The sequence below is a fragment of the Trichechus manatus genome, unplaced genomic scaffold, assembly GCF_000243295.1.
Source record: "Trichechus manatus latirostris isolate Lorelei unplaced genomic scaffold, TriManLat1.0 scaffold00054, whole genome shotgun sequence".
NCBI lineage: Eukaryota > Metazoa > Chordata > Mammalia > Sirenia > Trichechidae > Trichechus > Trichechus manatus.
The window spans coordinates 8,986,431-9,058,519 of NW_004443990.1; positions in this window are offsets into that span (position 1 = coordinate 8,986,431).

Genomic DNA, 72,089 nt, shown 5'->3' on the forward strand with positions numbered 1-72,089 from the left:
GAAATTCTCTTCATTGTAAACCTACAGTGGGATTTTGATACCTGTGGGACTCTGACTCAGGCAAGCCCCTAGAACTTAAAACAGAGAAGAGTTAACCTGCTCTGAAGAAATGAGGGCGGTAACTAGGACCACATCAGCTGGACTTCCTCTCACTTACTTTATATATAAGGAAATAGAAAGCCAGATATCAGAAGTTATTTATCTAATATCACAAACCATGTTAGTAGAACTCATAGACAGGGGCTTTTCCCCCACAGAACCTTCCCACTCCTGCTATTCAGGGGTGGATTAACCAATAAGCAAGGTACCCACGGGCTTACTTGTGTTGACTTCCTAATCTGTAGTGAACAATTTCACATGGGTTTCACCATCTCTTTGATTTGGTGAAAAACAGGTGAAATTGTTCACTACAGGTTAGAAGTATGCACAAATAAAACCGAGCATACCTTGCTCATTGGGTAATCTGATTCTGCTGGTATTTGGATACCTAGTTCGACATCCACCTGTTCAAGCCTCTGTTTTAGATCCACTGACTAATATATATAGGAGCCTCAGAGGTTACTAGAGCTGACCTGGGGTGAGAGAAGATGGGTTCCTATGTGAATATGCAGGTGGGTATCTGCATACAGGTCTTTGCTAGAGGCTAATTATATGGTCAACATTATTTACTATGCTAGTAAGACAATCAGGCACTCATGGACAAGGTTAATGCCTGTCTTCCAGGTGTTTCTGTTTACCAGGGGGAAAAGTTATATTTAACGCCTCTAACCTATAGTTCTTTTTACGCTATGACTAAGGTAAAGACATTCGGAAGACTTTCTTGAGTTGCAGTACAATAAAATAAAGATATCTGAGCACATTACTTTCCCCTCACAGTTCTGTAAATTAAGGAAAATTGAAGCAAAGACTGTCAAAGCAACTTCTAAATTTGTTTTGGCAGCAGACATCAGGGCTTCTAACGTTAAATGAAAGGAATACCCTCTCCTTGTTTGCTGGAGTGCTTCTGAACATATGGTGTTTGCTATTTCTAGGGGGATTTCCAAAACTTAAAATCAGAGAAAGAGGCAGTTTTTTTAGACTGTCAAGTTGGCTCAGGTATGAAAAAGAAGTGTTTTCACATCTGGCATAATGTATCTGAAGCAGGGAGGTGAGAGGAGGGTGGAAAATTCCTATTAGTCTCTCCTTGGTTTGGTTTCCAACAGTGTCAATTGTGGTTTATCTATCCCAAAATGTTTGAATCAACTTTCTGGATCATGGTCTAGAAATCTGGGCAAAACCAAATATGCTCGTTTGCCCTGAGGAATTGTCAAATATCTTGGACCAGACTCATAGGACTTTATATCCTCCTCATTATGTTTCAAAGTATGCCAGGCTCGTGTCTCTGATCTTCAGCGCCCTGGTTTTGGGTTTTATTATTTTTTAAATTTTTTATGTGTTTTAGCTCAATAGTACGTTCTATCAGGTAGTGCAGATGAAAACTCCTTAGTTAAAATATTCAGGAGAGAAGAGAGAATTAAGTCTACAATAGCATCTTCCAAGCAGGCTAGAAAATCCTGAGGAAAATAAATTTGTGTTTTTGCTTCTGGTAATTTTACTTGTGATTTATGGGGAACTCTGACTTCTTGAATACTTAGTATGTACTGGTTATTGTTTTAGGCACCATACTGTTATTCATTCGTCCACCTGCTATCTACCAAGCAATGTTCTAGATTCTGGGGTTCATGGGGTAATTGAGAGAGGCATAGCCCCTGCTCTCAAGGATATTACTTTGTAGAGGTGAGAAAAAGAAAATAAACAATAGCTAAGCAAGAGAGATGAAAATATAATGGGTTGTGTTATACAACAGGTTAGCGGATTATTTATGCCTGGGAGGTGTGAGTATGCCAGGTGATTCCTTAAAAACAAGCATTTGTGGTTCTTTGGGGCAGGCTGTGCAAATAGGCGAACTTCTTAATGCTTGATGCATAGCAGCCATCAACCTGATTGCTGAAATTCAGATCCTCCCTGAACAACAAAGGGAAGGAGCCAGTTTCTCTGGGAACCTACAAGCTGTTGCAACAAAAGACCATGTAGCATGCATCTTATTCCATGTATGGTGAAAATGGTACCTCTTTATCGCCTATCTTTTATCCCTTTCTTCCTCACTGAGTCTTGGGAGTACGTTGTTAGTTGCTGTTGAGTCAGCTCCAACACATGGCAACCTTGTATATAATAGAATAAAACATTGCTGAGTCTTGTGGCATTTTCATAATTGTTGGTATGTTTGTATTTATCTTCCAGCAGTATATTGGCCAAAATTCAGTTGTGATGTATAATGTTTTCATTAGCCAATTTTCAGAAGTATATCGCCAGACTTTTCTATCTTTGTCTGTATGCTCCGCTGAAATCTGTCCACCATGGGTGGCCCTGCTGGTATTTAGGATACTGGTGGCATAGCTTCCGGCATCGTAGCAACACAGAAGCCACCACAGTACAACAAACTGATTGAGAGGTGGTGGCTTTGGAATACAGGAGGTGGCATTAAATTTGGCTTTGTTTCACCCATATGTTCTCAGTCTGTATTTTATCCTTTGAGCAGGTGACTCTTTAAAGTGTTTGCCACATGCTTATTTACCTTTTTTCCCAGTTGTGTGTGTGTGTGTTTTTCTTATTGTGATTTGAAAATAGAAATTTTGTCTTTAATTGGGCAAAAATGCCATGTACCCCAAAAAGGACCACCCTAAAACAAATACAACAATTGAGCTGATGCCATCAGCCTGGTCCTATAAATGTGCATCTCCATGTTGATGAATGCTCTCAATTTAATTAAAATATATTGATCATGGCACATTTGTCTTTATCAGAGTGGCCAGGCATGGTCATTTGAGGAATTATTGTTTATTGGTTTGAGAAACAAATAGGCAGCTTTAAAAGAATAGGTAGGTTTTCAAATTTATTTTCTGTCTTCTAAGTAGTTACCTATTGCTTTTAGCTAAAATATGCCATCTTGCTTGCTTAAAGCTTCTCTTGGAAGATATGTAGGTTGTAATAAACACTAATCAGTTCACACGACCATTCAGCAAACTGCTTTGGAAGAATCCAATGATTTGCTGAACAAATATCAGCTGTTTAATGGAATGTCTGATGTGAAGTGATTACAGATTTATAAAGGATGTAGACTTAATTAAGTCTCTTCTGATTAACTCACCTGATGTTAGGGGAAAACAATTTAAGGAGAAGCTGTCCTAAATTAATATGTTAGCAGAGGTCACACCTACTGGAATTTGCAATTGTGCTTGAGGGTATAGTTCATTCTTTAAGTGGAAACTGGCTAATAAGGAAATTATAATTCACTTTTGGAAATAATTCTGAAAAAACTATATACCTAACTTATTTTCTGAACAGATTAGCATCCAGTTGGAATGGTCAAATATCAAATGAAACATTTTCCAAGTGCATTATCTAAGTCATATAAACAGTATTGTAGGGCATATTAAACATGCATAAACAAACAAACCCAGTTGCCATTGAGTCAATTCTAACTCATGGCGACCCTACGTGTGACAGAGTAGAACTGGGTTTTCAAGGCTGTGACCTTTCAGAAGCAGATTGCCAGACCTTTCTTCCTAAGTGTCTCTGGTTGGGTTTGAACTGCCAACCTTTCAGTCAGTAGTGGCGCACTTAACCCTTTGTGCCACCCAGGGACACCTAAACATGCATAGAGAGCTGTAAGAAGTCCAAACTCCTTAACACATGACCATGTTTTAGTGGTCTTCCCAAAGCACTATTTTCAATATATTCCTTCTTAAACAAGTGTAAATTATAATCTGTGATTAGGGCTCTAGAAAGCAGCCCAGGGTGGTGTTAGAACTGATGACAGGGGAACCTGGCATAGTCTGGGATGTCAGGGAAAGTGTCCCTAAGGAAGTGGCACTGATTTGGGAAGTGACCCATCTCAACACCCCTGCCGAGTAACTCTCTACCTTATGCTTATATAGTAGGCACTACCCAAAAGCCATCTGGAACCCCTTCTTGGCTTTCTCTTTTAGTGATGGGTGGCTATATAGTTCAGATGTGGCCTATACGACAAGAAGAGAGATCTTCTGGGAAGATTGATTTGCTTTTCCAGTATAACTAATAAGATGCAGCTGACAAAGCTCACCCTCCTTCCTTTGTCTTCCTACTTTTAACAGGGATGTAATATCCGCAGCTAGGGCAGCCACCTGGGTGTCCTGAAGTAACATGTAGGAGAAAATGGCCAAGGAAATCATAGAGGTATTGGCTAAAAATTGCCACGCCATGGAAATAAGAACAGGAACTGCCTACCAGCAAACTTTGTGTGATTGAGGTTTATTTTCCTATTTAAGTCTCTGTGTCAGGTTTTCTGTGGCTTGCAGCAGACAGCATTTCTAAAGGTTACAGCTATAAACCCAGTTGTAAGCAACGGTATGGTTAGCTCTAACAATCCAATGCGATCTTAGACTGCATTACTAGAAATAAAAATGTCTACAAATTAATATGCTCGTAGTTACTCACCAATTTTCCAATCAACACTGCAGGAAGGAAAAAAGGTGATAGAATGTGGGGGAAGGAGCAGGAGGAGGGAGGTACTATGAAATCCAGTGCTTCAGTTGAACTTTAGGATAGTTTTCTCCTTTGAAAATATTTTTAGAATGGAGCTTGCGAATAACTTCTGTTTTAGAATTACAGGTATAATGTACTTTTTTTCTCAAACAACAACAAAAGTTAGTTTATCGTTTATGTGTCTCTAAACTTCCTGTATGTAGAGGCATTACAGTATCTCTGCAATTAGGCCAGTCTGGATGGATTCCTGATTCCACTATTAGTTGTGTAATGTTGTACGGCTTACTTAGCCTCTTGGAGCCATAAGCGTTCTCGCTTGTAAAACTGGAAGAAGAATAACATTTAACTCTGACGATTGCTGTGAGGCTTAGCTGAGATTAATTTAGCAGAGTGCCTACCACATTGTAAATGCTTACCTAGTGTCAGCTGTGATGATGTGACTCTGCTGCTGATTGGCTGCTGCTCTGATACCTGTACAGGTGGTAGATTTTTGATGGCCTTGCTCTTTTTGGAGCCCTGGTGGTGTAGTGGTTAAGCGTTCACCTGTTAACCAAAAAGGTCGGGAGTTCGAATCCACCAGCCGCTCCTTGGAAACTCTATGAGGCAGTTCTGCTCAGTCCTGTAGGGTTGCTGTGAGTCAGAACTGACTCGATGGTGATGGGTTAGGTTTTGGTTTGTTCTTTTTTGTCGTTGTTGTTATGATAATACTGTATTTTTTCAGACTTACATCCATGAATAGTTTTCTTTTGTTTTATAAATTTTAATCATATAATAAATGTAATTTTATCCCTTTTTTATTAACATATAAGCATTTTTAAAGTTACTACAAACTTGTAAACTTTATTGGTATTGCCTTTTCCTAATTTCTTGAGTTAAACACTTAAGTAATTTGATTTTTGTTATTTAGTAAATGTAAGTGTTTAAGGTAATGCCTTTTTCCTCTGGGAAAAGTCTGCTTGAGCAATGGTATATTATTAACAGTATTTTCTGGATTTCTGTGTTCTCAGTTTATTCTCAAATCTGACTTAAAAGTTTATAAAAAAATTTTTTTAATTTCTAAATAATCGGTTTTTTATTTGTTAAAGATCATTTAAAATGGCTGCTACTCATATTAGTAGATACATTATTCCTCCTTGCTGTGCATTTTAAATTATTACCTATTTAGTTAATGCTATTTTTTTAATCTCTTTTTAAAAAATTCCGTTTTTGTTGTTGTTGTTGGGAATATACACAGCAAAACATACACCAGTTCAACCGTTTCTACATGTACAATTCAGTGACATTAATTACATTCTCTGAGTTGTGCAACCATTCTCACCCTCCTTTTAAGAGTTGTTCCTTCCCCATTAACATAAACTCACTGCCCCCTAAGGCTCCTATCTAATGTTTCATGTTGCTGTTGTCACTTTGATCTTGATGGCCTTGTTTGTTTGGTGCTCAGGGTCAGTAAGTGCCTCTATCTAGCTGGTCTCATACATCTGATATTTCAGATATGTGATTTTTTGAAAGTATGGGATCAATAACCAACGGTTCAAGTTATGAAAATTATGACTTTGAAAGAATCAGCCATATATCATCTGTATTGTAATAATTCTACCTCTTTCCTCAATAAATAAATTCAATGTTTATTAATCTTTTTCTACAATATTGTTCTCTTTCAGATTCTTCATCCTGTTTACTGAGCACACATTATGTAAATGAATCTTCTAGACACTCAAGGGGATAAATGAGGAAAAGATACGATCCTTGCCTCTCTGGAGTTTGCAGATTACTCAGAGACATGAGACAGGTGCAGTAATAACTCCAGTATAAAACAAAACAGACAAACATACAAACAGAAAAACGTTGCCATGAGTCCATTCTGACTCATACTGACCCTGTAGGACAGAGTAGAACTACTGTATCGGGTTTCCAGGCTGTAATCTTTATGGAAGCCGACTGCCACATAGGGGCGGATTAAACAGTAAGCAAGGTATGTACAGGTTTACATTAGGCAAGGTACACACACAGGCTTACTTGTGCTTAATTAAAACTCATCTGTAGTGTACAATTTCACCCATTTTCCACCACATCCCTGTGTAATTGTGCACTACAGATTAGTAAGTAAGCACAAGCAAACACATGCATACCTTGCTTATTGGGTAATCAGTCCCTGCACATCTTTCTCCCTCAGAGCAGCTTGTGAGTTTGAAACCCCTGACCTTTTGGTTCGCAGCCGAGCGCTTTAACCATTGCACCACCAGGCTCCTCTAACTTCGGTATACCAAAACAAAACCTGTTGCCGTGGAGTCGATTTCTGACTCATAACTCCAGCATAAGTAAGGATAAGTACCATATGCTTGACCCCAAGAAAGTGCTATAGGAAGCCAGAGAGAGAGAGATTGATACAAGCAGGGCTGGGCTTGGAGAATTTCACAGAGAGGTTACATTACAATGGAATCAAACACAGTGATTAGAGTTTCAATAGGCACACATAGAATTGGAATAACATTTTCGGCAGAGTAAATAGAAGGAGAAGGATGGAGAAAAGAGAGAAAAAGTTAAGGCAACTGCCTTACAGTACAATAGTGCGAATTAACGTTCTCTCTTGGGGCTTCCTAAAGCCTTAGCTGGTATGTGAAGGAGAACAGACACATGTTACCCCCCTCATGGCATCTGAGGCTTTTCTCTGAGCAGATGAATCTTTCAAAGAGCTTGCCACATGCTTATTTACCTCTTTTCCCAGGCAGAGTTTTTCCCCATTGCAATTTGCCATTATAAAGCAAGAGAAAGTTGATGAGGCCGTTTAGCTTGTCAAAAAAAAAAAAAAAAACTATCTAAAAAGTAGATTGAAAAATAAATTGAAAACACATCTGCTTAAAATGCAAATGGAGAGTTTAATTAAGGTAATTACTGTGTGATGACTCCTTTATATTTTGGTGGAGAAAGAGTCTAGTATTGAGTTTGGCTGTATCTCATTATGAATTACTCATAGATTTAACTTTTGAGGCTTTATCTATAAAGGAAAGTCAAATCAATCATTTATATTTTTAATTTTTAATGGTGTCTTCTGAGAGCATTTATCCATTTAGTGCCTAATATGCAGTACACAAGTCTCTGCTGATACATGAATAATTAAAATCAAACACGCCTCCCTCAAGAAGCTCACCATCAAGAGGAAACAATAAGCTAAAACAATTAGTTTTCAACAACAGAAGTTTTAATGGTACGAAGAGAACACACATTTGGAGGGAGGAATCAAATCTTCTTTGGAAGTGGGTAGGATGACATGTTAAGGGATCTTGAAAATTCATCTTGAAGGAGATACTGGATGAGGAACGTTTTGATAGGTGAGAAATTTTCTAGACAGGTGAGGTTGCAAGAAGAGTAGTGAGTGGGCATACACAAATTCACAGAGGAACTAAATTACAGCACATGTTTACAAAACCATAAGCTGTTCAGAGCTGGGAAACAAAAAAGAATAACAAACAAAGCAAATGAGGCTGAAGAGTTAGGTGGCGCCCTCAAGAACCGGTAAACAGTTTTGTGGGCAGATTCTTCTATATTCTTAAAATGGATAGGGCTATGAAGTCAGCTCTGTTGCACTTTGGACTCGGAGTGAGATGCTAACTCTGGAAAAGGTTCTTCGAGAGTACTCAGGTATAAGTTCTTGATTGCTGAAACCCACACAAGCTCTTAGAATATGCGCATGTATACATTTTATTTCATTAAGAATGAATCCTGACCAAATTTGTTGTTGTAAATGTATATCCGCCTGAACATGTATAACAGCTACATGGTGTTCCATTGTATGGATGCACCATAATTTACTTAAACAGCCCTCCATCGTTCGACATGAAGATTATTCCTGTTTCTGTTGTTACAAATGATGACGTGATGTGTGTTTTCTCACTTGGGTCATTATTTTTTTAGGATACGTGTTTAGAAGTGGATTGCTGGATTTGAATATTGAGATTTTGATTATAATGACAAATTGCCATTCATTTACGTTATATATAAAATTGTACATCCAACAGAAATATATCGTATAGAATTTATGGACTTTCTTTTCTCTTTCCAAATTAATGATTGCTTTCTGTAGTTCCTTACAAATAGGCACAGTGTAACTTATTTTTCCTGTACCTTACGGCATAAACAACCTTTCCTACAAAATCTGTTAATGACAAAATGTCATTAAAAAGACCCTTTAAACGAGATCTTTTTTAAACATCAAACACAATTTTATAGCAGAAGAAAGAAAAATTATTCAGTGGAAACTGTACTTTGGAGAATGCAACTAGATATTCTGAAAAGTAAATGTATTTGAAATTATATTGAACTGAAATATATTTCAGTTGCAGTCACACAGTCATTAGACCAAACGAAAATATGCACACCTGGGCATTCAAAAATGTGTTATAGCGCAATGCAATACCCCTCAACTAAAATGCGAGCTTTTCAAGAAATTCATTTACCATGCAACACAGTCATACACAGTACAGTAATTGTTTTCTCAAAGTCATCCCTTTATTTTTTGTTTTTCAATTTCATTCCCTTTCGAAGTGACTATCTTTCAAAAAATTTTGTTGTTTCTTTTAATCATTGTCTTTTCAGATCCTTCCAGCAGTTCTCCAACATTACTTTTGTTGCTTTTATGATATCTTGTATCTTTGAAACATATGCAATTTAACTTGGCTGTCATTTGATATTGTATATGCAGTATCTAGCAGTTGCAAGGGACTTTTCCAGAGACATGGAATGAATTGGTGGGTATAGACATTAGGGTGAAGGATGGAATATTTGAGTAGAACTGAGGGACCAATTAGGTGGTAAATTAATAAAGTAAAATGACCTTTGTCACCTGTTGTGATTTTCTCTTCACTGAAAGTCTGTAGCTTTAGATAAGACCTTCGTTACAGCACTTACATAGTTCTGTTTTGTATTAAAATCATAAGTATATGTTGTCCCTTCATACTAGAGTAATGATGGTGCTTTACTTAACACTTTTCTGTATATCTTTTATACTTCTTACTTTTAGCCTAGTTAAATTAATATGGAATAAACAAAGGAGGAAAAAAATGAAAGTCAAGTAGATGGATGTGAGGGATTTTAAATTTTATATTTAAATTATTCTATCTTGAGTAGATCATACTTACCCATAGCATAAAATTCAAAATGTACAAAAACATGTAAAATGACAAATATCTCTCACATGCTTGTTCCCTCACACTCTTGTTCCCTGAGTCATACAGTTCCCCTCCCAAGAGGCAATAGTGTTACTGTACATTGTTCCAGAAATAGTCTTTATAAACAGAAACGAATGTGTATATTTAGTCACCCTTTTAAGCCCAGACTTCAGAAGCATATTATAAACATTGTTCTGTACCTTGCTTTTACTCTATTAAAATATACCTTGAAGACATAGTGAGATCCAGAGTTTTATCACTTTTTCAAACCAGTTCTATACTGAAAGGTATTTAAGATATTTTGAATCTTACTATTATAAAATGTGTTATAATAACACTATAGACATATCATTCTACATGTGTGCTAGTATACTGATATGATCTCTAGAAACGGAATTTCTGAGTCAAAGGGTATGTGCCAAATTGCCCTTCACAGGAGTTGTAACAATTTATAACCCCCAACCCTACAATAAAAAAAGAGCCGGTTTCCAATTCCTCCCCAATTCAGTATGTTACCTTTTTTTTATTTTTGTCAAAGCATAAGAGCTTTTCATATGTTAACAAAAGACTCTTCGCATCTGATATAAGTTCCTAATATTTTATCTCAGCTTCCCCTTTGCCTTTTCTACAATCCATAATGTTTTTCATGTCAAAATTAATATTTTATGTAGTTAGTTCATCAACATGAGAAAATAATCATGAATTACAAATACAAGAGATTTGAGTTAGTAATGAGGATGCTTTAACAAAAAGGGTTATCACTTGAACTGATTTTGCAGAAGGTTTTTGAGTATCTTTTAGACTATGGTAAAATAAATGTCATAGTCTTTGAATATATCCTGTTTGAAATCGGCTAGATTAAATGACATTTTGGGACCACATTTGGCTCTATGGACGTGAATGTTACTTAAGGAAATATTGAATAACATAGCATCCTCCAAAAGTGCCATAGAGATTATTTATCCTCTTTCCCTCAATGCGCCAATTAGGAAAGGGGGGAACTAAGAGGTGAAGCAGTTTGTCATGCCTCACACAATGAATAAATGACAGCATTAGGATCAGGTTCCCCAAGACATGGCTGCACTACTGGTGTCATCAGCTGCATCTTCACTACCTCCCCCACGCCGAGTGCTTTCTCCCAAGTTGAAAAAACACCAAACAATAATGCACGAAACAAGATCACTTATGCTGAAGCCCAACTGATTGGGAACTCTCTCCTCTTAACGCTTCATGTGATTTGGGCTTTCACAACATTTACATCAACAACAAAAAAATACATATTTACAATAAACTTGAAAAGTGTGCTTTTGAAATGAGGGTCTCTAAGCAACGTTTTCGTGTTTATACAGCTTTGATCTATCCTTTTTTGGCTAATTAGCTAACTTAGGTAAGAAGGCACTTCTAATAAACATGTGTGAATGGAAAATAAAAACAAGAAAAAAGTTAAAACACTTCAGGATTTCGTTCACGTATGGAATATGAATCAAATAATGTCTTGAAAACTTCTTGGGTTGAAAGCCCAGAAATAAACACACGCATGCATGCAGTTATATAAGTTCGTAATATCTTTAAAAGTATCCATAAAAACTATAAATTTGATCTGAATTAGAACAAAGACACGCTGCTTTAGGAGAGGAACTACATTTCAGGAGCAAGCACGCTAATGTGTATTCTTTTATTTTTTTCAATTGTGTTGAAAATATACACACCAAAACATTCAACAATACAACAACCTCCACATTTATAATTCAGTGACATTGATTACATTTTTCATGTTGTGCAAACATTATCCTTTTCCAAAATATTTCACCTCCATTAACATAAACTTAATACCCCACAAACAAAAATTTCCCCTTTCTTCTTCCTCTCCACCCTTTGTAACCATTAATAATTTTTGGTTTCTATATATTTGCTTATTTCATTTGAGCGAGATCATACAGTATTTGTCCATTTGCAACAAGCTTATTTCGCTCAGCATAATGTTTTCAAGGTTCATGTGGCATGAATGAAAACTTAATTTCGCTCTACAGCTTGTAATATTCCATTGTATGTATATACTACATTTTGTTTATCCATTCACCTGTTGATGGGCACTTCAGTTGTTCCCTTCCACCTTTTCGCTATTGTGAAAAGTGCTGCGGTGAACATGGTGCGTAGGTTTCTGTTTGCATTTCTGCCTTCACTTCTTCTGTGTCTATAGATAGGATTGGGATTGCCGAGCCATATGGTAGTTCTATATTCAACTTTTTCAGGAACTGCCAAACTGTTTTCCACAGTGGCTACACCATTTTACATTTCCACCAGCAATGGATGAGTGTTCCATTTTCTCCACAACCTCACCAACACCTGTTGTTTTTTGTTTTTTGATCATTGTCATTCTAATAGGGGTGAGGTGATATCTCACTGTGGTTTTAATTTGCATCTCCCTAATGGCTAATGGTGTTGGACATCTTTTCAAGTGCTTGTTGGCCATTTGAATATCCTCTTTGACAAACTGCCTGTTCAAGTCCTTTGCCCATTTTTTGATTGGGTTGTTTGTCTTTTTGTTGTTAAATTATAAACATTTTATATATATTTTGGGTATTAGGCCCTTATCTGGTAGATGATTCCTGAAACATTTCTCCCAATCTGTAGGTTGTCTTTTCACTTTGTTAATAAAATCCTTTGATGCACAAAAGTATTTAATTTTTATGATAGAATGTATATTCTAAAGTCAGAAATACCTCAGAAATAACTGGGGAGGTATTGTCTTAGCATTGATTTTAAAACCAAGTTCTAGACATTTCAGGAATCTTAAAGCAAATATTATTTGTTTACACATTCAGCTCTGCCACTAAACTTCTCCAGACACTGAACTGGAGTTCAGTCCAACTCAAAGAACTGGGCCTTTGTAATGACCAGTGCTCAAAAATATGTGTCAAAAGTAAATATGAATGAATAAATGAGTTATGGTAGAATTTTCTACAGTCAGCTACTTTGAATCTTAGAAAATGTGTGAGTGCGTATGTGTGATGGGGGAGAGGCTTTTAATCTCTGCGATGGTCCAACAAAAACTAGTTTGTCTGTTTTGTTGTTTTGGTTAGTTGCTACTGAGTTGGATCCAGCTCTTGGCATCCTTATTTACAATAGAATGAAACGTTGCCCGGTCCAATGTACCTACGATCGTTGGTGTGTTTGAGTCCAATACATCTCACTGAGGGTTTCCCTCATTTTCATTGGCTCTCTACTTTACCAAACATGATGTACTTTTCTAGTGATCGGTCTTTCCTGATGACGTGTCCAAAGTAAGCAAGTCAAAGTCTCATCATCCTTGTTTCTAAGGAACATTCTGGTTATATTTCTTCTAAGACTTATTCTTTTTTTTATTTTTTTTTGAATCTACAGTGTATTCAATATTCTTTGCCAACATCACAGTTTGAAGATGTCAATTCTTCTGTCTTGCTTTTTCATTATCCAAATTTGCAGGCAGATGAGGTGATTGAAAAGACCATGGCTTGGGTCAGACGTACCTTAGTCATCAAAGTGACATCTTTGCTTTTTAAAACGTTAAAGAGGTCTTTTGAAGCAGATTTGCTTGATGCAGTGCCTTGTTTGATTTCTTGACTGCTGCTTTCATGGGCGTTGACTGTTGAACCAAGTAAAATAAAATCGTTGAAAATTTTAATTTCTTCTCCATTTATCATGATGTTGTGAGAAATTCCATTTTCTTCATGTTCAGGTGTGATCTATACTGGAGGCTCTAGTCTTTGACTTTCATCACTTAGTAATTCAAGCTGTCCTCATTTTCGGCAAGCAAAGTTATGTCAACTGCATATCGCAGGTTGTTAATGAGACTTCCTACAATCCTGAACTAGTTTGTTGTTGTTGTTGTTGTTAGGTGCCGTCGAGTCATTTCAGCTCTAATGACCCCATGTAACAGAGTGGAACTGCCCCATAGGGTTTTCCTGACTGTAGTCTTTATGGAAGCAGATCACCGGGTCCTTCTCTCATGGAGGAGCTGGGTGGGTTCGAATCCATGATCTTTCAGCTAGCAGCTAAGCACTTAATCATTACATAACTAGGGCTCCTCTGAACTAGTTTAGGGTGCAATAATGGCTGGCAAACTAAGAAACTGCAAAAGTGTCAGCAAACCTTATATACCATATTTTTATACAAATAATGCATGCCTTCTGCATTTATTTGCCGGTCGTGCCCTCCCCCTGCAAGCTATTTTCATAAGCTTGCTATACTATTTTTTCTTTTTTTTACAGAAACGTGGAAGAGGATTGGCCTGGCAACGTTTGTGAGAGTGCCTCGCTGGGGGAGGGCATGGCTGGCAAACAAATGTAGAAGGTGTGCTTTATTTGTGTGAAAATACAGTAACATGTAAGTACCTTGTTTACATGCTTCAATAAACAAGTTACATTGTATATGTACTGAGGTGAGATGGATGGAAATGACAAAGTTAGGCAAATGAACACAGTGAAAGATAAGCTGAAAATGAAAGCATAAAGTTATCTGTGGAAGAAGATTTGAAGCCATTTGCAAAACGGGGTGGGGGTGGGAAAAGCAGTAGGGAGCTTATGCTTAGCTGGGAGAACTTCAAAATCATTTTCTGTAGCAGCTTACATATCTTAAGTGGATAGCTTTGGACCCATGCAACGAAAACCCATTGCCAATGAGTCGATTCTGACTCATAGTGACCCTATAGGACAGAGTAGACCTGCCCCTTAGGGTGTCTAAGGAGTGGCTAATGGATTCAAATTGCCGACCTTTTGGTTAGCAGATGAACTCTTAACCACTGAGCCACCAGGGCTCATTGGACCCATGCAGAGGAGTGCTTAATACAGCCTTCCTTCTAAGTAGAGGCAGAGTGTGGTGGCAACTGTTCCAATTTCACAGGCTTCTGGACAGCATGCACTGTAATAATCAGTTATGTTTGTCAGTAACATGAAGATAACTTTGTATTATTACTTGAAATACTCTGACTGGAACATTTTGGGACCATATTCGAAATATTGATCAAATTCCTCTTCTTTCCTTCCCTTTTCTTCTTGAACAATTGCAACCTAAAGGCAGTGGGTGACACAGAACAAAGCAGGTGTCCATGTTGGGTAGGGAGGAGCCATAGTGGCCCAGAGCAGGATATTGGAGCCCAAGGGGGACAAGAAGGGCCATCTACACAGGAGGGCTGCCTGGCATGAATTTCAGAGCCCAAATGAGGGTGTCCCCTGAGAGGAGCAATTTGATGTTAGGAATCAGAACGCAAAGAAGGTGAGGAAGCCATCTCCGAGGAGGGGTAGTTCGGCATGGCATCCGAATCCAAGGAGAATGAGGCGTGTGAACATGCGGGGGAGGGGGTGGCCAAGTGTGTTGTCAGAATCTGAGCAGCTTAAGAAAGGGTGTCTCAATAAATTATATAAAAACAGATGAACCCAAATCAGGGGACATACTACAAAATAACTGGCCTGTGCTATTAAGGGTATCAAGGACATGAAAGTTAGGGAAAGACTGAGGAACCATTTCAAACTGAAGGATACTAACATCACATGACAACTAAATAGAACAGATGATTTTGAGCAATATCTTATTTTTATAAAGGTCATTATTGGGGCATTTGGGAGTCTGAGGATGAGATGTCAATATACCAACTTAAATTTCCTGCTTTTGATGACTATATTGTAGTCATGTTGGAGAATGTCTTTATTTGTATGAAATATACACTAGAGTATTGGGGGTGGGGAGAGCATCAGTCAAGCCCATGTGCCACTGATGGAACTCAGTTCAGGTAGGTTAAATAATTACACAACTAGTGGGTGAGCTGAGATTTGAACCTACATCTGTCTGACTCTTCCCATTAGATCACCCCCTTGCTCCTCTTGCTTCACGTTGAAACCACTTTGCATCTCAGCTTCTCCAACTGGGAATGTTCACTGTAGAGAAAAGGTGAAAATGAAATGTGTGAGTACTACAGGAACATTTATAAAATGGCACTCCTCATAGTGGGTAGTGAGTCTCAGCTTGAATGTGACCACCTCAGAGAGACCTTCCTGGTGTCTCTTTCCCCTGCTGGATGTAAGCTCTGTGATAGCAAACACCTTACTGTTACTGGATGGAAACCCCAGGTTCTTGCTTGGCATGACTAGTATCGGCCAATAAATGAGAGACTGAGGTGGGAGAATAGGAAAGGCACCTTTATTTCATTGTACAAGGAAAAGGAGTCAGTTGGAGCTGCTGCTGCCAAGACTGCTCCCCAAGGGTGGGCAGACAACTTACTTTCAAGGGGTTTACAAGTAGGGAGTTCATATAAGTGAAGTCAGAAACATTCTTCATCATACTACGCAGGTGCAATGGAGTTTCCATACAACCTCCAAGCAAAAGCAGGGTTCAAATGCAAAGTTGAGGGGGGTGGGGAGGAAGCCAGGCAAAGCAAACAGGATTTTAAATGCAGCACTGTAGGGGCTCTGTCTCACTCGTTTCATTTCTTTTTGGACATTGGTCATTCAGGACCACTGTCCATTTTGAACTATAGCCCAGCTTGGAATTGTTTGGCATATTCTTGGGGAGAGGCAAATATTGGACCTAGACCTTTCATTGTGGCTACTGACCTCTTGTTGGTTTATAACTATTTACTAAATATTAAAAGTAGAAGAGTGGCTTTTTAATGTGAATTTTTTTTTATTGTACTTTAGATGAAGGTTTACAGAACAAATAGTTTCTCATTAAACAGTTAGTACACATATTGTTTTATGACAATGGTTAACAACCCCACAACACATCAACACTGTCCCTTCTCAACCTTGGGTTCCCTATTACCAGCTTTCCTGTCCCTTCCTGTCTTCTAGTCCTTGTCCCTGGACTGTTGTGCCCCGTTAATCTCATTTTGTTTTATGGGGCTGTCTAATCTTTGGCTGAATGGTGAACCTTGGGAGTGACTTCATTACTGAGCTAAAAGGATGTCTGGGAGCCATACTCTTGGGGTTTCTCCAGTGTCTGTCAGACCAGTAAGTCTGGTCTTTTTTTGTAAGTTAGAATTTGTTCTACAATTTTCTCCAGCTCTGTCCAGGACCCTCTGTTGTGATCCCTATCAGAGAAGTCAGTGGTGGTAGCCGGGCACCATCTAGTTGTACTGGACTCAGTCTGGTGGAGGCTGTGATAGTTGTGGTCCATTAGTCCTTCGGACTAATCTTTTCCTTGTATCTTGTTTTCTTCATTCTCCCTTGCTCTCGAAGGGGTGAGACCAGTGGAGTATCTTAGATGGCCGCTCACAGGATTTAAGACCCTAGATGCTATTCACCAAGGTAGAATGTAGAACATTTTCTTTATAAACTGTGTTATGCCAACTGAGCTAGATGTTTCCAGAGACCATGGTCCCCACAGCCCTCGTGAATTTTTTTTAGGGCTATTTATGTGAATGTTTCCCTAAAAGGCTTTTTTTTTTTTTTTTTTAAGATTGTCTTAGATTTTGTCTTTATACCTCAGGGCCCAGTTGATGTGTCTTTATGAGCCTTTGTGAGTCCAGCTCCAGCTGGGTCACATTCTTTATACTCAAGGACAGGGAATAATGGCTCCAAATTATCTCCTAAATCATTCTTTTCTTCTGATTGGCCATTGGAGATAACACATTGATGATTAATCCCTGGACTTAGTTGAGCCCTAAGATTGCAGCCATGGCAGTCTCTTTATACTCATGGTGCTGTTTTCCACCGGATACCATCTGGTTCTTCACCAGGATTTTAAGTAAGAGCACTGTTCCCATCAACTGCATTACCAAAGTGAGCAGACTCAGTATACATCAACATTTTAGCCTGAGGCTTTTTTAAGTGGGTAAGACAATAGAAGATAAGTTTTATTATGCCTAACACTATCAGGATGCAGACTGTGAGGGTTAAGATTGTGTGTCAACTTGGCTGGGCCATGATTCTCCGTGTTTTAATGTAATCACTCCCATGATTGAATATACTGTGAGTAGCCAATCAGATGAAAAGGGGTCTCCTTGGGGGTGTGGCCTGTATCTGTATATAAGCAGACGTTCTGGCTTTTTCTCTCTCTGGATCCTGCAGCTGCTTCCTGTTGTCTCATCTCCCGTTCTTGGGACTTGAGCTGTCAGCTTATCTGCTGAACATGGGATTTGTCGATCTGCACAGCCTGCTCTCCAACCTTCTGATCTTGGGCTTGCCAGCTTCTGCAGCTGTGTGACTTGGGAGAGGCCTCTACCCTGATCCACGGACTTGGGACGTTCTAGCCTCTACAATCGCGTGAGCTGTTTCCTTGATATAATCTCTCTCTATATATATATTTATACACCTTATTGGTTTTGCTTCTCTAGAGAACCCAGCCTAAGACATTTGGTACTGGGAGTGGGGTAATAATGAGTGGTGCCACTCCCATTTCCACCCCTTGTTCCTGGACCTGTGAATCCTGGCTATGGGAGAAACAGCACCATATATTGGATGCTTGTTTAAAGCATATACAGCCTCCTGGAGAACATTGCCCCAACCCTGCAAGGTATTGCCACCTAGCTGGCACTGTAATTGTGTCTTTAGAAGGCCATTCCATCGTTCTATCAAGCCAGCTGCTTCAGGATGATGGGGAACATGGTAAGACCAGTGAATTCCATGAGCATGGGCCCACTGCTGCACTTCATTTGCTGTGAAGTGAGTCCCTTGATCTGAGGCAATGCTGTGTGGGATACCATGATGGTGGATAAGGCATTCTGTAAGTCCACAGATGGTAGTTTTGGCAGAAGCATTGTGTGCAGGGAAGGCAAATCCATATCCAGAGTAAGTGTCTATTCCAGTAAGGACAAAACGCTGCCCTTTCCATGATGGAAGTGGTCCAATGTAATCAACTTGCCACCAGGTTGCTGGCTGATCACCTCAAGGGATGGTGCTGTATCGGGGACTCAGTGTTGGTCTATGCTGCTGGCAGATTAGGCACTCAGCAGAGACTGTAGCCAGGCCAGCCTTGGTGAGTGGAAGTCCATGCTGCTGGGCCCATGCATAACCTCATCCCTGCCACCATGGCCACTTCGTTCATGAGCCCATTGAGCAGTGTCGGGAGTAGTTGGGGAAAGAGGATGAGTGGTTTCCACAGAATGTGTCATCCTATCCACTTGATTGTTAAAATCATCCTCTGCTGAGGTCACCCTTTGGTGAGCATTCACATGAGACAGAAATATCTTCACGTCTTTAGCCCATTCGGAGACATCTATCCACATAACTCTTCCCCATAAATCCTTGTCTCCAATTTTCCAATCATGTTCCTTCCAAGTCCCTGACCATCCAGCCAAACCATTGGCCACAGCCCATGAATCAGTATATAATCGCACATCTGGCCCTCTCTATATATATTTATACATTTTGTTGGTTTTGCTTCTCTAGAGAACCCAGCCTAAGACATAGACTAAGGATATTTTTTCTTGCAATAGTGATTTAGCTCATGTATTTATTCTTAATAGTAACTAACCAAATAAATCTGGTGTTTGTAAGGGTGTTACAACGTGTACCCTGGTAGCTTGTTGTCTAATTCTATGTATATTCTGTTCTATTTCTCTTGTGTTATTTTTCTAAACACAACAAGAGGTATTTGCTACAGTACAGATTACTCTTTCTTGGGCTAAAAATCTAAGGCTGTTTTGTTATCTCATGTCACCGTGGCTAATGAGGTCAGAGATTATTTATCTCATTAGCAACTTTGTCTGCTATTTGTCCCATAATGATTGATAAATTTCTTAAAGATTTTTCTTTTTCAATTTAACTATACCTTAAATTAACTATACTTTAAAGCTACCAACCCCACCCTGAGTATTGGACCAATGGGTTTCTTTTTGACTCTCGTTTTATAAAGTGTAACAATTTAACATTACCTTTTCAATATTTTACTAGCCTCATTACTATGAATATCTAAAGGTAACCTTAAAATTCTCAAAGTACAGTGTTCATGCATTCACCAGGTATCTAAACAAAAGATTGCCCACATAAACTCACCGTCAATTGGAAAGGGATCATTTAAACTAGTATAGTTGGATCCACCACACAAAAACATATATCCATAAGGAGCGCACAAAGTTTGTCTAGAGGAAACAGAACGTATAGAAAAATTTACATGTCACAACCAAATTTTCATTAGCGAATATATGATTAGCAAGATAATACAGAATGGACCTCTCTTTTTGGAGGTCTTCAGTTAATCTGTTTAAAACATGTTAAGTGTTCTTCTCAAGGGCAAGCTGCCCTTCCTTGATTTACCTATTAACAGTCATGGGTCACTTTCTCAGAAGCAGAAGTGTCACAAAATTATTTTTTTAGAGAACTAATAGGATTTTTATGCTATTCTATTTTGTAAAATCATAACTCGAAAGAATTTCAGACACTCCTCTGGCTATGATATTTACAACTTTGCTAAGTTTACCAATAAGAACTTCTAATTCACAAGTTAGAATATCTAAACCCATTAGTTAAATAATTTAGGAGAAAGGAAAATGTCTTCTTATGTCCAGAAAGTGGAACCTTAAAACGCCAGCAATATTCCCATATAAAACCCATAGTATTTGTTTACTCAGTCTTACGTAGTTAATTTCTGTTCCATGTGATTCTGGATCAGCTGAAGTCTGTGAACACATCAGCTTCTACATTAGATTTTTGGAAATCTTGATTCAGTATAGTCACAGTTCTTTTCATAAGTCTAATATAGTCCATGATTTTGTTGAGGTATTTGGTCAAATGTTTTCAGCAAAGTAGAAACTAGTTGCAAACAACAAATCTTAATATAGCCATGATTAATTTATAAACATAATACTCTTGATTATAAAATTCAGAGCCAAATAAGCTCAATTAAAAAAATTTAGACAAAAATATTTTCAAATATAATGATTAACCTTATTTTTAAAGAGCTTCAGATATAATACAAAATTATATTAATAATTTTGAGACGTAATACCATATAGTCAGAATATGCCAAGATTATCAAGTCTCTAAGTACCTGAATAGTAAGTAATAAAAATACTTCATAGGTAAATGATGTGACTGCCCCATTCAAACCATTGGCTTTGATGCTAGATTCAAAAAAATCAAGTTGCGGCCAAGTTAGCAATAAAGAAATAATAATAAAATTATGGCATAATATTATGCGCTTGCTGTCAGATATTAGGCAAAAACTTAAGAGGAAATACTAACATATAAATCTTGACCCAAAGTGAATCAGGTGTTTCTCTTGATTTTGAGTACACATGTAATTTATAACATATTAATAAAACTTTCCTTTATATACCTTTTTTTTTTTCTCATGCCATGTGGCTTGATTTTTGACTCAGGAATTTTATTTCAATGAGAGGCTGAACCTTTGTCTTTGAGGGAGATTACTCAAAGAATAAATAAACCCTTTAACTCAGACAGCAAAGAAAATTTTTGTTATTTTAACAGTGAGAAACCCAATTCTTTGTTTCATATATTTTTTAACCTTAAATCTCCTAAAAATCTCATAAAGTAAGCCAATAAACTTTAGTCATACAGATAAAACTTTAGACCATATTAAATTTCTTTTTAATAAACCTCTTAAAGATTGTCTTTGTTCTATATCCCTTATAGTACGTCCTTTAAAACGACAAAAATGAACACACTCATTAGCAGACCCAATATATACATACATATATATATGCATATATATGTGTATATATATAGTGTGTGTGTGCTATGAAAAGCAAAAGTATATAAACTTCAATTATGATGAATATCTGTTTACTCAATTTAATATCTGTAAGTTGACTAAAAGGTCTTGGAAATTTTGTTAAGCTTGAATACCATAAAACATAATTGTTGAAATGAAGTTTGTTCAAACATTCCAAGTTTTTATTTAAATTTTACTATTTTACTCAGTCTAATTTTAGCCCATAAAGGTTTTATCAACCAGTTTTGGAAATCACAAAGTTTCTGTTCAACTGACCAATTCACTGAGATGGATATAACCTTAAGTCTCTTACCCCTACTCTCTTGACTCAGGGAAGACAAGATTGGGTCATCTCAGTTCATTTATATGTGTTTAAGTTGGCCTAGGCATTTTGAAGTGCTGTCTACCCAGTAAATGCTAAAGCTCTTTAGCAATTTTGTAAATGAATCCATCAATTCTTGGCTAGCGAGACTTGGGGCTGGGGAGGTCTGATCTTACCCTGCCCTCACTCTCTTGACTCAATTCACAGAAAAAAACAAAAAAACAGGTTCTAGATAAAACTTATTAACTTGCCAGAGCCTCAGATGGAGGAATATTAGACCTTTTGACAAAATCTGAGTATCAAGTAAAAGTTCCCCAAAAAGGAAACGACAGGGCAACACAAACAGAAGCTCATTTTCCCAAAGTGGCCGCTGAAATTCTAAATTGCTTCTAGTATATTCAGTTTATAATGTTTTTAAATATGAACACTAAACCAGTGTCTCAGTAGTAGGGGGAAATCCAGACTCATTTATCAAAAATGTTAAGGTCTAAGGTTCAAGCTTTTGGTTTTCTTTTTTGAATGTAATTCATTTTGTGGTAGAGACCTAGTCTCTTATTTTAGACCTTAAATATACTAAGTTTCTTTAATTGGAAAGTATTTTAAAGTAGCTACTGATGATTTTAATTTTAACATTGTGATTTTTTATTGAGAAACTGTATCACAAAACAGGTATGGAGCTACCACTTCTCCTTGTGAATTTGGCAAAACAGGGCACTGTTTCCTAGGTTTTCTCTAGTGCTCTAGCCTGTCTTGCAACCACTTTATCCTGTCATGGGAGTCTTTAACCTTGTGATGAGTGCTGGTGACTGTCCTAATAGCTTTCACTGGTCAACCCGTGCTTGAATTTTGCAGCTTATAGTGACCCAGAGCTCTTTGGAAATAGAATTGTCTATTTAATGTTTCAAGTGCCTGAATCCTGACACTAAACTGAAGTTCACTGAAAGAATTAGTAAATGTTACTCTTAACCAAATGATCAAGCAAAAACTCTAAGAAAGAGTCTCCTTAATCAAACAACTGGTTTTCAAAACAAATATGCCAAACAAAACTTAAGAAAGTACGAGAAAGAACAGAAACAATAAGTGAAGGCTCGTTTTCTGGGGGCACTCACCCCGTTGGTGTCGAAGGGATGTGGAGTGCAAACGCGTGAGTACAGAAGATAGGACCTGTTTTCTTTGCTGGCTTCTGCTCCACAGTCCAGGTCTCCTTGAGGTCAACTGGATTTGTGTGTCTAGGTTCCCTGTAACAACTACACCATTAACTCTTGTAGGGTGTAAACACCACAAAGTTTAGTAAAGAAAAAAGAAAAGTTTTATTCAGCATATATTTAAAGAGGCAAAAGTAGGAAAGGGACAAGTATGCTGCCAGAGCCATGTCTGTCCGTGTCTCTGTTCCCAGTTCTTAAGGATGCATCTTAGCAGACTGTGTTTCAGGATCCCTTGAACATTCCCCATTCTCTGGATACACACACTTACATACTCACACAGCCTAATCCAGTGCACCAACATAACAGCTACCGGAGCCTTTTATGCCCTCGGTGGTTAATTCCTCCTGCTTCTTGGGACTCTTCTGAGGCCTTACCTAAGAATTACCCTGTTATTTACCAAATAACCTGATTCCTAATGCCCTCAACGGTCAATTTTTCCTGCTTCTTGGGATTCTTCTAAGGCCTTACCTAGGTACTTAGCAAACAATCAGGCATGTTTTGTGTCTCTCACAGAGTCATCTTTGGGTCTCAGGTGGATCAGCTTTTCAGAGCTGCTCCAAGATCTCCAGGAGAAATCTCCTGGTGATGCCAGACATCAGGACTGGTCTGTTGTCCAATCCACCTCAGGAACTGAGCAGATGATTCCTGGCTGGCTCGCCAGAAATGTTACCGGGTAGAAATCCCAGGTTCTTGCTCGGCATGACTCGTATTGGCCAATAAATGAGAGATTGAAGTGGGAGAACAGGAAAGTCACCTTTATTTCATTGTACAAGGAAAAGGAGTCAGTCAGAACTGCTGCTGAGAAGACTGTTCCCTAAGGGCAGGCAGACAAGTTACTTTTAAGGGGTTTACAAGTAGGGAGTTCATACAAGTTACGTCAGCAACGTTCTTAATCATGCTATGCGGGCACAACGGGGTTTACGTATAACCTCCAGGCAAAAGCAGGATTCAAATGCAAAGCTGGGGGGTGGTTGGGGTGGCGAAGCCCAGCAAAGGAAACATGATTTTTAATGCAACACTGGGGGGGCTCTGTCTCATTACCAGTTCTGTTTAATTATATCTTCGACAGCCAGCACAGTGCCTGGCACAGGGGAGGACTTCAATTAAACTTGATGGGTGAAGATAAAAGGGATAGAATACAGGTGACTTCAGTTCTACTCCATAATTCTTCTGACACCCCCATTTAGAAGTTATCCAATATCAAACAGTCATTTACCAGTGGTCTTTCTGGAGTGACTTGAGTTTTGTGCATCTTCCCAGCTGGAAATTCCTGATAAGCCTGCCATTGACCCTGCCATTTCAGAGCCTTGAATTGAGGAAATAGTCTTGCCCTGGCTCTTCCTCACACTGGTGCAAGCATAAAGCTAAATGTGTTATTGCATGCATTTTCAGTAATAACAGCAGCTCTCTCTGGTCCTGGCTGACCTACTTTACACTTCAACCAGAGATGGGAAGGGTAGAGGTCGAAGTCAGACAGAGAAGGCCAGCTATTAACATTCCCTTTCTGCAAGATTAACAGCGTTCTCATTTTCAGACTGAAGAAAAGAGACAGAATTTTGTCTCTCATTTAGCTGGATTCACAGAGAAAGAAGTTGCATTACTGCATTTTGTGAGAGCACAATCATCCCCATGGCAACAGACCTCTATCTGTGATGGCGATTTCACTATTGCATCAAAGAGATGCATATGGTTTTTATTTGCTTTAGTTTTTGGAAGGTGACAGATCCTTACGCTACTATTCCATATTGGCATCAAATCAAAGAAAAGGCCAAAAGTAAGTGACAAGGTAACAGACCTTTTAAACTCAATGTTCTCTCTTGTTAGCTCCAGTAAGAAAGTGCCTCTTCTTTAAAGTTTAATTTTGAAACTTTCCTTTTCTTATATGCTAATGTGGTAAATGGCTGTATTCTGTTTCTATCAGGCTGACACAATCAGTCAGCCTTCAGATCTCAAACATGTTTGCAAACCATCTGTTAAATTTACTAACAGAGTGAAACAAAAGATCTGGCTCTTGACAATCTTTCAGATATTAACTTTGAAGCCTCACGAATTTGCTTAAATCTGCTGGTATGTTACAAATCAACCATCTACATTCCAGAACCTCAGCACAGAGCCTCTACCAAAAGCCGTGTTATTACTTTCCTAAATGCTATCATTAGAATGCAGAAGGCAATCTGCAACCAGCCCATCGCCTTTTACATAAAATGTTGTATTGCTCTTGGAAAGGGAAACTGGATTTATAAATATTTTATTATATTCTTCTTGAACATAAACATACAATTATCCAAATCCACCCCTCTATGCTTGTACACTTGAACTGTGCTAGTTGCCAGAGATCCATAAAGTGATGACAGATGAATAGAATTAGGGGATTAGAGGGTAAATAGCATTTAGCAGTAATTTGGGGGTAGATGGTACCTTGTGCTTAGCTAATGGGTTCTCTGGAGTATGGCTGAAAATATTGTTCTGGTTGGAAAGAGATGAGCAATTGAGCAAAGCTTTTCATCATTTTATGACTATTTCTTTGCCAGAGTGTCCAATTGAATACAGTATGGGATAGATATATTGTTAGCACGGGGCGGCCATGAGTTATGATGGTACCAAACCCATAGATTTGTACAGTGCTCTACTGTTTACAAAGCATTCCACTTACGTTATCAGACTTTTTCTTTCAATGCTACTGTGAAGGGGTAGAGCAGTGGCTCTCTCCTCCCTGCAGATGAGGAATTACACAAGCAACAGGCTTCATTTAAAATCCTAAAGTTATTAAGGACAGCTAGTTTGTTCAGGACTGACAAAGTTTTTAGTTTTAAAACTAGGACTTTCCCAGGATGTGGGACTTCCCTTGTTAAAACTCGGAAAGTCCCAGGCAAATTGGGACAAGTTGGTCATAGGTGGAGGAACTTGACTCAGAGCAGTCTGATCTCAATCTTCTTTCTAGTTCGAGTCAATTCCGACTCATAGCGACGCTATAGGACAGGGTAGAACTGCCCCCTAGAGTTTCCAAGGAGCATTTGGCAGATTCAAACTGCCGACCTTTTGGTTAGCAGCCGTAGCATTTAACCACTACGCCACCAGGGTTTCCTTCCTTTCTATAGCCCTTCAAAACTTCACTGACCAGTTTCAGTGATTAAGTTCACTCAATATACCTTTGATCTCTCAGGCTGGGAAACTTGAGATTTAGAAGGCTGAAGTATCTTGCCACGAGTGTCACAGGTTTTAGACTGTGCAGAACAAACCAGAATCTATTCTCATGGTATTTCAGTCTTTGGAATGCATTCTTCCTTTGCACAAGGACTCAGGAGATGTGCCAGGGAAACATTGTACCTTGGAACCTGTAGCAAAATTCTGCAATTAACCAGAGAAAAGCCATGATTTGTAACATGCAGCTTTCATCTCGAAACAAACCACGTTAACTATGCATTGTTCAGTCTCAATGAAATATTTGCCCTGCTGCAAGGCTATCGCATATCGGTAGCACACACTGGGAGCTGCAAATTAATTCCAATAGCAACCCTGATGTCCGGATTCTCATTTTTCACTGTCATGTATACTTTTGGTGTTGAAAGCTCTGCATCTAAACCCTGACTTTCCATCAGAATGCTGTACTAGCACGAGGTGACATAGTCAGGAGCACTGAAAAATACTGAGGTCTGACTTTGCATGTAAGTGTTGGACTCAGAAAACTACGTATTATCGCAAGATTTTGAACACTACTAATACTGCTAGACGGAACCCTCTGATGAGAAACAAGAGAAAGGGACGAAATTTGTCAAACCCAGTTAATTTGCGGCCTTTGGTTTCCCTGATTCCTTCGGTGATATTGGCAACTTTTGACATGTTTTTCTCAGAAGATATTGTTTCTAAACAGTAAACAGGTGATTTTTTAGATTTTTAACAAAAAGCTCAAGTAAGAAACACGGAATTTATGGAAGCATAGGGACAATAATGATTAAAGTGATGGCTCCTCAAGGAACGAATAACGATTTTTATTCCATTCCGTTTTTTAGAAAGGAGTCCAACTGTAAACCTAACGAAACATGTATAAGAATTGTGTGCTGAAACTACAAAATGCTGATGAAAGAAGTCAAAGATCTAAATAAATGGAGAGACAAGCCATAGTCATGGAATAGAAGACTCAGCATGGTGAAATAGATCAACTCTCCCCATGTTTATATATAGGTTCAAAGAAATTTCTATCAAAATTCAAGCATGATTTTTTTTTTAGGTATAGACAAGATTGTCCTAAAATTTATACAGAAATACAAAGGAACTAGAATAGCTAAAATAATTTTGAAAAAGAGTAAAGTGGGAGGAATCACTGTACTCAAAAGATTTATTGTATAGCTATAGTAATAAAGGCAGTGAAGTTTTGGTAGAGAGAAAGACACATAGATCAATGGAACAGAACAGAGAAGCAGAAACAGATCCATACAAATGTGCCCAATTGATTTTTGACAAAGGTGCAAAAGCAATGCAGTAGAGGGATGGTAACTTTTTCAGCAAATGATCTGGAGCAATAGGACATCCATATGCAACAAACAAGCAAACAAAACAAAACCTCAGCCTAAGCCTCCTACCTTAGCAAAACAAAGTATAACAAATGAACAACGACAACAAAAGACTCAAAATGGATCGTGGACTTAATTGTAAAACATAAAACATTCTTATAAAAAATAGCAGAAGATCTTCGTGATATGGGGCTAGATCTTAGACTTAATACCCAAAACATGATCCATAAAGAAAAAACAAGGATAAATTGGGCTTCATCATCAACAACAAATTGCTCTGTAAACGACCCAGTTGAGAGGGTTAAAGACAAGCTGCAGTCTGGGAGAATGTATTTGTAAATCTCATATCTGACAAAGGCCTAGTATCTAGAATAAAGAACTCTCAAAATGTAACAGTAAAAACACGAGCATCCTAATTAGAAAATAGGCAAAAGATTTGAGGGGACATTTCAAAAAAGATCTACAGAAGGCAAAAAAGTACACGAAAAGATGTTCGACATCATTAGTCATTCGGAAAATGCAAACTGAAACATTGTAGTTATAGAACATTGTAGAAACATTGCTACACACCTATCAGAATGGCTGAAATAAAGGAGAGTGAGAACACCAAATGCTGCCGAAGATGTAGAGAAATTGGATCACTTATTCATGCTAGAGAGATTGTAAAATGGTACAGCAACTCTGGAAAACAGTTTGGCAGTTTCTTAGCAAACTAAACATCCAACTACCATACGGGCCTGCAATTGCACACTTGCTCATTTATCTCAGAAACAAACGTGTGTCTTCACACAAAAACCTGTACAACAAATATTCATAGCAGTTTATTTGTAATCACCAGAACTGGAAATAACCCAGATGTCCTTCAAACAGTGAATGTTAAACAAGTTGTGGTAAATCCATACCATGGAATACTGCTTGGCAATAAAAAGAAGTGAACTACTGATACATGAAACCACTTAGATGAATCTCCAGAGAAGTTTACTGTGGAAAAAAAAAAAAAAAATCAATCCCAATGGTTATATAACATGATTCCATTTATATAACATACTTGAAATAACAAAATTATAAATGGAGAACAGATTAGTGGCTTCTAGGGGCTAAGCTTGGGGTGGAGGCAGGAATGAAGCGTGTGATTATAAATGGGAAACAGTGAGTGATTCTTGTGGTGATGGAAATGTTCTGTATCTTGACTGAATCAATATCAGTATCCTGACTGTGATACTGGACTTTAGTTTTGCGTGATGTTACCACTGGGGGATACTAGGTAAAGGGTATATGGAATTCCTCTGTATTATTTTTTGCAACTTCATGTGAATCTATAATTTTCTCAAAAGCTGTAATTACAAAAAAAAAAAAAAATAGTCCAGTCATAGTCTCATAACATGTTGAGTAGCATAGCCAGAGTGATTGAGCCTCAGCGATGTCAGTCACCTAGAGCATCCCAGGTAGGTGCTTAGTCTTCCATCTGAGGTTCTGCTTTCTTCCTAATAACAATGAGAAAAGAGGGTCAGTGATGACTAGGAAGCCTAAGGGGAATTTTATGAAAATAAATACCTTGAACCTCCTGGGGTTCCCCTGTGATCACGTTGCTGCCATTTCTTCTGAGGCTATCCCTCCCTAGCACAAATCCTCATTTGCAAGTAACTTCATCTGGGTCAGAGACCAATCTGAAGAGTTTGATCATCCACAGCCAACACTTCCATAATGGAAAAATGGAAAAGGCCAGTTATTCTGAAGACTTATTGATCTCTTTGTCAGCTTTTTCTAAACAGCTCTCTGAGTTCAGTGAATTTTCTTCATGGAGGTAGCAAATCCTCTAAATAATCAAAGTTGCAGAAATGATTACTTTGACAGGATACAAGTCAGAGAGGTAGAATGGGAAGAATTGCTGGCAAACCAGCAGAGAAAGAAGATCAGAGAACACCCACCATACATGTGTTTTGTTTAAAACACATGTGCGTGTATGTCCTCATGAGTTTGTGTGCATACGCACATGCACACATGCACGGTAGTGGGGACCCAGGAGGACATGTTATACAATTAGCTATGGCTCAGAATAAGAACTACTGTTACAGTGAAGGACACGCCTTCCTGAAAGAAAGAAAAACACACAAGACTGCATGGAAACTAAAAACCAAGAGCTCCAGTAAATATATATCATTTAAATGCTAAGGATCTCTCTTCTCTAGTAGGTGGCAGTAAAGGTTATGTTTTTATCTATATAAACAAAATGTTGCTAAGAAACATCTTGTTTTCAGAACATCTTGAGAGTTGATTCTGAAAGAAAAAAATCAAGCAGCTCTGGAAGAGTGGGCAAGAGAACGCAAACAATAGGAAGTCTATCCATGAAGTAATGTGATTTTTATAAACATGCATTATAGAACTTACAAGTCCTTATGCATATTGTCCTTCAAGTTGATTGCCTTGTGTGTGGGTATGAGGGGTAGGTGCATAAACTGTTTTATGCAAAATATATTTTGGCTCCTCTTTGGGAATCATATCTAGAGGAAGTTTGCAAACCACACAAGGACAGAGGCCATGTTGTTTCTTCAGTGGTATACACACAGTCTTTAGAAATTATGTAACCTGTCTGGATCTTTGTTTCTTTGTCTGTAAAATGGGTCTAGTAGCTAACTTCATAGTGTTACTGTGATAGTCACAGATAATATTAGCTACCATTTTTGAGTGCTTATATCAGGTAACTGTTCTCAGCACCTTACACACATCTTGTTGAACCTCACAACAACCCCATGCAGTAGGTGTTTTTAATAATCTCCACTTAACAATAGAGGAAACTGAGGCTTTGAGAGGGTAAGTTGTTCAAGGTCACAATTTAGTAATTGAAAGAGCCAAGAATTGACTCCACGTATTTTAGACTCCAAAGTCCATTCTCTCAAGCGCAATACCATAATACCTCTGTATAATTAAATTGATCAAGAGAGGTAAGTGCCTGTTATACTGTATACATGTAGTAGATATTCAAAGTTAATAATACTGGACTCCACCTCCACTCTTTTAGAAGCCCAGGGATGGTTGAGTTGATTTATGAAAGTTCCTTTCAAATGTAAAAATGACTGGAAGCAATGATCAGCCTTAGGTGAATTTCTAGGTGATTGACTCTGAAAACAATGTTTCAGGCAATTAAGGCAATCCAAACAGCAGAAAGTAAACACAGACAGGCAAGTCCACTTGGCTTTATGCCTACTACGTGCCTTTGTAGGCAAAAATGGAAAGGTCCTCATTCTCTTCAGCTTCTCTCATATGCGTTTGGCAAGTGTATTAGGCCTCTGCTCTCGGGGTCTACCGACCCACTAGAGCATGTAATTGGTTCCCCTTATGCGGTGGGACTAGTGCCCAGTGTCATGCATTTGTAACCTCGATTAGCTGGAGATGACCTCCTGTGTGTCGCTCTGAGTGAAGAGAAGGAAGATTCTGAAGTCACATCTTTCAAAAACTAAAGGCACCACTTCATCTGTATGGAAGATAAGGATGGAGGGTGTTTATATTTTAGAATCTGGATTGACTTCATTATTAATCAAAGACATTACACAAGTCAATTCTGGGAGAGTTGAGGTGATTTTCCTAAGAAATATGGAGTACTTGGGGAAGTTATGCCTCATCACATGGAAAAAGGATCAGGTTAGTGTGGCTCCATTCACCTTACATGCAGGACTGATAGTCAACAGGTAATGCAGGTATGGTTGTACTAGATGTTATGGTCAGTAGCTCCTTGATTGGTCAGTCCCTGTGCCCACCCGTTGTTAAATGTGTTGAATACGAATGAGTACTAATTGTGCGTCTATGACCAAAGGTAGAATTAAGCTTGAATTAGAGTGAGTTGCTGGCTACAAAGAGGTGGTTAAGGTGTAAAATAGGTAAAAGGACTTCCAAGGGGAAGACAATTCCATTTGCCCTGTTATTTTTCCTCTGTTCTGCTACCTGAGATAGAGACCCTGGTTAGATCAGAAAAATAACTCTCAAAGTTCTCCCTTACAGCACAGAGAGAAGGTAGTTGCTAATTACAGTCAACTGAAAGAAGACCCCACTTCAGGAAACAGCACAACAGCCAACCAAGCAGAATAGGGGGTAGAACAGGGCATGGCGGGAGGCAATAAGTTTTGTTTTTTTTTTTTTTGGCACTTTGGGAAGAGCCACGTAATTGTGATTCATGCAAACAGTGATTCCTGTAATTTTCCTCCAACCGAAAACATAAAGTGGCATTGAGGAACTTTAGTGCCAGGTTATTTTGTAGTTTTGGGCTGTATACGTTGCATTATTGCTAACATATACTGGGTTTGTTGTTGTTGTTTTTGCAAGAAAATAATTGTAAACCAATATGGTTTAAAGTAGACAGTTGGTAGTCAGCGTACTGGCCTGTCCACAAACGTTACTTTCTAGAGTTTCTGGATGGGTATTCAAAACCAAATGAAGCATATTATTTCATAAACTAACCTGGGCAATGGGCATCTTTGACTCAACAAACACGTATTGTACCAAAACCTTGCATTGGAAAGGTAGCCTAACATATTTAAAACCATGAGGTGCATGACCAGGACAAACTAATATTAACGTATCAGCTTTCATCTCAGCCGCATCCAGGGCATTACTTGATCTCCGCATGAATTTGCTCTCCCTCTTTTCTAGTTATTTCCTTTTTCAATCCCACTGCTGCCTTTTGTGTTTATCAGTTGATCAGTGTGCCCTTTTATCACCATAATAAAAATCTAAGATTTCACTTGGAATAATATTAAATAATTTACTGGAAATGGAGTTCCTACTATATACTTCAAATTGTGCTAAATGGTGGGACTGAAAAAGATATCTAACAGTGGTGATTAGCAGAGGCAGCCTAGAGGAATAGAAGAGTTTGGGCTTTGGAATCAAACAAAACTGGCTCTGTACTTTGAATTTTTCATTGCCGACATATTTAAAAATTGTTAAGAAAATTGTAAGGTTATTTTGAAGATTAAATAAGATCATGCGTGCATGTGAGGCTCAAGGAACAATGTCTGGCACATAGGAGGTGGTCAATAAATGAGATATATTTAAACATGCTTATGTCTTATTGAAGATTCATGAAACATTTATTTTAGCTTAATTCTTCCAAGATTAATATTATACCCTTAGCGTGTCACTTTATGTCCCTGAGAATTAATTTCCTCATCTGTAAAAATGTGGTTCAATTAGCCAGTTACAAGAGTTTGTGATTCTAGTGACTATACCTATGAACTGTTTCCTTCTGGGAAATGCAGAAACAGTATCAAAGGGGACTTGGAACACAAGAGAATTCCCAGATGATTGACAGAATGTAGAAATGGGACCAACCAGGCTTAGTTGCTAGGGTATTTTGAAGCCCAGTAATATAAAGCATTAGCACAAAGGTGCCTGTGATTGGAAATCTGAACTGAGAAGGCAGTGAAGAATAACCAGCTTGCTTGTAGATCAAGATTTTACTGCTTTTCTAACTGTCTGCTTTCTACTTACATTCTTTTGATTTGGATGTCATGAATTTTAGCTATGGTCCTTAACAAAATCCTTAATAAGGTATATCATATTTTCACACAAATGCGCCTTTGCCTTCCATGTTTGTTTGCCAACTGTGGCCCCTCCCCACCCCACTCCCCAGGTATTTTCGTAAGCATGCTATGCTAATATTTTTAGAGCAACATGTAAAAAAATATTGGCATAGTGGCTCTTTTGAAAATACTTTGCGGGGGTGTTGGTGGGAGCAGTTGGCAAACAAACATAAGGCGAGGACACGTTCTTTACATAAAAGTACGATAATCACAGCAAAAACAAACAAGTGTGTCAAAAAGTTCTTTGGGAGGCTTCTGTCACTTACTGGGACCCCACAAGATGAATAGTCAATGTATTCATTTATTTATTCATTTCAACAGATATCCATTGATTAATTACTATGTTCTGGGTACTGTGCCAGGTGCTAAGGACCTAGAAATGAACAAGATAGCCATTGCTCCTGATCCATGAATCCTGGTCCAGTTTGGGCTACAGGGGAGCTCATAAACAACTATAGTAAGTGCTGCGAAAGGAGAGGTCAAGGATGGCATGAGCGCATAAAGGAAAAGCAAATTTTCCAGGTCAGTAGTTCTCAACTAGGGAGCAATTTTGCCCCCCGGGGGACATTTGGCAATATATGGAGACATTTTTGATATCACAACTAGGGGATGGCAGATGCTACTGGCATTTAGTTGTTAGAGGCCAGAGATGGTGCTTAACATCCTACAATGCACAGGACGGTGCCCCAAATCAAGAATTATCCATCCCACCATGTCAGTAGTGCTGAAGTGGAGCAACTCTGTTGAAGACGTAAAGCGCTAAGGAAGACTTCCTAGAAGAGTTGATGTATAATCTGAGAATTGAAGGATGAGTAGGTGTTAGCAATCCACTGAATTTAGCAAGAAGGAGGTTGTCAGTGACCTTGGCAGGGAAGAGTTAGAAAAAAATTGAGGAGTGATTGGGAAGTGCAAGTGCAGAGATCCAGAAATAAACCCTTTCAAAAAGCTTCGCTGGGGAGGAAGCAATACAGCGGGTGGGTGGTGGGGTGGGGAATGAGATGTACAAGATTTGAACATGTTTAATGCAGATGGAAAAGAACAAATGGAGGAGGAGATACTACAAATACAAGAGGGGTAAAAGGAAAAAGAGTGAGATCTCCACATATTACATGTTTCCATTTATATGAAATGTAAAGAATAGGCAAGTCTGTAGAGACAGCAACTAGATTAGTGGTTGCTCAGGACTGGAGGCATAGTTTGGGGGTAAGGGGGAGTGATTGCCAATGGGTATGGTTTTTTGGGAGAGTGGTGAAAATGTTCTAAAATTGATCGTGGTGATGGTCACACAAGTTTGTGAATATACTAAATACCATTGAATTGTACACTTTAAATAAGTTACCGGTTGTCTCAGTCATCTAATGCTACTCTAACAGAAATACCACAAGTGGATGGTTTTAACAAAGAGAAATTTATTTCCTCACAGTCTAGTAGGCTAGAAGTCCAAATTCAGGACATCAGCTCCAGGGGAAGGTTTTCTCTCTGTTGGCCCTGGAGGAAGGTCCTCGTTGTCATCAGTCTACCCCTGGACTAGGAGCTTCTCTGCACAGGAACTTTGGGTCCAAGGGATGCACTTTGCTCCCAGCACTGCATTCTTGGTGGTATGAGGTCCCCAGTTCTCTGCTTGCTTCCCTTTTATCTCTTGTAAGATAAAAGGTGGTGCAGGCCGCACCCTAGGGAAACTCCCTTTACATTGGATCAAGGATGTGACCTTAGTAAGGGTGGTACAATCCCACCCTAATCTTCTTTAATGTAAAATTACAATCACAAAATGGGGGACAACCACCCATTACTGGGAATCATGGCCCAGCCAAATTGATACAAACATTTTTTGGGGGACATAATTCAATCCATGATACCAGTATAGTGTGTGAATTATATTTCAGTAAAGCTGTTATAAAAAAAAAAAAAAAATGAGATCTCTAAGAAGACAGGGGTGGGAGAAGGGAATTCATCACAGAGAGGGAGTGATTGTTTTTTAGGGAAGAGGAGGGACAGCTTTTTAAATGATACTGAAAGAAGGAGTACTAGTGGGTCCAAGTGAAGATTAAGCTTAAGGTGACAAGAAGTCAATGGAGTATTATGGATTCATTTTTATTTGTCAAGTAAATGTATATACTAGACCATCAGCTGAGAGTGAGTGAGGAGGTAGTAAGATAGGAAATTTGAGAAGACTACACAGGTTTTGAAATAGTTGCCAAGAAAAGTAGCAAGTGATGACTAAGAGTCAAAAGTCTTGCTGGAAAGCAAGAGACTAATTAAATCTGGGGACTATGACTTCATAGTGGCCCCAATTTGCCAGGGCATTTGACTTTCGTCACCTGGGCTCACAAACCTGGAAGTCAGAGAATAGGCAGTAGCTATGAATGACTCAGACTTAAGGTTTCATTAGGCCAGTGCCATGGAAGGACATGGGAGTGGTGTGCTGAGCATAATGATAACAGAGGGGTTGAAGTGATAATCCACAAAAACTGCAGAGAGAAGAAAGTGGGATGTGAAAAGGCTGAGGTTCCATTTGTAGTCTAGGCCAATTTGTTATAGCATGTTTCATGATTATATCAGGTAGGGTTATAGGCTTTTTTGGATGGCAGGACACACAGATGCTTATATAGATGAAAGGTAGACTTCGTCGTTACTTACAGCTCCAAAGGAGAGAAGGCTGCCATACAGGGGGTTGCACCTGGGGACAGGGTAAGAGCAAACTGAAGTTGTACTAGGTGACTTAAGTATGGCAAGCAAGCTGGGTTAGCTAGATTTCCTGGGGCTTAGCTAATTTGAATAATTTATCAGCTCCAGGACATAGGGGCTGTCCCTAGATGTTTGGCACCTGGCCCCAGGGTGATGAGGGCACGAGCATAGTAGCCACTGAGTGTGAGAGCCAAATAAGGAAAGTGGTTAGGGCCTATTTACAACTGGCCACTTAAGAGAGGAAACTGACCAGCCTCTAGTCAGTGTTTCAAAACTGGGTCAAGACAGCATTAAAAATAAATAAATAAATAAAAACTGTATTACATGGCATATTGTAATGTAGCACTTAGAATCATAATAATTCAAATTTACATAATGCATTACAATTTATAGGCCATGTTTGCATTTTGTTTTACCCTAATAGTAATGTCTGTTACATTTTATGTCTGTACTCTCAACTTTGCTACTGTATTATGAAATAGGGAAAATAGTTCTGTCTGTTTGTTCCTATATATCCAGTCCCCCTAACATATACAAACACAGAGGGCCTTATCCATAGTGAAATATGACCATTTTACTGAGTGGAGATAACTTAAATGAGCTCAGAATTTGGTATCAAATTATCAACATTCAAGTACTGGTTATATCTCTTCATTTTGTGTGAAGTAGGGCAAGTTATTTAATCTCTCTTGGCCTTAATATCTTAATGTCTGTGATTATTATGTCACCTATTCTAACATTCGTTTATTCATAGGTGTTTCCTAGAAGGATTGTTATTCAGAAACACAGGCTACTCTGCTGTCATTCTCCTAGCAGCTGTCTTACCATGTGGTCTAGTCCCCTCCTTCAGAACGAGCATTTGATCCTTTTTCTTCTTCCTGCTTTTTCTCTGAAAGCAAAAGTAATTACTCCAGTCTCCTGTTATTTAATCAAAGGAGATGTGTAAAAGGAATTGCTATGCAGTATTAAGATTCACATCAAGTAAACAAATCCCAGCCTGGTGCTTGTTAGTTCATCAGGCTTCCCCTCAAGGTCTTGCTGCCTCTACAGTATTTGATGCACAGCTATCGTTGGCCCAAGACCAGCATGCAGCAAAGAAAAGGAAATCAGAAGCTGGTGCCCAGGTGGTGAAGTGATACGTGAAGCTGTATACTTTGCCACTGACTTCTCTGGCCTGTTCCTTTGTCACAGTTTTATAGTGTCTGTAGAACGGGAAGGTGCTCATTCAATATGGATCAGGGTCTTATTCATTGGTGAATTCAACTATGTAACGTATCTGCCCTTTCAGTCAAGGGAAAACAGGGTAAGCGTGGTGAATATGGCTATGGGCAGGACTTTGGAAAGCAAGGCAAGGAAGGGATTAGCTGCGGCCATGATGACACTGGTTGACATTCTAAGCAGGCAGGCTTGGTGTCTAACAGGGAGCCAAGAGGACATGTAGCAGCCAAAGAGAGCACAGTGGACAAGAATAGCGTGTCATCATTTGTGGTCTTTCCTGAGGCTCCTTTCCAAAGTTTTATTCACAAAAAACTAGGGCTATTGCCCAGGTTGTGGAACAGCAGAGTAGATGTATCTTCTTAGGCATTTAAAAAGACAAAGGACAGCCCTTTGTATCTGTGTGTGGGTGTGTCTGTGCACTAAGAATTTGAAAGAATCCTCATGAAAGGAAGTATGTGAAGCACTCGGTGAAAGGCAAAGCACCGTAAACTTGTAGGGGATTATTATTTTGTTGCTGTTGTTGTTAGGTGCTGTCGAGTTGGTTCCAACTCGTAGCTTATTTTTTTAATTGAATTGAATCTTCCATATATCCTCTTCACTTTCTCTACATGATCCTTCCCATCCCTATGCTCAGCTAATTGTCATAATCTTCTCTAATGTGATAACTAATAATAGCTAGAGGTACTATCTCTCCCTGGAGTGCCTGGGTATTTATTCCTATATTTATTTAATTATAAGAGTTATTCTCTTAAAATAATGAAAACAATATATGCTCATAAAAATTGGGAATATACATAAAAAAATAAAAAAGAAAATGATCTGTATCCCCTCCTCATCAGGGTAATCACTTTTATGTCATTTCTTTCAGTTCTTTCAGGATACACAATAGGATATAAAAACATATATTTTATACACTGTGATCATCCCGTATGTTAGTTTTGAATATTGGTCTTTCGTTTAAGATTATTTGGAAAGCATTTTACCTTGTGATTAAAATTCTTAAAAAATATTTTAATGTTTTCATGAGAGTTCATTGTGTGAATATAAATTATTTTTAAACGAATTCTCCTGTTGCTGGATATGTTTATTATTTCAGATTTTTATTATTTTTTTAAAGCTTATTTGCATATTTTGTCATTCAGCATTTTAGTTTTATCTTCTTAAATTTTTATTTATCTTTTAAGTGTCATGCCCCCAAATAGTAGTACCAGCTCTTGGGCAGTCAATGTGTGCATGTTTGAAGGTGTACTCTTGAAGGTACAAATGACTTAATCTAAAATGTAAAATTTTAGACGTTTGTCAAGAGCAGCAGTAGGGAGAACGTGTGGAAATGAAGGTCTCTCATACTGGTCTAGTCACATCCTACCCACCAAAGAAAGCAGACTACATACGCATCCTTGGCATAAACCAAGTGTATCTGACTTAATTGATACAAATTTTATATATACTCTGCAACACCCCTGTTTTTCCTTCAAGCCTCCTCAATACACTAGTTCACTTTGGATAAATGATTGTAAGTACCTGGCTTATATATCAATGCACAAATTGCACCATCTTCTCCTTTCTAAGACGTTCAATCCCTCCACAGCTGGGGTGTGTGTGAATTTTAATTATTTACTATTGGTAGCTTGCACTATATGCCCTCAGACTTATAGCTCCTAAAGGTGGTAGATTACTTTTCTTGTTTATTATAATAGCCTCTGGCTAGGTTTAGAAGCTACATATCAACAGAGTAAATATTATTTAGAAAATATCCCTTTAAGTATTATATCTATATTTTGATATTATATTGATGGTTTTCAAATGTTCAAAGTTTAACCTCCCTCAGTGCACTCCTGATATAGCATATATCTAAATAAGTAAAGATTGGGAAAAATGAGAATACTGATATTCTTGGCCAGTCATTTATTTTAAGATGACTCTACCCAGATAACTGTTAGGGTCCAGCTGCTAAGGTTTGTTGGCCCTTAGCTAAACACTAACCCTTTGGCTGACATTTTTCCTTATCTCAGGCTGATTCTGCTACTGAACTTAGCAACTGAAACATACTTTACCTATTGATGCATGGATAATGCATGATTAAAATGATTGGTGGAGTAGGGTAAACATACCTCAAACTTAGCAGTAGTGGTGGTCTCTCCACGAGGTATGTTGCTGCCAACTAAAATTTTTGATACTGTTTCTCTGTTGCCTCACAAATAGAACCTTAACTTACGTTTCACGTTTGGTTAGCTCATTACATATACCTTTGACGGTTACATCTTATTTTAGTTAGTTACAGTGGTTTTTCCCTGCCGGGCCATTGGGTGGTTGCATGAGGATGTTAATTGTATGAAATTGGGAAAGCAAAAGACCTAAGTGGACCAGCAACTCATTCTATTTTTATGGATACAGAGCAGCTTTTTTATGTGTTTTCTTGGCCATTTGAACTCTGCTGTTCGCTGATCTCTCCAAAATTGATTCTGTGGTCCAAGATGTATATCCCTGCTCTGGTTTGATAACCCAATACCTGTGGGTTTTTGTCATTGTCCTCAGAATATGGCAGGATCAAAAAGACCAGTCATACTGAGGCTGGAGAGTTGAGTCCAATATCAAAGTTTCATCTCAGGTTAGAAACACAAGGACTTTAGAGAAGACTTATCATGGCATGAAGCAAAGTTGGGCTTGGGTCATGTTCGGATATTACACCAAAGTGCAGGAAGTGAACAATCTGAGCAAGGTTATGCATGAGAATGAGTGTCCTTGGGCAAATCTGAGACCTAAACCTGCAGGGATTGGCAAGGAAGTAAGTATGCTGAGACCACGAGAGTCCCTGGGCAGTTGTAAACCCCTGTTCTTGAACCGCATCTTTCTGTGGTGAAACCACCTGTGCATCTTTGCATGCCTTGCTCCATGAATGTCCTCAGCTGGTCTCTAAAGCCCATGATTTAAAATTTTTTTTTATTGTGCTTTAGGTGAAAGTGCACAGAGCAAATTAGTTTCTCCTTAAACAGTTAATACACAAATTGTTTTGTGACGTTAGTTGCCAACCGTGCAATGTGTCAACACTCCCCTTCTCGACCTCAGGTTCCCATGTCCATTCATCCAGTTTTCCCGTCCCTTCCTGCCTTCTCCTCTTTGCTTTTGGGCTGGTGTGCCCATTTAGTTTTGTATACATGGTTGAACTATGTGTGTTATTATTTGTTTTATAGGTCTGTTTAATCTTTGGCTGAAGGGTGAACCTCAGGAGTGATTTCAGTACTGAGTTACAAGGGTGCCCGGTGTCCATACTCTCGGGGTTTCTCCAATCTCTGTCAGACCAGTAAGTCTGATCTTTTTATGTGTGTTAGAATTTTGTTCTGCATTTGTCTCCCACTCTGTCCCAGACCCTCTATTGTGATCCCTGTCAGAGCAGTCGGTGGTGGTAGCCGGGCAGCAACTAGTTGTTCTGGACTCAGTCTGGTGGAGGCTCTGGTAGTTGTGGTCCATTAGTCCTTTGGACTAATCTTTCCCTTGTGTCTTTGGTTTTCTCCATTTTCCTTTGCTCCAGAGGGGGTGGGACCAATAGATGTATCTTAGATGGCCACTTACAAGCTTTTAAGACCCCAGATGCTACTCACCAAAGTAGGATGTAGAACATTTCCTTTATAAACTGTTATTAAGGCCCACATTTTGAAGCCAGTGCTTGTTAGTCCTAGGCTTAGTATTTTGACTTTGATTCAGGGCTTCAAACCTGTTCATTCTGGTTCGACGCCCCTGCTGAGAGTTTGCATTTCTACCCCAGATATACTGAATCAGATTCTACATTTTAACAGGATCCCCAGGTGTTTCTTATAGGTCCCCAGGTGATTAAAATGTTAAAATGCAGATTCTGATTCAGTATATCTGGGGGTGGAAATGGAAATTCTCAGCAAGGTATCAAAGTGGAATGAACCAGTTTGAAGCCCTGCTTTGATTTAATAGCTGACTCAAGTCAGTTACATGATTTGGTTGAGTAACAGATGGACGGCCATGGTGGTCTCCATCTTGCAAACTGGTCTCGCTGAAGCTTTGCTTCTAATGTTTTATCTCTCTAAGTATGAAGGTAAAATATGGAGGAAGTAAAAGAAATGAAGATGACCCAAATGAGAACAAACAAAGGCTGTTGATTGAGAACTTGCTGTAGCAAGTGAGTCAGCCGCTATCACTTGTGTTTGGCAAAGACTCAAAGGCAAGAAGGGTTGTGAGTAAGCTTTATAGATGGAAAAAGGGAAGGCCTCAGGTATGCTCTGATTGGAGGCTATAGCTATGGTGCAGCTGCAGGTGGGCTAACTAGAAATGGGGCATCCTATGTGATTGGTTTGGGGAATCATATTTAGCTTTCTCTGGTTGCATCCTGAGTTGGAAGTGAGAGCAAAAAATTGGGGAAGCTGGCAGTCATTAACTAAGCTCTGACTGTTCTGGGTCGATTGTTGCAGAGGTTGTAGTTTGGATTCCTGGAGTGGTTGCTGCAGTGTTTGTGAGTCAGAGTTCTATTATCATATATGATCTGGCCATTGTCCATACATATGTTCAGTCTCTCAAAACCCATTGCTGTCGAGTTGATTCCTACTCATAACGACCCTATAGGACAGAGTAGAACTGCCCCATAGAGCACCTGGTGGATTCGAACTGCCGTCCTTTTGGTTAGCAGCCTGAATTCTTAACCACTCTGCCACCAGGGCTCCAGAGTCTCTCAAAGTATACATATATTAAATTCTTGTCAGGTAATTTTGATGAATTCACACCTTAATTTGTTTTTGTTGTTAGTTGTCAAGTTAGCTTCAACTCATAATAACCTAATGTATAACAGAATGAAATGTTGTCCGGTCCTATGCCATCTTTATAATCATTGGTTAATTTCAGTTAAATTTCAATACTAAGGACAATCTCTACCTTCAGAGAGCTTATAATTTAGTGGGGAGAATAAATAAGCATTGTATAGTAAATTGAATAAGGAAAATGCTATAGGAATCCAAGTATGGGCTATCATGCCTAGTTATGTTGGGTGGCTAAATTAAAAAGGGCTTCATGGAGTAGGTAGAATTTGAGCTGAACCTTTAAGAATATGAGAAAGGCTCTTTAAAGTGAGGTGGAGAAAGAGAGTTGAGGAGATAGCCACAGGGTTGGGAAAGAGTTGAGTAGAAAAGGAGTCCAAAGATGGATTTACTGACTTGTTTATATTGATTCCAGAAACTCCTTGCTTTGAATCCTGTTATTGATTCTTACCTCTTACACTGCAAGTTCTTGTTCTAGATCTCATTCCCTCCCCTGTTACTCATCTCTGACCCCAGACATCACCTGTCACTTTTTCTATTAGAGTGTGCTAAATGTTAAAACTATTGCTTAGGTATATTCTTAACAAATTGTTCCAGAAAGAACCCAAAGAAAAGGTCTTCCAAACCATTCTACTAATGCATGGGTCAGCCAGCTTCCTCTGTAAAGATCTGGATAGTAAATCTTCTTGGTTTATAGGCCATATGGTCTCTGTTGCAACTACTCAACAAGGCTACTGTAGCATGAAAGCAGCCATAGACAAAAGGTGAATGAATGAGTGTAGTTAGATTTGGCTCAAAGGTGGATCCGATTTGGCTCCTGGCCTGGTCTATAGTTTCCTGACCCCTATACCAGTGGATGGAAATTGTCTAACAGAGATTGCCTTTGTTAAAGCAGAAGTAGGAATTGAGAGAACACCACAGTATTGAAAGTATTCCAGAAAGATTCCAACCATTTGTACTAATTACCCTCATTGAACCTTACCTCTATACTTTCTTTTACTAACATAATACACCATTTCTTATTAAGAGAAACAAAAAGTTAGAATATTCTTCTCTTATAAATTCTTATACACCTAATTAAATTAAATTAAAAATAAAAGTTTACTGGGATCCTCCTGTTAATTGTGGATACCAAGAAGAGTAAGATATTGTCCTGCCTTCAAGGTTCTTACAGATCAATAGCGGAATAAGGCAAGTGCCGTGAGAGAAACGCAAACACAGCTTATGGACTTTTATGGTAAAGAGAGGTCATGCAAGTGGACTGTATTCTATTCATTTCCCTCATTAGAGGTACAGCATTTGAGGTGGAATTTGAAGTCTAGGTAGAATTAATGAGTGAAAACATGGGAATGGTAAAAACTTAGACAAAAAAATCACGACATATTGTGGGAAATAGTATATGGTCTGCTTTAAATCCCTCTGATGTCTCTCAAATCTATCATATCCTAGATATGCCTCTTGTTTTTAACCCAGAACTGATTTTTCCCATTTTGCCAATTGTGTCACTAATTTATTAGTTGCTCAAACTAGATACCTAATATATCTCTTTTCTTCAGTCCGTTGCTGTGTTCTCTCTACTTCAGAAATATGATTTTTTAATCCTTTTACTTTTCACCATTTCTACTTCCAGCCCTAAGCACAGCTATCTCAAGTCTGGACTCCTGAAATAGTCTTGTAATGATTCTTACTACTTCCTTTCTTTCCAGGTTCTGATCTTCTCACATAGTGGTCAGTATACTATTTTTTAAATCATAAAATGGACCGTTTTAAAGGCCTACTTAAAATCCCTAAGAGCTTACATTTATGTTCAGGAGACAGATAAACTTTCAGTTCTTCAAAGCTATAACAGTTTTTCCCATCTGGGGCCTTTAAATGAGTTCTTCCTTCAGTTTGGAACACTTTATCCTCACTCTTTGCATGGTTGATTCTATTCATCTTTCCGGCTTCAACATAACTTTCAATTCTTTAGGGACTCTCCTAAATACCCTATCTAAGTAGACTGCTCCTCTCTCCTCTTTCTATCACTGCATCCTGTTTGTTCATGGATTTTATAACAGTACATACTACCTGACTCTTTTCTTAGCCAGAGAGCCTCTGAAGGCAAAAATATGCTGTTCTGTTCACTATGAATATGCAGGTACCTAGTTCAGTGCTGGGACCTCTGTGTGGCACAAATGGTTAAGCGCTGGGTATTAATCAGAAGGTTGGCTGTTGGACCCCACCCAGAGACTGGAAGAAAGAACTGGCAATCTGCTTTTGAAAGGTCACAGCCATGAAACCTTATGGAGGGCAGTTCTACTCTGAAACACAGGGGGTCATCATGAGCCGGAATTCACTCAATGGTGACTGTTTTGTTTGTTTTGATTTCATTACGGTGGCTGACACTTAGTAGGTATCAGTTCTGATTGTTACTCCACACAATTCTTTCTTCAGAACACCCAAGACAGTTTAGGGGTATGAGCTGTTGAAGAAGGATAGATGTAAATTTGACAGTCACTTGCACAGAGGTGATTGATAGGTGAGACTATAAAAATAGATGAGATCATCAAAGGAGATGAGAAAAAGGTTGGCAAATAACTTAGGATGTTTTGGATGAATCTGAGATAGTTGTTTAACAACTTTGTTTTTCTGTTTGTCTCTAATGTAGGTATAATATGTACCTTGCAGGCTTGAATTAAGATTAAATTAGATGAGTACCCTCATAGAACTTGATATATTAACATATTTTTTGCAAATGACGTGCCCACATGGAAACAATGCGCCCACAAATATAACGCGCAGCATAGCAAGCTTATGAAAATAGCATGGGTTGGGGGGTTTGCCTGGTTGGCAAAAAATGTGTAACACGCACCTTATTTGCATAAAAAACACAGTAGTAGGACGACAACAAATGTTATTTCCCTTTCCCTTCTCATTCTAAATTACTACATTTCCATGAAATATAAAAGAAACTAAATATAAGATTGCAGTTAGTTCATTTAAGTATAACAGAATACCCATCAACAAACATTCATTCCACAACTGCTAATTTACCATCTAATATGCATATCATATTATGCCAATTGCAGAAGATATAAAAAATAAGGAATATGGCCTTTGGTATGTAACACTGGGGAGAAATAAGACAGATCGTTAAACTATAACATGATGAGCATAGTATGGGTGCAATATAAACACACAGAAAGGTGGTTTGCTCTTTTAAAAACTTGGATATTCCAGTGGGATACAGCATGATCCTGTCAGGAACTTGAATCTTTCCTTAGGTATTCCCTAGGAGGTGGCCTGAGAATTTACTTAATTCCTCTGAACTTCATTTGACTCTCCTGACGGTAATTAAAATCATAGTCTTTCGGAGTTGTTGAGTATCAAATAGGCTAAGGCAAACGTTTTTATATATTCTGCAGGGCATTAAAATGTGAGGGTTTACCATAGTGAGTCAAATGAAGTTCTGTAAAATAAAGCAAGTGCAACTGGTAAAAACCAAAGCAAACATACTGCCGTCAAGTCGATTCCGACTCATAGGGACCCTATAGGACAGAGTACAACTGCCCCATAGGGTTTCCAAGGCAGTAAACCTTTATGGAAGCAGACTGCCACGTCTTTCTCCCAAGGAACAGCTGGTGGGTTCCAATGGCCGACCTTTTGGTTAGCAGCCGAGTGCTTTAACCACTGCACTGCCAGGACTCCTTGCAATTGGTAAAGGACTTATCAAATAGTATCAGCTCAACAGAGGAGTTATAACTATATAGAACTATCTTTGAACAGCCACATTACCTAAGGCTCCTGCTATCATGAAAATGCTTGTTTATAAAGAACCCTCAATTAAAGGATTTTTAGGCATGCTACTCTTAAGAGACGAAGAAAGTGGTAAGAAAGCAAACTGAAAACAGGATTCAACAAGGAAAGTAACACCAGGCTAGGTCCTGGAGATAGTACACATCCAGTTCAATCGCTCATCCCATTTTTATTTAGTTTCTATGCTATAATAGAGAGCATATTTAGAATGGTGACCCTCGGGCAGCATGAAAGCATCATCAAAGAACATTCTTTTCCTGTTCTCTATATATACACTATAGCAAAACCAGGAAAATGGGTAACTGTATTTAGCACAGGCTTTTGAACAACACAATCTAGGGGAAAAAAGTCTAAAAACTTTCATTTATCAGCAGTCAGAATTATAACAAGTTTTAACAAAAAAATGATTTTAGACAAATTTTAGAAAACAAACCTGCATCACTGATCCCAAATTAGATTTTATGGGATTCATATAATGCCAGCAGGTTTTAAAAAATACATTTTAATATTAATAAAAATATTATCATTTGAATAAATTGCCATTTAAGTATTGTATCTGAGTAAAGTAATTGTTAGTTTGGACATCTTTCACAAATTACAGATAAAGCAGTCTTGAAGCAATAGCTAACCTAATTTTAACAATCTGATTAGTGTCACTGGGACTCCTCTGTTAACTCCTATTTTCACTTTTCAGTCAGATGTTAATGTTCTTTGAATAATTCTTTTCCTATTTCAGGCTTCTGCTATCCTTTGTAATAATGATGTCTTCGTCATTGCCAAATCTAGTTTTAAAGTTTTTGTGAAAAGATATATATTTAGTGCATAGGATCCTGAATTTGAGAAGTTCATAATTGAATTAATATTAAGTGAACTTGTATTTTGTGGAAACGTGGTAGCATAATCCAGCCAGTTATTCCAGTAGGTGGCTCCCTAGTACTGCCTACTGATTTACGACTTTCTGTATAAAGGATTGTCAGCATAAGTAATAAAAATTCAAATGTAGAATTTTAAATGTGTTTGAGTTTCTATGAAGCCTCTCAGATTCAGATGAACTTCAGCCCCAATGCCAGTTTGCCACATGGTTTCACTGTTGATACAGTCTCTTCTTTTAAGAAGCAAATGACAGGAAGAAGTCTGCTAACAATTCAACAAATTACAACTAAATAGCTACCTTTGTGATTGTTTAGGGGGACTTAATTGGATTACATGTTGCATAAATAGGGATAATAAATAGCCTGGGGATTGTTTCCCTCCTGGTTGCTTATTCAAGGAGCAAAAAATTCTTTCAATACTTCGCATTGTTATGAATCATTAAGAGCAAAAAAGAGTGAGGAAATCAGGATTGGAGACTCTGCATGTTTTTCTATCTGTATTACCTCTGATGACTAATTTTCTTTCTCTCCCTCAAATCTTTGAACAAAGAAATTCGGAAATAATAGGCTGTACTTGTAGTTGATAATATCCTCATTGTTTCTCGAAAGATAACATAGTTGGGTGCGAAGAGTCAGGGGAACACAGACAAGGGTTTCATCTCAGGTCCAACAAGTATTAGCTGTATAACCTGGGGCAACCTACTCAACTTCGTTTTTCATCTGTAAAGTGGATGAGTTTGCAAGTATCAATCTGGAGGATTGTTTGAAAGATCAGAGACGATTTCTGTAAAATGCTTGGGCTGTGTTAGATGCTCAAAATTACAGTTATTATTCTCATAAGCAATCTTATTTAATCCTCACCACAATCCCATTTTTCCTGCAATTTATTGTTATTCCAACTAGCTTTGAAATGTGCAGAGCCCAGCATTATTAATTCCATTTACTGATGGAGAAAAATAAGATAAAGAGAGTTTAAGAGACTCACTTGTAATCATACAACTAGTTGTCTATGGTTCATTATTAGGTCACTGTCAAACAGAAATTAGCAAATCTGGAGATAAACACTAGGTCCATCCCTTTATTTTCGATCTAAGAGCTTGTTTGATTTTTTTCTCTTAACAGTCAATAGCAGTCCTAGGGAAATTTAAGAAAATAAACAGTAGCTTGGATGGCAAAGGAGTTAACACAAATAATTTCTCTGATTGGCAAGTTTCTAGGACTCCCATTTTTAACTTGCTAACGTGTCCTTAATAAAGGACAACATCCTTTGTTGAAACAGTTTAGGCATGAGCTATGTAAGAAAACTCAAGCTACAGCATTATAAGAACCAAGGTAGAAAATTTTGTGCTATGAATTTTATCTCAAGCAACAGTTCCTCTGTAAATAAACCTACAAACATGTAAGTCAGTGACTTTTCTCCCCCACTTGATATTCCTGTGTCTAAAGAGAGTTTTCTCCATCACCTTTCTGACTACTGAAGTATTTTCATTTCTATCCTTTTCCTCTTTAACTTTTTAAAATATCTTTAAATAACAAGTTTATCGTTGGAAAATTAAAGCGAATAGACTTAGGGATGGGCACAGAACATTTTTTTTTTTTTTAACTTATTATGAAAAATTTCAAACAGAAGCGTAAGTAGAGAGAATAGTATAATGAACCTTCATGTTCCCTTCATGCATCTTTAACACTTAGCAATAATTTATCAATCATGTGTCTTTATTGGTGATAGTTTAATTGGGTCCTATATATATATATTTCTTATGTGATAGAGGATTTGAATGTACATGATCAGTTATAACAAAAACAGAAAGCTAAGTCTTGTATTCACAGACTCAAAACCCATTGCCGTTGAGTCGATGCCAACTCATATGGGGAGTAGAACTGCCCCATAGAGTTTCCAAGGAGCGGCTGGTAGATTCAAACTGGCAACCTTTTGTTTAGCAGCCACGCTCTTAACCAGTGTGCCACCAGGGCTTCATTCATAGACTATCTGTACTAAATCCTTAGAATCTATTGTGAGCCTTCTTCACAGTGTTTTGTCTCCAGTCTTAGACAACTCGCCTGCAACAGAGACACTATATTTTCATTTACGCTGATCAAGCTGTGCCTCACCCAGTTAATCCTAATGTGTTCTTTTTTCTTCAAGTGTCACAGGCTTCTTAGATGAAGTCTTCTTTGAAGCAGAAGGATTGTATTGTTAATTCAGAGTAATACTGTGTTTTCAGAAGGCACTATACTTTTCCAGGAAATATCACTAAGCCGTTAGATCTTCCTTGACAAAGGCTGCTTCTTATGTATGAAACTAATGCTATATGCATGTAAATAATTTATATTTTTACTGCTTTTAACAGAAGCACATTTCTCTTAATCTAAATGCTATCTATAGAAACATTTCTTTTTCCTGCTTTCTGGTACTTGAGGGAAAACCAAAAAAAAAAAAAAAAAGACTGATTGTTGCACCCTTGTATTTCTCACTGTGATATTATCTTTTTTACTTATCTTGCGGCAGAGTAGTTTTGAATTGAATTTTGGATTAGAGTTAGACTACCTAAATTTGAATCAAAGCTCTGATATTTATTGACTACTTTGGCTGAGGTCTTCAGTCTTCTGCATCATATTTTGTCTCTCTGTAAATGGGGATATATGTCCTACCTTCTGTATCTCACAGCTAGTCTACAAAGGAAAAAAAGTATATATGTGAAAGCTGTTAGGTCTAAATTGATGTGGTAAATTGTCAGAATGCAACTTAGGGGGCTTAGGGGTAGGGAATAAGGAAGGAAGTAGCAATAGGGCTGTACTAGTTGTTTATGAATAAACAAGGACCTAACTCTGGATCTAACAGCAGGAATCAGGACTATGTGCCAAGAGCTAGGAAAGGAGGCACCAAAATCATATTCAGAAAGGGAACTGGAATTGGAATTTGGAAAGTTCACTCAAGACGGAGATAGGAGTAACTTGGTTATTGGTTTGGTTGCAAGGTTGATAATGGAATTCCCCTCAATATCATTCTCCTCACTCGGGGTTACTTTGGGGTTGCAACCCCACATAACCTTTTTATCCCCCATACAGTCTTAAAGGTAACGCTCACTCTCTACATAACGTGAAGTGTTGGATGACTGTTAATGAGTATCATTAGTCTTAATGTTTGTAATTTGTGCGTATTTTGATGAATAAAATTATAGTACTCATAATGATAAAAATAAACTTTCTTTGCATGCAAAAAAAATCACACATTAATATACTGAATCCCAATTATTCTCCCATCTCACATCATGTTTTACATTCACCCTATGCTTTTGATGCCAATGAAGAAGCACCTACCATTTATTAGGGGCCTACTGGGGCTGTGCCCTCTACCAGGTTCTTTACATACATTTCTCAAATCTTTATCGCAAACTTCTAGATGAGGAAAATGATGCTTTGAGATGTCTACTCACTTGCCCCTATCCATGACACCTACTCATGGGGTCCTCATTCCAGGCTCAAATCTGTCTGGCTCCTTCTCCTGTAATGCTTATAGGATAAAGAAAAAAGAAGAGAAAAGAAAAGATCATGCAAAATTAGTAAAATAGACTGTCAGAAAAATCAAATAGAAAACTGAATACCTTAAACTCTGAGAATTTATTTGAATGAGTTCCATAGAATTTTCCAAGTAAGCTTTGCATTCCTCAAAGATATCCCATGTGAAACCATATAATCAGATTTGGAAGAAAGTTGCAGCTCTTTAATAGTAACTGGAACTTCTTTCCTAAATTACTCAGAGTATTTGGCATATATGTTTACATTGATGTGTAAGGAAGTAATGATTATCACCACCTTCCCGTTTAAATTTAACACTGAGTTACCACAAAGGAGAAGTCCTTGGCACTATTTTTTTCTGAGCACATCTGGAATTAAATAACTCCTTATAGACTGTTCACAAGAAACTGTGAACAAATCAACTCACCTGATCCAAAACATGTCAGTTGTTCGGTCTGTATCAACTCACCAATTTAGGTCACACCACATCAGACATAGTAGGCTGTACTCAGAAGTCACTTAGGAAGAATTGGTTTATGTCGGCTATTCACTCCCATGTGGAAGGAAAAGCTGTATTTCAAAAACTTAACTTTTGATCTGATTTCAGGAATCAGGACCCTATCAAAGGAATTTGTTTTTCCTTTTTTGGACATCAAGGTGTTTGCTTTTTTAAATTTTTAATCACCAGATTTAATCTTAGAGCATCCAAGCCCAAATTGAAAAGAGCCAAAAATGTAAAATAAATAAAAACCATATCAAAATATTATGGATCTTATGCTTAGATAAACTTTCTATACTTTTTATCACACAAAACATTTGTATTCCTTATTTCCAGCATCTTCTCTGGTTTTAAATGCTTCATATTGATAATTCTGGTTTAGCATGCAGTGCAAATCTTGAGGAGGAGGTGCTAAAGTCACTCAATGGTAACATATCTTCTTGAAATTTTTCATGGTCACTGTTACAGAACCAGGAATATAGTTTGTTTTTCTAGTAGCTTTTCAATGTTTGCATTCTGCAGGTCAAACTAAGTAACAGCACACCTATTGTAACTTTTTCTCTAACGTAACACATCATGCAAAGCAATCAATTCACTCAATTCATCATTTTTTTAATTCATGTAAGAAATATTTAGTATCTGTTGTTAGTTACCATGAGTTGATTCTGACTCATAGTGACCCCATGTGTACAGAGTACAACTGCTCCACAGGGGTTTCAAGGCTATGACCTTTCAGAAGCAGATTGCCAGGCCTGTCTTCTGACATTCCTCTGGATGGGTTTGAACTGCCAACCTTTTGGCTAGTAGTCAAGCACTTAACCATTTGCACTATGCAGGGATTCCTGTTTAGCACCTACTCTGAGGCAAACAATGTGTTAGGAGTTAGAAAACCTTTACTGTGGCATAGTATAGTAAGAACACAGGTTCAGAAGTCATAAAAATTAATGGAAAAATCCATAGCTATGTAATTTGATGTTAACTTCACCTTGGTGAGTCTCAGTTTTCCCGTGCACAATATTGACATTAATAGGATATGAAAAAATTTTGGAAGTAGATAGTGGTGATATTTGCACAACATGGTGAATGTAATCAGTGTCACTGCATTGAATACTTAAAGTTGGTGAAAGCTCATTATTTTATATATATTCTACCACCATAAAAAACAAAAATCAATTCCACAAGTGAAATGCCAAAGAAATTATTCCAAGTAGACAACATGTAAAGTGATCTGTTATTTTGAGTTCCATTACACTTTCTTTATAACTCTGTCGGAGCACTTTTCCATACCGTATGGTGCGTTTCATACTGTTATCTATCTCTTCTCGTATCTGTTTACCTCCTTAAGGTAAGAATTCTGGCTTATTCATTTTCTGGCATATGGCATAAGATATGGCACATAGCATATATTGTTAAATATTTTGCTATAGTGATAACTGTACAAACACGGAGGTCTGAAGATAGAGGCTGTGTTCAGGAAACAGTGATGATGCCAAGGCTAAGAGGTTGAAATCAGAGGCCAGCCTGGGAAGAGTCTTCAGTGCCACGCTAAGAATTGAAAATCAGTCTTGTAGCTATTGACTAGTTATTGATAATTCCTAACCATGGAGGAATAAAAAGTTTATTGAACAAAGAAAGTAGAAAACATATTTCCTTATTTTATTAAATGGCTACTTTATTGAAATTAAGGATATATTGACTCAATTTTATTATAAAGCTTTGCTTTTTAAAGTTTTTTTAAATAACTCAGTGTTGATTGCCTAAATCATGCCTAACCCACTGCCGCCGAGTCCACTCTGACTCATAGCGACCCTATAGGACAGAGCAGAACTGCCCTATAGGGTTTCCAAGGAGTGGCTGGTGGATTTAATCTGCCAATGCTTAACCACTGCACCACCAGGGCTGCAAATCATGCCTAGTTGCTTTAATTTTGATTAGAATCTAGGGTGGCTGGCTTAGACTAAATTGTCGCTATACACATATGGTATTAATTTTTTATATAATATGTGTATAACTGATGAAGGAACACAAATCCAAATCAGAGCCTAATTAGGAGGCAAGGAGTAAAGGGACAAAAGACACTTTTTTTTGTGCACTTTAATTACACCCTTTGCTCATATCAGAGCAGCAAACCGAACCAAACCCATTGCCACTGAGAACATTCCAGAACTGCCCCATAGGGTTTCCAAGGCTGTAATCTTTACGAAAACAGACTGCTACATCTTTCTCTTGTGGAGCAGCCAGTGGGTTCAAACTACCAACCTTTCAGTTCACAGCCGAACACTCTAACCACTGTGAAACCAGGCTCCTTTATCAGACCACAGTGCTGATAATTTGCCTCCTGCGCTCTCAATCCATCAGGTGTTCTCAGGGATCCTATAATTAAAAAAACTAAAAATCATCTGTGAAAGATCTATCACAGTCCTTCTGGGTCCAGAAGAGAGTTTTGCAACAACACGTCATTTTGTTTCTTTAATGGCAAAAATTTGGTAAAATTCACCTTTTTTGCAGATATATTTGAGACAGAATATATAAATAGTTATTTTTTGGTAGTACAATCCTTGCAGCTGTTACCAACTCGTAGTAGCTCTGACATTATAAAACGTGTAAATTCACAGTAAATAGAACAGTTTGTAAGTGTTAAGATCCTAATTAGAAATAGTCACATATGAAACTAGGCATGATTATTTGTTTATAACCAGATTACTTACAGAGAATAACTCAGTGTCATTGAAAACAGTTGGGTGCAGACACACTCTGAAAACGGGTTATTCATAATATTATAACTTCTTTTTCTATGACTAGTCACTTGCATGATTTTATAAAAGAATCAAACAATTAGTAGTTGGCATAAAATGGTTTCTGCAACTGAGAGTCTTGAAAGAGAGTAGAACTAGGTGTCTGTTAGAGATGTTTTTGTTTGTTTTATTTAAGTAAGATCTAATAGCCCTAAGAGTTTAAGTTTTAAATAGTTCCTCCCATTTGAGAATGGGAAAACAGACAAAATATACATAGTTACAGACGTAGATAAATACAATTATGTAATGATAGACTTGTAAGCAATATTTGAGACTCAGTTCAAATTCCTAATACAGGCATTCATTTACATGTCAAGAAATTATCAAGATTTGAAATTGTCATAATTTAGACTTATCTCTCAGCCACCTTTTCAGGATCAAATAATTCCCTTAAGGCATCAGTGTCCCTAGATGCCAGTCTCAACTCTCTGAATTTTGATTTTATTCTGGATTTTGGCTAGGCAGTTCCTCACTATTCTGTTGGTTCATTGATGCTCTTAAGAATATGTATTTGATTTTAATATTTTACCCACCACTCGTAGTTATTCATGGGAAGGTTGACCAGAAAAAGGAGTTTTATGGTCACTTCTCTGACCTCGTATTACTGAGCCTCTCAGCAATATTTGATTTAGGTGATCACTCTTTTATTCTTAAAAAGATTTCTTCTCTTGCCCTCTGTAACAATACACTCTCTTGTCTGTATTCATTTTTTTATTTCTTTTCAGACTGCCTTGCTTGACCTCAAAATATCAGAGTGCCACAGATCTCAGTCCTATTTCCAGCATGTTTTTTTTTTTTTTTTTTTGCTTCCATAGTTTCTCAGAGCTCTGGTGGTGAGTGCTTAAGCATTCGGCTGCTAACCAAAAGGTTGGCAGTTCGAATCTACTAACAGCTCCTAGGAAACTGTATGGGGCAGTTCTACTATGTCCTGCAGGGTCACTGTGAGTTGGAATCTACTCAACGGCAACAGGTTTGGTTTTTGGTTTTTTACAGTTTCTCATTAGTAGTTTAATTTAGTCTCCATGGCATTAAGTATCATCTTTTTGTTGACATCTCCAAAATCTGTATCTCTAGATCTGACCTCTCTAATAATTTTTGTTTGTACAGAATACATAAATCTTGTGTAATTTTCTGAAAATCTACACTGGAATATGGAATGGGTATCAAATTTAACATAACGCTCCTCCAGCCTTCCCCAATTTCAGTAAATTCCTGCAACAATTTACCCTGTTCTTTAATTTCTATGGAAACCCTGGTGGCATAGTGGTTAAGTGCTATGGCTGGTAGCCAAAAGGTCAGCAGTTTGAACCCACCAGGCACTCCCTGGGAACTCTATGGGACAGTTCTACTCTGTCCTATAGGGTCGCTATGAATCGGAATCCACTCAACGGCAACAAGTTTTTTTTTTTTTCTTTTTATTCCTATACCTAAGAGTTGTGCTTTGCTCTTCTCTGTATTCCCATATCCAATTTCTCATTCATTCTGTTTCACCCCCAGATTATATCCTGAATCCATCACTTCTCCTTATTTCTATTGATAACATCCTAGTCGAAGCCATAATCATCTTTCATCTGGCTTACTCTTCTTTTTAATAATTTATTTTTATTGTATATATAGATTTGGCCTTGTTGACTTAATTGGTTTGAGCAGGAATGATCAAGTTTTTACAATAGTGAACCATGTGATCTGAAATCCAATTAAGTGAATGCTGCATTCGTTTACAATTTTTTAACTTTTCCTTTGTCATTTCTTATTTTGCAGAGTTATGCTTTCTTTAATAAATAATAAATGAATGAATGATTGAAACATGTAAATGAAACAAAAGGCTCTAGATCTTTTTTCATAGGCTGTTCTACCAAACCACATTTTCCATAACATGCTATGTGTTTCTTAGATTATATTTATACAGTAAAACCTGTGAAAGCCGGAACCTGTGTAAGGTGGAAACTTGTCAGAGAAGGAAACCCAAATATTTTCCACTAAAACTAGTGATAGAAAAATGGTTAAGACTGCACTCTGTCAAAGGCGGAAAACTTGCAAGACCTGGAAAAACAAGACAGTCCTGTAAAGTTCCGGCTCTTGCAGGTTTCACTGTATATTTTTAACGGTTACTTTGTTGATTTTTAGAGGTATTTTAGCCATTCGAGAATATCACTGTAACAAGTCTTTCCAGCATTTGACATCTAATTTGATATTAAAAGTTGATATCTGATTCAAAATCCATTTTTTCTCATCCAATCAATGACTAAGTAGTACAAAGAGAGGGAGAACTGCAATACTATAGTAGAAGCTTTCTCTAGTATGATAGCTAGGCATTAATCAAAACTTAAGTAATCTTCCTGATAGTACTATTATTCAATTAATATCTATTACTTCACTTGTGAGGGTATCATAGGATAATGTTGGCATATTTTGCTGATAAGTACTATTAAGAACACATCAGAAAAAAGACATTATGTTACTTTGGAATCATTTCCCCCAAGGAAACGTATGTTTGTTCTCAGTAAGCCTCACTTTTTATCCTACATGTTCATTGACCATCACTTTATAATCTGTTCTAGAATTTATTAACAGTATAAATATTCAGTCTCTGCCCTTTTGGAGATAGAAATGTGACATGATTCCCTTTTACATCATGTCTCAAGGAATATTGAAATTGGCCATGAAATTGTACCTTTAAATTCCTTCATCATTCTGAAAGGCAGTTTGTCAAGACTGGAATGCATGGACTCATTTAAAGCAAGTAGTAATTTCCTATGAATTCCCAACTTACTTTGGGCTAGAATCCCCTCCTTCTGATGTAAATCTTTTCATTTCTGTTAAAAAAAATCTAGGCTGTAGCATGTCATAAATCTTCAAAGTGAAACTACTGACATGGATGCTGTACAGATCTTATTTAGAACTTCATTTTAAATGAGATTTGAGGTTTCTTTGTACACATAAAATTTGAGGAAATGGGATACATTGAAGGCAAGCATATTTCATATGTGAATTATCTTCACCTTTAAATATCACAAGACAATTATGAAGGATGTCGAGAGCAGTGAAACAAGATTAACTGTTTGTTTTGATAAGTAGTTCTGAAATCAAAGAAGAGGCACGAAGAACCCAGAAACGGAGAATAATGTTAAGGAATTAACCAGCAGTGATGTGGATACATTGATCAGGGAATACATTGACTAAGTTGGCAAGAAAAAATCAAGAATGAATTACCTAAATGGGTTTTTTCGAAATTAAAAATTTCCTTTGAAATTTGGAAAATGTTCTCATAGATGAGAATTTTTAAACTATGCATGGGGAATTTGTGTCTACAACGAAATAAAATACATGTGAACATCTTAGTTAACCCCTAAACAAACACAAGTGCAATGACCCTAGGCAATATCAGATTATGAATGACTAACACACCGCGGACAACTGAGAAGTATTTTCTTTAAAATAAATTAGTTTATGCTGTTGAACAATCTTTTGACTATTCTTTACCCTAGACATATTCAATGAGCTGAAACTTTTTCTTTGGTTACCCAAGTACTAGCCATCATGATATTTCCTTCTCTCTTTGTGTTGATAAACAAAATTCACACATTGGAATATAATGCTCATTAGAATTTACCTATGTATAACAGCAAAGCCTGGTAGGGTAGACTACAACATGGTAAACGTGCAGACGATTTTTCTAAAAAAAAAAAAAAATCCTAAGAAGTGTTTTCACTTGTTAGAATTTATCAATGACTATATTTTAGGAAGTATTTTTCCCTACATCTGCTTTGCAGTATCATGCACAGGGAATTTATGCAAAATTAAAAAATTTGGGATTCTATGGGGAAAATATTAAACAATGCAGGAAGCATCAAAAGAAGATGGAAGGAATACACAGTCATTATACCAAAAAGAATTGGTCGACGTTCAACCATTTCAAGAGGTAGCATATGATCAGGAACTGATGGTACTGAAGGAAGAAGTCCAAGCTGCACTGAAGGCATTGGCGAAAAACAAGGCTCCAGGAGTTGATGGAGTATCAGTTGAGACGTTTCCACAAATGGATGCAGTGCTGGAAGTGTCCATTCGTGTATGCCAAGAAATTTGGAAGACAGCTACCTGGCCAACCGACTGGAAGAGACCATATTTATGCCTATTCCCAAGAAAGGTGATCCAACCACATGTGGAAATTATCGAACAGTAACATTAATATCACATGCAAGTAAATTTTGCTGAAGATCATTCAAAAGCAGCTGCAGCAGTATGTCGACAGGGGACTGCCAGAAATTCAGTCCTGATTCAGAAGAGGACGTGGAATGAGGGATATCATTGCTGATGTCAGATGGCTCTTGGCTGAAAGCAGAGAATACCAGAAAGATGTTTACCTGTGTTTTATTGACTATACTAAGGCATTAGATTATGTGGATCATAACGAATTATGGATAACATTGCGAAGAATGGGAATTCCAGAACACTTAATTGTGCTCAGGAGGAACCTGTGCATATATCAAGAGGTAGTTATTCAGACAGAACAAGGGGATACTGCATGGTTTAAAGTCAGGAAAAGTGTGCATCAGGGTTGCATCCTTTCACCATACCTACCCAATCTGTATGCTGAGCAAATAATCCGAGAAGCTGGACCATATGAACAAGAAAGGGGCATCAGGATTGGAGGAAGACTCTTAACAACCTGTGGTACGCAGATGACACAATCGTGCTTGCTGAAAGTGAAGAGGAGTTGAAGTACTTACTGATGAAGATCAAAGACCACAGCCTTCAGTATGGATTACACCTCCACATAAAGAACACAAAAACCCTCACAACTGGACCAATAGGCAACATCATGATAAATGGAGAAAAGACTGAAGTTGTCAAGGATTTCATTTCTCTTGGATCCACAATAACACCCATGGAAGCAGCAGTCAGGAAATCAAAAGACGCATTGCATTGGGCAAATCTGCTGCAAAAGACCTCTTTAAAGTGTTGAAAAGTAAAGATGTCACCTTGAAGACTAAGGTGCGCCTGACCCAAGCCATGGTATTTTTACCGCATCATATGCATGCGAAAGCTGGACAATGAATGAGGAAAACTAAAGAAGAATTGACACCTTTGAATTCCAGTGTTGGGGAAGAATACTGAATATACCATGGACTGCCAAAAGAATAAACAAATCTGTCTTGGAAGAAGTACAACCAGAATGCTCCTTAGAAGGAAGGATGGCGAGACTATATCTTACATACTTTGGACATGTTGTCAGGAGGGATCAGTCCCTGGAGCAGGACATCATGCTTGGTAAAGTACAGGGTCAGCAAAAAAAGAGGAAGACCCTCAACAAGATGGATTGACACAGTAGCTGCAACAATGGGCTCAAGCATAACAAGGATTGTGAGCATGGCGGAAGACCGGGCAGTGTTTTGTTCTGTGGTGCATAGGGTCACTATGAGATGAAACTGACTTGATGTCACCTAACAACAAGGGTAAACTTACTTGAAGATTCGAACAAATTATTGATATCCTAGAAGTCTTATGGAACATCTGTCCACTCTTGTTCAAATATCAAAATGTTTCGAACATTTCAGTGTTTAGTGTTGAGATTCGGCTTACATAGGCCAACTGAAATAAACTGGGGCAAGTAACCCCTGTAAAAATTCCTACTGTAAAGACAGGACATTTTGTTTAGATTATGACTTTGCATTGATTATGACTTCACAAGGTAATTATCCTTCTACTTTTGCCAGAGTTGAAAGGGTCATGCTTTTTCTATGCTTATTATTAAGCCTTCCTGCTGAGAAGGCTCACTCTCCTGCTTCTGATCCTTGGGCTGCCACTTAATGGAAAGGTTGACAAGGCTAAATCTCTTAAACAGAAACAGGAGAAGGAGACCTTAACTCCATGAATTCAATACTGAGAATTCAATTTGGAGCTTGAGAGAGTAATTTGACAAGGTCTTTTGAAAGAATACCCCGTTAGCATTTGAAAAAGAAAAAGAAAACAGAGAAATGCAGTTCCGAATTTTCCAATTCTATTCATAACAGAGAAGCAGAGAAAGACATACAAGCTAGAAAGAAAGCTTGCACTATGACCGTCAGCATTCTAATATTTTTTCTGAGCTGCGCTATAGAGTTTGTCATGTTGTGACCGATTTTCATTACAGAGTGAACAATAAATACTGTCAATAGGGAAAAATAAGAAAAATCGGAAGACACAAGAAAGTTGGCGGTTCTGCATGTTAATATCTTCCACTTGTATAGCATTTTATTTACAAAATACTTCTACATGAAAAAAAAAATTTCCACTGGTACTCAGGCTGCAAGAAGCTTTCCATAACGTCCTCTGTACCTAAACCACAGCTGTGAGAAGCCTCTAAAAAGCCACAGCTATGAGCAACCCTGAAAAATGACAGCAATTTTTCTTTAGGTCAGGAATTTCTCAGGTTCTACTTTCTATCCTTTATTTTGAATCATTTTGCCATAAACTGTACCATGTGTCAACAGGAAGATATAAAGCAATTTTAGGTAAGGGAGGAACATGATCTAGTTCAGAGTGACTACTGGACCACATGATCCAGTCTCTGACGATTCTACTTTTCCTTTTGCTTATTATTCTCCAGACACACTAGGCTGCTGCTGCTGCTGCTTTTCCATGAATACCTGATACTTGTTCCTGCCTCCGTGTCTTTGTATCAGCTGTTCCATCTGCTTGGAAAGACCTTACCCCGGATCTTTGCTTAGCTAGCTCTCTGATATTTTCTCTCAGTTATAAATCATCTCCCAGACAGCCTTTCTCTGGTGACTTCATCTAACGCAGCCCTCTGTAGCTGTCCTCATTCTCGGCAACATTACTCTTTTAATTTTTTAAATAACATTACTGTACATTTATCTAATTTATTTGTTTCCTTATTAATTTTCTCTCTGCTCCTTGTAGAAGTTATACCTCATGAAAGCAACAACTTGAACTATTTGTTTTATAGCTGTATCCCTATGTATTAGTTTTCTAGTGCTGTGTAACGAATTACCATGAATGTAGTAGCTTAAAGCAACACAAATTTATTAGCTCTCAGTTCTGTGGGTTAGAAGTTTAACATGGCTCCACTGGGCGCTCTACTTAGGATCTCACAAGGACAAAGTCAAGGTGTTGGATGACTGGACTCATATCTGAAGGCTCAAGGAAGAATCTGCTTTAAGTTTATTCAGATTGTTGGTTGAATCCAGTTCCTTTTTGTAGGTGTGAAGACCCAATTTCTTGCTGGTCCTAAGCTGGGGTCTGCCCTCAGCTCCTCCAGTCTATTACATTCATTTTCATGTGGCCCCTTCCATCTTCAAAAAATCAATAGTGCATCAAATCTTTCTCATGCTACAAATCTTTCTGACTTCTTTTTGTGCTACCAGCCATAGAAGACTCTCTGCTTTTAAAAGGGCTCATGTGATTCAATTAGAGCCACCCAGATGTCTCCCTATCTTAAGGGGTCAACTATGCCATATAAATATTCACGGGAGTGATATCTCATTACATTCGTGGGTTCCAGGGATTAGGGTGTGGATTCTTGGAGATCCGTTTTAGAATTCTGCTTACCATACTGTAGTACCTTGAGTAGTATGTGGCACATGGTAATGGAATGAATGAATACATAGATGAGTGAATTTATATTCTTGCTTTAATCTGGTGTTCTGATTTCCATCACATGGCCTTGTATCTAGATTACCCCTCTCTTACTGGGCCATTTGGTGTGATGCTTTTGAATCAAGATATTGCCTCAACTTATGAAAACTCCTTCTCTCTGTTGCCTTCTGCTTATTAGCATGTGGTTATCTGCTCCCAAACCCAGCTCAGGATTTCCTGTATCATCAGCCAATACAGATACAGTCCCTTGCTTCTTGTCTGGGAAGAGTATCTGGTAACCTCTCAATACAACTGAAAGTCTGAAGGACCAAGCCGGGGGAGAGACAGGAAGGGAAGCCTAATAACCCTGGAGAAGCCATATAGGAAATTGCAGCTTGGGATGGGAGGACTGGAAACTTAAACCTGGAGAAATGGGCACTCTGAGTAGATCTAGGGAGATACAGGGTCAGGGACAGAACTACGGAGTATGAGATAAATTTGTTAGCCAAAACTGGGCCATAAACTGGAGGAAGTGTAGTTCACTCTGAAGTTAACCAGAAATGTGTAGAAATATAAGCAAGGTATATCCAATGCACATAGGTTCAAATAGTGTCTTTTGTCTGAATGTTCTCTGCCTGTTCTCCAATTCCTAATTGTAATGAGTATACCTCTGACATCTGTGAAGAAAGTGCAATAGAAAATTTAACATTTCCATGTCCCGGTGAAATTTAAAGTCTTGCTTAGAGTGAGTTCACATCCGTTTATTCTTGTATAGAGCTTATATTTCTTAGAGATATTAGGATGAGCACAATCATACTTCTTAGATGAGTACATTGCAGACATGTCTTATATCAACCTGAAACCTTTGTCTTAAAGAGTTCTGGAATTTAGGAAAGTTCTAAGTGAAATAAGGTAAAGCTATGCATGGGGAATTGTATAATTCCAATACAATGAAAACTTCTCTAAGATAATCTTCTGTTTCTTCTAGATCCACTGAATATTCTGTGCAGAAATATTACCATAATACATGAAATAGCTCCTTGCGTCTCCATTTTAGGACAGCTGCTCTAACGCTCTTGAATATGCAAAGAAAAGGAAGAAAAAAGTTACTTAGAATGTCCTTTCCTTTTTCTCCCTTACCTCTTCTCTCTTGGGTCAAAACTCCTTTCCTGCTGAAAGCACTCTCTGCTTAATTCTATCAAAATTGGATCTTTAATTGCTTTACCTTTCTTTAGATTTTATGTCACTGCTTCCTGCAGTATTAATCTATATGTGTTACAGATTGTGCTGTAAATGATTGATGTACAGTTATTTCATAGGCTTATTCTGTTATAGCTATGTAATTGTGTGCTATGGTGAAAAGAGAGCTGGCTTTGAATTCGAAATTATCTGGAACTGAGTCTTCTCAATTGAGAAGGCAAATGACTTATCCTCTCTGAGCCTTTGTATTCTCATCTGCATGAAGGCCAAGTAGTGCACGGGATCATGGGATTTGAAGAGTCAAGATGGCATATCCAAATCTCAGCTTCATCATTTACGAGTTGTGTCACCTTGACCAACTAACTTAATCTTTCTGAGCCTCAGTTTTTCATCTGTAAAATGGGTATCATAATAGTGCCTTCCTCATAGGATTGCTGTGAGGGTTAAATGAGATATTGCATGCTGAAAGTATAGCACATTTTTAGCATTTATTAAGATCGATATTATTATACGTAAAGAGGAAATTCTAATCACTGTCTTAAATGGTTGTTATAATGAGTAAGGATGGCTGGATATCTAAACCACAAAATCTGGCTAATAATATTAGGCATTTGAATGCTTCTTTTTAAACTATCCCTTCCTTTCTCATTCTCAACACACACACACACACACACAGAACCACACACAGACACACACTCATTACTTTGAGAACCACACACAGACACACACTCATTTCTTTAAAACAACAACTTAACAAAATTGACCCAGCAGTGTATTTTACCTCCTAGTGGAATTCCACTACGAAATGGCATGTGAACGTAGGAGTAGCCCTTTCTCTTCATAATAAAAACATTATTTTAAGTGTACAGTTGCTTAAATCTATGACAGGAAGCCCTATTTTTATATCCTATTTCTGTATAGTCCATTTTTATATCCTTTTAGCCCCAAAGCTCCCCGTACAATAGTATTATTCATGGCATAAAAATGTAGCCAACAGTTGGACACACACCAACTTTATGATTGCCACCCTAGATTTACTCAACTGACACAGGAGATTTGTTCAAAAGGGATGCTGGAGGCAGGTACTATAAGCAGTCCACCACTGGTGACTTGTTCCCTTGATGGCAGGGAAGTCCTTGTGTGGTCCCCGAGGCTGTGGGGGGTCCCATGGCTAGATCTCTTGTTGCCTTAGGAGCTGAAAATTTCCATTTTGGAGACTTAACGATAACCAACCCTTTCTGATCTGCTTGAGGGATTGTCCTGTTTCTCCTGAAGCCAATGAAAGGGAAGATATCTGAGCATCATTTATTATGGTCTGATGAGGGCTGCCCAATTTTGCATGGTGTAGCAGGTAGAACCAATGATATTTTTCCAATTTAAATGCTTACTGTTATAATTCGAGTGCAGCACTCTAAACCTTCCATCATTTCTGCTGGCACACACTTCAGAATCAATTGAAAGTGAATATTATTGTGCCATGCCCAAAACCTTAAAACTAATAAATTCTTGGCATTCCAGTATTTGAACAATGTTTGGTAATACAAAATTCAAACTATACTTTTAACAAAAGATGTAAAAATACAATTTATAAACATACTAATTGCCTTCAAAACCGTATCCTGGAAAGCATTTCAAAGTTTCCTCTCAGAAGCTTATCAGATTACCAGGGGGGTTTCTAGTATTACCCAGGAGCCTACAATCAAACAACTCATGTGATCACACAAACTAAGTTTCATTGACTTTTCCCAGGTCTGGTCCGCCTGTTACACATATGCATATAGAATTAGATGTTGTTGTTGTTGTTGTTGTTGTTAGGTGCCATCAAGTTGATTCCAATTCATAGTGACCTCATGTGACAGAGCAGAACTGCCTCGTAGGGTTTTCTAGGCTGCAATCTTTATGGCAGCAGGTCACCAGGTCTTTTCTGCCTTGGAGGCACTGAGTGGGTTCAAACTGCTAATGTTTAGTTTGCAGGACAGTGCTTAATCATAATCCATATACTTAGATCTAAACCAAACCAAACCCTCTGCCTTTGAGTCAATTCCAACTCATAGTGACCCCATAGGGTTTCCAAGGCTATAAATCTGTACAGAAGCAGACTGCCACATCTTTCTCCTGCAGAGCCACTGATGGTTTCGAATCGCTGACTTTTCAGTTAGCAGCTGATCACTTCAACCACTACACCAGATAGCACATGTGAGATAAGAGACCAGAGCGCCTAATCATTTATGCACTACTTACTCTATGTAACCAGACTGTGACCAGTGTTCTGGTTAATAGGGTTAGCTTAGCTGATAATTATCAGCAGATAATTTTAACAGAAGGGGAATGATATTAATTAAACATATGCCATGTTGTAATCATTAATAATAGGTTAACTCTGTGGGTTTTGGTGTCAGATCCGTGACCTAGACATCATTTTCACCGTTAATAACTATGTGACCTTGTGTAAATTACCCAACCTCTCTGAGTTTTAAGTTTTATCACCTATAAATAGAGAATAATAATTCCTTTGCAGGGGATTGTTGTAAAGTTTAAATAATATTACAAGGTAAATGCTCTGTAAATGTTCATTGTTATTATTATTAATGATAGCAGTATTTAGAGCTATGCAAATTCTGTCCTACTAAAATTACATTAGGAAATTAAGGCATTGTAAAGGATTGTTTACAACAGCAAAATAGGTCTGAATTCCCCCCATTCCCAAAAATTATTTAAAAAGTCAGGATATCTCAGCAGAAAGGAGAAATGTATACTCAATAAAAGAGGTTAAGATCTGAATTTGATTTGGAAGTATCGGTATGAATATGTATTCCTGCTGTATTTTATGCTTGTGGTGGGAAAGCATATTTCTTAAATCTGTACACTGAAAAGGTTTAGAACAATGATCAACTCAGTGAAAATGAGCAACCCTAGTGAACATACTGTAGTCCCTAAATATCACTCACCTGTAAAAGGAACCAGGGCTTACTAGAGGTCTGACATAAGAAATATACAAGAGTCACCGAGATTATTTTGTAATGACCTGAAAGCAAAGATGCTATCAAAGACTGCAGTGGTTATATTAAAAGGACTCATGAGTCCTAGGGAATGTGAGGTCTCAATCAGTTGGTGTTAATTCTTCTTTAAACATGTGTTAGAATGCACAGACGAAGCCATCTGGTTCTGCATTTTTCTTTGTTGGGGAAGGTTTGATTACTGATTCAATCTCTCCACTTCTTGTGGGCCTTTTGAAATTTTATATTTCTCCTTGAATCAATTTAAGTAGTTTGTCTGTTTCTAGGAATTTGCCCATTTCATATAGATTATTTAATTTGTTGGTGTATAATTGTTGATAGTACTGTATTTATACACAAATAACATGTGTGCCTTCTGTCTTTGTTTGCCAACCACGCCCTCTCCTTGGAGGATATTTTCATAAACACTGCTATGCAAATTTTTTTAATATATTGCTGTAAAAAATTAGCATAGCATGCTTACGAAAATGCCTTGCAGGGGGAAGACGTGGTTGGTAAACAGACATAGAAGGTGTGTGTGTTATTTCCGTAAAAATACGGTATTCTCTTATAATTTTTCCCCTCCACTTTTTTTTTGATAGTCATTAGTAAGATTCCCACTTTCATTTGTGCTTTTAGTTATTTGTATCTTCTCTCGTTTTTTCCTCATCAGTCTAACTAAAGGTTTGCTGATTTTATTAATGCTTTCAAAGAACCAACTTTGGTTTCGTTGATTCTATTGTTTTTCAATTCTCTAGTTCATTTATCTCTGCTCCAATCTTTATTATTTCTTTCCTTATGGTGACTTTGATTCAGTTTGCTCTTTTTTTTTCCTAGTTCCTCAAGTTGTACAGTTAGATGATTGATTTGAGATTGTCCTTATTTTTTAAGGTAGGCATTTGTTGCTATGAATTTCTCTCTGAGCACTTCTTTGCTGCATCCAATAAGCTTTGGTATGTTGTGCTTTCAGTTATCTTGAAGTATTCTCTAATTTCCTTTGTGATTTCTTCTTTGACCCATTGGTTATTTGATAGTGTATTGTTTAATTTTCGCATATTTGTGAAATTTTCAGTTTTCCTTTTGTTATTGATTTCTAGTTTTATTCCACTGTAGTCAGAGAAGATACTTTGTATGATTTTAGTCTTTTAAAATTTACTAGACTTGTTTTGTAACCTAACATATGGTCTATCCTGGGTAATTATCCATGTGCACTGGAGAAGAATGCATATTGTACTGTTTTTGAGTGTAGTGTTCTATAAATGTCTGTTAGGTCTTGTTGGTTTATAGTGTTATTTAAATATATTTTTGGAATAATAGAAAACATTAAGCCTCTTTAAAATATGGGACCAGCTATCAGATCGTGTGCCTAGAATTGAAACAATTTTTTGACAATCATGCTTATGCCTTTCATCAACTGATTATGAGCTTCCCAAGAGCAAGGGATGTGGTTCATTATCTCTACATCCAAAATGCCTAGAATAATGCTGGTTCATAGTAGGTGTTGGAATATTTATTTGAACTGGTGTGGAACTGAACTATGTATTAATCATGTTATCACAGACAAAGATTCTCTTAAATGAGTGAAGTAGCACTGATCTTTCCTATTCACTTGCCAGTATGATAGGAGAATGCATCAAAGCATTGATGCTGATAATCCATCCCTCTCTAGCTACTTCTTCTATAAGTAGGGTTTCTGTGGAATACTCTCCTTTCACAATAGCCACAACAAAGCAAGCTCTGACCCACTATTCACTTATCCACAGAAACCAATTGCTTTATTTAAAGTGAATTAGGGATGGCTCATAGGCTCATGAAGAAGCAATACATTTCATTTTTTTCTATAAACTTATTTTCTGATTTTGGCCAGTATTTATAAAAGGAGGCATCTTAAACTGTTATCTTCCCTGAAACTTTTTGAGCTACTAGGGAGATGTGGCCCTATGCCAAATTTAAGAACATTGCTTGTCTTAGCTATGCATAAAGTTTAAACACCATAAAAGTAGGAACACCCTCATTTGTCACATGTTTTGGAAACAAATTGTAACGTTTTTCAATAAATGGTACAAAATTCAAAGACCATTGGTTGGTTTCTTTGTCACCAGTCAATCATTTATTTATTTGATTTTTAATTTGTGGTGTATTCTCTGGTAGAAAATTAAACCAGTCATATATAAGTTTTACTACAAAGAAGTTTATTTTAGCAGTGTGATTGGATTATACTTAATTTTTACACATTGCATATTTTCAAGGACAAGGAAAAAAAGGAACTAAAATTTACTGAATGTTTGTGCCAAGCCCTTTGTATATTAAATAATATCATTTAATTCTCACAACAACCAGGTGCAGTGGATGGAATTTTATCCATTTCACAGTGGAGGAAGTGGTGGAGGTTATTAATGAAGTTAATATACTTATCAAATTTAGCTCAGAAGTTGTAGAGTAGGATTCATGTAGGTTTGCCTGACTTCAGTTCCTATATATTCTCCTTCCATTACAGTAAAAGGCATATTTTGGGAGAACAAGGCAGATTGTAATTGTGGGTTAAGAACAAGCCGGAAAGGATCAGTTAATAGAGTATTTCACGCCAAATTAGATATCTATGCATGACACAGAGCTCAGGAGGACTCGGGTGTTTTTCAGAGGAAATCTCCTCAAACAGAAGGTGAAGGTGACTCTATATTCAGATGATTTATAACCATGGTAGACCATGATATTGTCTTTTCTGAAATATTTTTTAAAATCATGAAAGCAAATAAGATTAGAAATATGTACATAAGGCCCTTCATAGATGCAAGAGAGTGGGCATGTTGCTGTCTAAGATCAGCTCTATCATGAGTGAGTTGGCAATATTATCTCAGAGAGCAGCTTATATTGAAAAGCTTATGTTTTCTAGCAAATATCTGACCTATTCACAGCTTATCCAACACTCTCAGTTAAATAGAATTTTCTAGCTAATCATCTCATCACTTATTAGTTTAACTTCTACTTTGCTTTGCTTGCAAAGAGTTTCTGAATGCATTTAAATTCTGCAGTACTCTATGGAAGATAAAATGGTTTGTGGTGTTATCTTCCTAAGGAAATTTTGATTGTTTTGAAGATTTTTTTATATTAAATTCCTTTTATACATGATAGTTCTATGACATATCTAAAGGTTTTATCTACACTTATTTTTGTTCTTTGTCCATTTATCTGTGGTGCCATTCGAAAATGCAATATGATTATAGTATATTCCCCATTTTGGTATTTTTACACAAAGAAATACCCTAGTTTCATTTTAATGTGTGCTTAATAGTGACATTGTTCATTGCTGAATGTCTCAGCTTGAGCAAGAAAATATATTTCATAGTATAATAAAAGCAGTATTCTTAATTTAAATCTGGGGTCCCTGGGGCTGTGTGTGATTGTTATCAATGCTGGATACAACTTTAAAGGCTTTTTTTTTATACAGAATTTAAACAATACTCCTTTGGTATATATCCAAAGATTTGGTCTTCCTGAAGAGAATACTCATATATCATGGTCCAGATAATACAATGCGTGCTGTGGGAAGTTCCATAATTATTGATTTTTAATCTCAAGTGTCTGTTATGGCTGTATAAAACCTTCTATACTTCAGTCAGTGAAGTGAGCTGTGGCTCAGGTAGAATTGTAATAAATGCTGTGCTAGGTTGTCAAAGGAAAAAATGCCAAACAATTGGGGAAAAAAAAAAAAAATCCAGTCCTAAGGGTACTTCTTATTATGGACTTGTTTGAATTCAATTAAAAAAATAAAAAAGTGTGATTATTTATGTAAATCGATATCTTCTTTTAAAAGCAAGCACCTTTCTCCCAAAGATGATATATCCTATGTTACCACCAGTTTCTTCTCAAGATCTACACCATAAGAGCTGTATTTGAGAGACACTGTCTTCTAAGAAAATTTCAGCAACCACTCACCGGGGTGATGAACCTGTTATAATGCTATCTACAGTTTGGTACGCTAGAGAAATTCATTATCAAAAGGATCCCTAAAATTCCTTATACTACTAGTTTTAACTCATCCAGCACAGCAGGTCTTATTTTAAGCACATTGCATCAGAATTACTCTTAGTTAGAGAGCTGTCTCTGGTTACAAACCTACCTTGGTCAACTTTTGTAGGTGTAGAAATTGTATAGCACTGAAAGCATAGTCTGAAAGAAGACAGCACTCAAGGAGTTAGTTAAACACTCTGCATAAGAAATTAGCAGGAATATTGGCATTGGGAGAGCAGCAAGAGAGTGGAACAGAGGAGACGATAGAGTGGTGGGGATGGGAGGGATTAAACTGCATGGCAAAGGGCTGGAGCCTGTGGAGAAAGGTCACTCGGAAGTACCTTGGGCTAGGGTGATGGAGATCTTTTCAGGGCAGGGATGTCACCTTTTCTGGGTGGCAACTTAATACTTCTCTATTGACCAAACTTCTAGTACAATCTGCTATACATATCCACTGTTGATTATATGATAGTTTAAGAGAATAAGCTTTAGGGCAATTGCCATGTGGCTGATACAGAGATGATTCACATAGGACACAAAACATATACATTTATTTCTGCAGCAAATATTTATTCAGTGCTCATTGTTTGTCAAATAATTTTCTAAGTGCTGAAGACAGAGTAGTGAATAAAATAGACAAAAGTCTCTGCCCTCAAGAGGAATTTGTATTCTAGTGAGGAAATACAGAAAATAAACACGTTGATCAATTAGTTATCTGATAATTCTACGGATAGTTTAAATAAATTAGGGTACGGAGTATTGGAGATCAGATAGGAGAGGTATGTAATTTAAAATAGGATGATCAGAGTAGGCATCTTAGGAGAGGTAACTCTTGATCAAAGTCTTGGAAGGAATATGGGAGCCAGCCACACTGATCACTGGGGCAGAGCATTTCAAACCAAGAGAACAGGATGTGCAAAGTTGTTGAGATAGGTTGTGCTGGATGAGCAGCAAGGCATCAGTGTGGTTGGAGTGGAAGGAATGAGATGAGTTCAGAGCAGTAGTTGGTCCATATTATACAGGGTAAGGCCTTGAGTTTTCACTCTGAATGAAATGGGGAGCTATCAGTGGGTTTTGAGCAGCAAAGTGACATGATCTTCATTATGATTTAATAGGATGCCTATGTCTGCTATGTGGAGGATTAACCCCAGAGAGGACAAGGGTAGGAGCAGGGAGACTAGGTTCCAATCCAGGATTTCATATTGCATTTAGTTGTCGTGTCTCCTTTGTTGTTCATAGGTGCCATTGAGTCAGCTCCAACTCATAGCGACCTTATGTATCACAGAACAAAATATGGCTTGATCCTGCGCCATCCGTACAATCTCCTCCACTTTGGGGCAGGTCCGCAGTCTTGTACCATCTTTCATGACCTTAATGCATTTGACAAGCTAGTTTGTTTTGTAGAATTTCTTTCAGTTTGGGTTGGTTCAATTTTTCCCCAGGATAAATTCAGGTAATGCACTTTTGGCAAGAATATAACAGCAATGATATTATGTCCTTCTCAGTGCATCCTATCAGGAGGCACATGGGGTCAGTCTGTCTCATTATTAGCAATATTAACTTTATTCACTGGTTAAGGTGGTGTGTATTTGGCGTCTTCTGTGTAAGGTAACTATGTCAATTCTATTTGTAATTGACAAGTATATTGGGGGAGATACTTTGAGACTCTGCAGACATTTTGTTTCTCATCCTTTTTTGGCCCACTAATTTTAGCATCATTTATAATTCTTGTCTGCAACAATTATGACTGTGGTGTTTGTCTTGGATATATTTTGAACTGAGATTCTGCATGTATTTCTGACAAATTAGATGAGGGCTGTGAGACTTAAGATCACTCTAAGATTTGTGTTCTGAAAAAGTGCAAGCTTCGAATTATCATTAAATGACATGTAGAAGAATGAGAGTGGAGGAGGTTTGAGGTTTCAGTTCGTGAGCAGAATCTTAGATATGTTAACTTTCAGGTAAATATTAGGCATTCACGTGAAAAATGCCAATTGGGCATTGGATAAATGAGCCTGCAGGTTAGGGAGAGAAATAAGCTAGAAATAAAAATTAGGGAGCACAAGCATGCAGATATTATTTAAAGCCTTGCAATTTTATAAGATCCCAAGGAAGTGTAAATAGAGAAGAGAGGAAATCCAGTAAATGAGCCCTGAGGTGCCCTAAGGTTAAGAGATCAGGAATTTTGCAAAATCAGAAAGAGAATGAGAAATGGCCACAGGAATTTACCCGGGAAGTCAAAGAAAGCTTGACGAGAGAATCAGACTTTAAGAAAAAGAGGATGGGATGCTTGAGACAAATCTTACAGACATTGTGACCTTATTTGATCTCTTGGCCACATGAGAATAATATGTGAATTCATTGCTAGAGGTTGTCTCCACACCAACAGCCATTTGAATTCAACACCAGTGGGTTGAATACAAATTGTTTGCTTTAGTAATCCTGCCTGAAAGACAGGGTTTTGCGAATTTGTCAAAGTCAGCGTGGTAAAATCCCCAAATGCCAGAAAAATGCCAATTTCCTTGAACTTAGACTACATTTCCTTTTTCATCAAAAAAGGCAAAGATGTAATTTACTCAACAATCCAGGGAACATAGCTTGCTGTCAATCTGGGGGAGGGGTAGATAGTTTTCATTGATTTGATACTGTACCAATTTCACAGAGTCAAATGAGGGCTAGGGGTATCTAGAGATTTTGTTTCAAGTAACGTGTAAGTCTAGTAGGTCTTACAGTGCTACAGAAATGATAAGGTCTTGCTAGTTATATTAAAGTTTGTTGTCATTGTTTTAGCTTTAATGCTAAAGTTTTCAATTTATGATTCTTAAGGGGTAAAGGAGTTACTGTGCTTTATATACTTAGGTGAGTTAATCAATAATCTATTATTCAACTGTGATGGTTACATAATTTTAAACTCAATTTTTGTTTTACTGTTTTTTATTCATCTTCAAGACCTTGTTACGCTTCAGTCTAAGGAAGATGTAATAATATATTTTGGAATAAGGCAAATTGATAGACTAAACATACAATATGAAAAAAAAAAACCTCTAGTGTTTGGGATCAGTATTCTTCTGTTAGGCAGAGGGATGAGTTAAAACTGTCCTGGGGAAATCATAACTGAACTCAATAAGGCAGATAAGATCATTGCTTTTCATTCACCA